General features: G+C 43.1%; 3 protein-coding genes across 4 annotated transcripts; 2 read left to right on the top strand and 1 right to left on the bottom strand.

Annotated features, from left to right (window-relative positions):
• Positions 1-14,363: 14,363 nt before the first annotated feature.
• On the top strand, positions 14,364-21,966 carry LOC112071513 (plasminogen activator inhibitor 1-like). Of its 2 annotated transcripts, none has more exons than XM_024138960.1 (8): positions 14,364-14,519; positions 16,080-16,318; positions 18,787-19,011; positions 19,272-19,466; positions 19,828-20,127; positions 20,457-20,543; positions 20,798-20,881; positions 21,161-21,966. In XM_024138960.1, exons 2-8 carry the CDS (start codon positions 16,081-16,083, stop codon positions 21,196-21,198), a joined length of 1,167 nt encoding a protein of 388 aa, XP_023994728.1. In that variant the 5' UTR covers positions 14,364-14,519; position 16,080; the 3' UTR covers positions 21,199-21,966. The 2 variants fall into 2 exon arrangements, with proteins under 2 accessions (XP_023994728.1, XP_070295520.1); XM_070439419.1 differs by having other exon boundaries at positions 14,364-14,525.
• A 703-nt stretch (positions 21,967-22,669) lies between these two features.
• Positions 22,670-43,637, top strand: ap1s1 (adaptor related protein complex 1 subunit sigma 1). Its single transcript, XM_024138955.2, has 5 exons — positions 22,670-22,872; positions 35,088-35,266; positions 38,993-39,101; positions 42,392-42,529; positions 43,051-43,637. The coding sequence occupies exons 1-5, from the start codon at positions 22,870-22,872 to the stop codon at positions 43,096-43,098; spliced, it is 477 nt and encodes a 158-aa protein (XP_023994723.1). The 5' UTR covers positions 22,670-22,869; the 3' UTR covers positions 43,099-43,637.
• An 11,972-nt stretch (positions 43,638-55,609) lies between these two features.
• vgf (VGF nerve growth factor inducible) lies at positions 55,610-62,766 on the bottom strand. Its single transcript, XM_024138959.2, has 2 exons — positions 62,492-62,766; positions 55,610-57,795 (listed from the first exon to the last, which is right to left on the bottom strand). The coding sequence occupies exon 2, from the start codon at positions 57,749-57,751 to the stop codon at positions 55,613-55,615; it is 2,139 nt and encodes a 712-aa protein (XP_023994727.1). The 5' UTR covers positions 57,752-57,795; positions 62,492-62,766; the 3' UTR covers positions 55,610-55,612.
• Positions 62,767-72,089: the final 9,323 nt, after the last annotated feature.

Below are 72,089 nucleotides of genomic sequence, written 5' to 3'. Positions count from 1 at the left end.
AAATGAAAAGACATATGCAAGCTTTTTTATCCATATCAGTCCCGAGGCCCAAGCAAAAATTGACTTTTCACTTAATTTATCTGCATGACCAGCCCTTATATTAAGCCGCACAATGAAGTGTTTAGCATGTTCTTTTCAGGACAACCAGGGCTACAAGTACAACACAAAACAAATTGACATAAACAGTTGCTTGCATGAGTGTTAATTGACAAATGTCAATAAAAGAAGGTTTGCCAAAGCAAAAGCCAGATAAAAAATGAATTTATATGAAGGCCTTTTAAAAAATAATATTCCATTTTTTTTATTACACCAGATACAAACATACACATACAAACATCAGCTTACAGACGTACACAAACAACGACTACATCTCATCTGCCCAGACATGCTCATAATGTAACCCCATCCCTAGTTGCAACATAATTTTCTTGTCACATGGCCTTAAATTGTACCAATTCATTTTTCTCTGTCGCCCATGCTATTTCAATATTTCAATAATATTTATATGAACGATGTAAGTACTGAAAATGTTTGCTCAGTGGGAAATTAATGTCCAACTAGTCAGTGACAACTCTGTTGCGATTGGCGTTTGTGACAGCAACTTTTTGAGCGTATTACAATATTATAGACACTATGTCCTGGGATTTCCYATGATCTTCTATGTAGACGGCTCTTGTGTAGCTTGTGAGTGTCATAGAGCAAAACAGGCGTTTTTTAAAATAAAAATACCCGGACCCGGTCCCCTTCCAGATCCGCCCTTATCTCACAGGCACCGCTAAATCTCGGGGCCCCTCTAATCACGCTAAAACACACAATGTTTAAAAGGGGTTYGAAGGGTTAAAATCAATAGTTATTTCTGGTTGCTTATCAAAGATAGCTGGCTATCTCATTGATCCTGCTTTGTAGTACTGTATACCCCTCTGATGTGTCAGGTCCGATTTGACTTAGACAGGTTACGTAAAAGTCTGGGTGTGTTCCGTCCTGTGTGTGAGTTTGTGTGTGTTTCGGTTTGTGTGTTTTATACAAGCGTGTGTGCGTTAATACGAGCGCGTGCTGTGTGTGAACTGTGCGCTGTGCGTTTAAGATACAGTATCAGTCCCCCGTCTGTACATATTATGGTTATAACCACCACAGCCTCTCCCAATAACTTACCAGAACCACACCAACATGCAGGCTCACAGTAGCCAGGCAGTCACCAAATACAACATTTTCTTTCACTAAATAAAAACCTGAATTGTTGCCAGTTGTGGTCGATTACCAAAGACACACCCCACGGGGATGTTCTTTTCACACAGTCTCCAGAAGTGGAAACAGAAGCATGAGGTTAACATTGATGCTGGTTTGTGTTTGTAGAACTGGTAACCCAGCAGTATTGTTGGCTAGAGGCCAAATATGACAAAGGAAGTTACAATAAATGTTGACTCTACCAGTTAAAGCTGTGTCTCCACTCTCTTCAATTGTTCATCCATTTTGACTGTACCTACACTTGAAGTGGCGATATGACCAGGAAAAACTCAGGGCCCTACTTACAGCCTGTAATATAAACTAAAATAGTTATAACCTTTTTCCCTGGAGTGGAAAAACTCAGGGCTCAAGCTACTATTACTCCACAATTGTACTATCGCACATAGACCAGGTTGAAATGACTCCAGTTGTAACGTCCTGACCAGAGTTCTTATGTGTTTTGCTTGTTTAGTGTTGGTCAGGACGTGAGCTGGGTGGGAATTCTATGTTGTGTGTCTAGTTCGTCTGTCTGTGTCCAGCCTAATATGGTTCTCAATCAGAGACAGCTTCAACCGTTGTCCCTGATTGAGAATCATATATAGGTGGCTTGTTTTGTGTTGGGATTGTGGGTGGTGTTTCCTGTCTCTGTGTTTGTGTTCTGCACCAGATAGGACTGTCTCGGCTTTCACGTTTGTTATTTTGTTATTTGTTAATGTTCATCGTTTATCGTCTTATTAAACATGTTGAACAATAATTTCTGCATTTTGTCCTCTCCTTCATCCCAGGAAGAAAGCCGTTACAGACCCACCTAACCCCGGACCAAGCAGCGTGGCAACGGCAGCAGCGACAGCAGCAGTGGTACAAGAGGAATGGACATGGAGGAGATTCTGGACGGAGAAGGACCCTGGGCAGAGCCAGAGGAGTGTCGCCGCCCCAAAGCGGAGCTGGAGCATCTAAAGCGGAGAGGCGGCATTATGAGGCGCTAGCAAGGCAGAGCGGCTGGAAGCCCGAGAGGCTCACCCAAAATTTTTGGGGGGGGGGGGATAAAGGGAAGTGTGGCGAAGTCAGGTAGGAGACCTGCGCCAATCCCGGGCTTACCGTGGAGAGCAAGAGTACGGGCAGAACACGTGTTGTGCGGAAGACGGCACGGAGTCTCCTGTACGTGTGCTAGCCCGTGTCGGTTATTCCACCTCCCCGCACTAGCCGGGCTAGAGTGAGCATTGAGCCAAGTGCCATGAAGCCGGCTCAACATATCTGGCCTCCAGTACGTCTCCTCGGGCCGGTGTACATGGCACCAGCCTTACGCATGGTGTCCCCGGTTCGCCTACACAGCCCAGTGCGGGTTATTCCACCTCCCCGCATTGGTTGGGCTACGGGGAGCATGCAACCAGGTAAGGTTGGTCAGGCTCGGTGCTCAAGAGCCAGTACGCCTGCACGGTCCGGTATATCCGGCGCCACCTTCCCGCCCAAGCCCAGTACCTCCAGTCCAGCACCCCGCACTCGCTATGGTGCGTGCCCCAGCCCAGTACCTCCAGTTCCGGCACCACGCACCAAGCCTCCTGTGCGTCTCCAGAGCCCTGTACGCACTGTTCCTTCTCCCCGCACTCGCCCTGAGGTGGGTGCCTCAGCCCGGTACCTCCAGTTCCGGTACCACGCACCAGGCTATAGTGCGCCTGAGGAGTCCAGTGTGCCCTGTTCCTGTTCCCGCACTAGCCTTGAGGTGCGTGTCTCCAGTCCGGTACCACCAGTTCCGGCACCACGCACCAGGCCTACTGTGCGCCTCAGCAGGTCAGAGTCGGCCGTCTGCCCAACGCCGCCTGCACTGCTCGTCTGCCCAGCGCCGTCTGAGCTGCCTGCCTGCCGCGCGCACCCATCTGAGCCATCCGTCTTCCCAGCGCCATCTGAGCCATCCGTCTGCCAGAGCCATCTGAGCCATCTGTCTGCCCAGCGCCATCTGAGCATCTGTCTGCCCAGCGCCATCTGAGCTATCCGTCTGCCAGCGCCATCTGAGCCATCCGTCTGCCCACGCCATCTGAGCCATCCGTCTGCCCAGCCCTCTGACCATCCGTCTGCCCAGCGCCATCTGAGCCATCGTCTGCCAGCGCCATCTGAGCCATCCGTCTGCCCAGCGCCATCTGAGCCATCCTCTGCCCAGCGCCATCTGAGCCATCCGTCTGCCCGGAGCTGCCAGAGCCGCCAGCATCAGGAGCTGCCAGAGCCGCCAGCCAGTCAGGAGCTGCCAGAGCCGCCAGCCAGTCAGGAGCTGCCAGACCGCCAGCCAGTCAGGAGCTGCCAGAGCCGCCAGCCAGTCAGGAGCTGCAGAGCCGCCAGCAGTCAGGAGCTGCAGAGCCGCCAGCCAGTCGGAGCTGCCAGACGCCAGCCAGTCAGGAGCTGCCAGAGCCGCCAGCCAGTCAGGAGCTGTCAGAGCCGCCAGCCAGTCAGGAGCTGTCAGAGCTGCCCTACAGTCATGAGCTGCCCTCCAGTCATGAGCTGCCCTCCAGTCATGAGCTGCCCTCCAGTCATGAGCTGCCTTCCAGTCATGAGCTGCCTTCCAGTCATGAGCTGCCCTACAGTCATAGCTGCCTACAGTCATGAGCTGCCCTCCAGTCCTGAGCTGCCCTCCAGTCATGAGCTGCCTTCCAGTCATGAGCTGCCCTCCAGTCATGAGCTGCCCTCCAGTCATGAGCTGCCCTACAGTTCAGAGACTGCCCTACAGTCATGAGCTGCCCTACAGTCATGAGCTGCCCTACAGTCTGCTGCCTACAGTCATGAGCTGCCACTCTGTCCGGAGCTGCCTCTCTGTCCTGAGCTGCTCTCTGTCTGAGCTGCCTCTCTGTCCTGAGCTACCTCTCTGTCCTGAGCTACCTCTCTGTCCTGAGCTACCTCCTAAATCATGTGGGGCCTTGGGAGGATTCTTAGGCCAAGGTCGTGGGCGAGGGTCGCCACTCAAAGGACGCTAAGGAGGGGACAAAGACAGTGGTGGAGTGGTGTCCTCGCCTGCACCGGAGCCGCCACCGCGGACAGATGCCCACCCAGACCCTCCTCTTGAGTTTTAGGGGTGCGTTCGGAGTCCGCACCCAGGAGGGGGTACTGTAACGGTCCTGACCAGAGTTCTTATGTGTTTTGCTTGTTTAGTGTTGGTCAGGACGTGAGCTGGGTGGGAATTCTATGTTGTGTGTCTAGTTCGTCTGTTTCTGTGTCCAGCCTAATATGGTTCTCAATCAGAGACAGCTGTCAARCGTTGTCCCTGATTGAGAATCATATATAGGTGGCTTGTTTTGTGTTGGGGATTGTGGGTGGTTGTTTCCTGTCTCTGTGTTTGTGTTCTGCACCAGATAGGGCTGTCTCGGCTTTCACGTTTGTTATTTTGTTATTTGTTAATGTTCATCGTTTATCGTCTTACTAAACATGTTGAACAATAACCGCGCTGCATTTTGGTCCTCTCCTTCATCCCAGGAAGAAAGCCGTTACACCAGTCATTGGCCTGGCACTTTCTTTAAGAGTGAGGGGGTATGTCGGACTCGTCTAGCCAAATTCTTTACACATTAGGCTCTGTCGGCCAGCCGCACTTATCAGTGTCAAAACAATGTCTTCCCTCCTCTGTATCACCATTGTTTGTGTCCCAAATGGCACCCTATTCCCTATATAGGGCACTGGGCCCTGGGCAAAAGTAGTGCACTATATAGGGAACAGGGTCCCATTTGGGATGCAGCATTGATCAGAAACTCTTACACTTTTCCATTCAAAACCCAAGCACCTTCCCTTCCAGTAGTGCTGACACGTCATTTCTTGGAATCTTCAACAGACAATGGTGTCCAATTGGAGAATTTGACCACTCATACTTTGTTGACCCTCCAGTAGAATTCCACTAATTTCTAGCTATCTAGACATGTGTGGGGATGTGTGTGCATTGCCATTTAATGCTCTTCCTTGTGTGTGTGTGCATGCATGTCCTTATTACTAACCATTAATACCATAGCTATTCTCTCTCTGGGGAGGGTTCAGGAAATGTTATTTTCCCCCATGACAATTTCACCTCCTTATTCACTTCCTGTTGTTGAGTCTGGTTCGCTGGGCATACAACCACCGTTATCAGACAAAAATGAAGACTAACATCAGAAAAACGTGAATATTCCTGTAAGGGTCATCGGCACTGTCATTATTACAAAGCAGAATTACTGTAGCAAGAGTTTTTTTGTTCAAACAGCAATTTCACAACTTTCATTGAAAAGTTCTGTTTTCCACAATAATTTGGAACATACTTAGTAGCTAACTCTTAGTCACTTTCAATTTTGTAATTTTTCATTGGGTAATTCATTTTCATCTTTATTTCTAAGTATGCCTGCTTGAACATTATTAGTGAATACTATGATATTACTGACTACTACTACTGCAACTTTCTGTCACATCTTCGCTGCTTATGGATATCTGTTACTCAACGAGAGTCAGAGGATGAGTAGGAGTCAGGGAGACGGGGTCAGCATTTCTGACAGGATTGGCCTTTTCGAGGGAATACCCATTCCTCCTATTCGTCATGTCTCCCTCTAATCACCCTTTCCTGTAACTTCCCCTCCTTTCATTGTTCATCTAGTCATTCCTCCCCCACACATCACATCCCTCCATTTCCCCGTCCCCCATCCCTCGCTCCCAGACCATCTGTCCTTAGACCTATGCCCACGATCTCTCTCTTGCTCGCTTCTTTTCTCAGTTGTTTATTTATTTGCCATCACGACCACAACAATAATAATATCCAGATTTCCTCTTGGTTACATAACAGTGAAGGCTACTTTATGTGCATATGTGTTATCTTGACAACTAGCCAAAATAAGCACAGACCAATAGATAAGTCTATTTTAGTCTTTATTTGGATGAGCTATTGTCTAGTCATTGTCATTTTCTACTACACTTTTAGAAAAAAGGGTTCTAAAAGGGTTCTACGGCTGTCCCCATAGGCGAACCCTTTTTGGTTCCAGGTAAAACCATCTGTAGAAAGGGTTCTACATGGAACCCAAAAGGGTTCTACCTGCAACCAAAAATGGTTATTCAAAGGGTCTCCTATGGGGACAGCCGAAGAACCCTTTAAGGTTCTAGATAGCACCTTTTTTCTAAGAGTGTACCACACCCATAAAGTAAGAGTTCAGAAAAGTGATTTAACAGTGAATTATGATAGAAGAACAAATAAATAAAGAACTTTTTTCAATTTTCATTCAGAATAGGTTGGCCCGTTGCACAATAATCTTTTTGGCCTTGCCCAAGCTGTTCTCTTCGTTCTTGAGTCATTGTGTTTTTCTCATACCACTGTCATCGCTTAATTTATCCTTCTTTACTTATTTAAGAGATCCTATTGTTAGAGTTCAGAAGCTGATTTATTGAAATACATTAAAAAGCGGTTCCATTGTGGTAGTAAAGTCAAGTGGATTGATTGGAAGAGGTTGAGTATAGTTCTTAAGAATAGTAGCCGTTGCCTTAAACACAATGATATGCCTAACAAGCAATCATAGCAGATGTCTATGAGTTGTTATTCAGTACAATGTACTTATGGAATTTGATAGTGACGGCAAATGGATTGCTGCAATTTACTAGCCAGCTGATTCTACGTAGAAAATATTTGGTCTCGACCTGATTCAGGCAATTCAGCTGAATTAATTTGTCTGGGAAAGTAAGAGAGCTAAGTTTTAATGTTGCATTAAACAGTTTGTCATTCTTTCTAAATGTCTAGGAGTTGTTATACACAGCATACATACACATACATACATAATTTTAAAGTGACAACAGATGGATTGCAGTTATTACTCTCCAGCTGATTCAGGTTGTATATGAGACCCCTGTCACGCAAAATTACGGGCAAAATAATTCCACAGCAGATGATGTTTCCTAAGGTGTGTTGAAATGTGTGTGTGTGTGTGTAGTCTAAGTGTAAGTGAGTGTGTACCACATCATATGATGATCAAACGATATATACCTGTAGACTTACAGTGGGTATAGAAAGTCACCACCCCCTTTCAAAATGTTCACCTTTTGCTGCCTTACAGCCTGAAATGAAAACACATAAAATCAGACTTTTTCCAGCTTTATTTACACACAGTAACCCACAATATCCAAGGGAAAAAATACATCTAAAAACTCTGAAAATTAAAACAGTAAAATAAGTGAACACCCCCCTGAGTTAATACTTGGTGGACCCACTTTTGCTTGGTGGACCCACTTTTGCTCTCTTTGAATACGTCTCTACTAACTTTGCACACCTAGACTGTGCAATACTTGCCCATTCTTCCTTGCAGAATTGTTGAAGCTCAGTCAAATTGCATGGTAACCGCTCACGGACTGCACTCTTCAAGTCATTTCACAGATTCTGGATGGGATTTAGGTCGGGGCTCTGACTAGGCCACTCAAGGACATTTACCTTCTTGTCCTTCAGCCACTGTACGGTTGCTTTGAGTCATTGTCATGTTGAAATGTGAACCATCTACACAATGTGTATTTTGTACTGACGCTTAATGATTTTTCTATGCAATATACAGTATATCATACGTATGACAGCTTTTTTTTCTCTTTCCACATTACTCTATGACTATCCCTCATAACTTCATCATGTAGATTAGCCTACCTGCACTGTCGGCTATCTGGGAGCTATTGGCTAGATCACCCATGCCGAGACCAGAGTAGGCGCATTTACTATTTAACGCAACAGTTTTTGTGACAAAAGTTGAAAATGCGATGGAAACACATAGATCATTATTCCATACATGAAAACAAAAGCGGAAAAGTAGCCTACATTTTGTGTGCACTATGTCATCAAACACTTATTTTGATTCGCAACAAGTCTGTCACGATCGTGTGGAGGAGAGACGGACCAAGGCGCAGCGGGATATGAATACATCTTCTTTTATTAGAACGACGAAGATGAACATGAAACAAAACACTTACACAAACTATACAAAACAACAAACGACCGTGAAGCTACAAACGAAAGTGCACACACAAGCTACTTACGTTCAACATAGACAATTACCCACAAATACATGATGCCTATGGCCACCTTAAATATGGCTCCCAATCAGAGACAAATGAAAAACATCTGTCTCTGATTGAGAACCACTCAGGCAACCATAGACATAACTAGACACATACACTCAACCATAGACTTCCCTAGAAACATTCACTCAACACAAACCCATACACTCTAACAAATCCCCCTAGACACTACAACCACCCAAGACAAGACAAAAACACAAACATACCCCATGTCACACCCTGACCTAACTAAAATAATAAAGAAAACAAAGAATACTAAGGCCAGGGCGTGACAAAGTCCCTTTGGTGGAAACACACCACTGGTGGGAAAATTCGCATTTTCTTCATGCGGATTTCAGAGTATTTGCACGAAAATCTGTTGGCAATTGGATGGAAACCTAGCTACGGTCATGTTTGTTTGTATAATGACGCTAAGTGGCGGCAGGTTGCCTAGTGTTTAAGAGTGTTGGGCCAGTAACTGAAAGCTTGCTGGTTCAAATCCCCAAGCCGTCTAGATTAAAAGTCTGTCGATGTGCCCTTGAGCAAAGCACTTAACCCTAATTGCTCCTATAAGTGCTGGATAAGTGCATCTGCTAAATGAACAAAATGTAAACATKAAAAAAATCTAAAAATATCTTCCCACCCACAACCCCCAAGACCCCTTCATTTGGTACATTCCTTATTAGTTTGTCAATGGAAATCTGGTTTGACCGCCCACTCCATTTTCTCTGAGGTGGGATAAAATGAGCATGGGAATGGGAACTCACTGTTCTGTTACTACGGGAAACAGACTAGGGGTACTCTGGAAAAGGAATTGACCCAAAATACATTTTGGATGAAAGACYAACAGCTTTTATGCAACATTAAAACTTCCCTTCCAACCACTTTCTCAGACAAATTAATTCAACATTGGTTTCATTTCTACTCAGGCCTAAAGTGAAACCAAAAAGATGCAGTTTGAAGGAACARTTTTAGTCACAGAGTTATGTTGTAAGAAAATGAATCTAAAACTGTCCTACATTTGAAATATGCATTGAGAAAGAATCTGTGAAAATGTGTTTTGTTTCTACTATACCACAGAGAAAGAGAAACTGCTAAGCTTCTGCGGTTTTAAGGAAAAGTTTTAGGGATAATAGCATCAATCAAGCATCAATCATTATGTCCCGACTCCGGGATGCTGGCCTTCTAGTCAGAGTTCCTCTGTCCAGTGTCTGTGTTCRTTTGCCCATCTTGATCTTTTATTTTTATTGGCCAGTCTGAGATATGGCTTTTTCTTTGCAACGCTGCCTAGAAGGCCAGCATCCCGGAGTCGCCTCTTCACTGTTGACGTTGAGACTGGTGTTCTGCGGGTACTATTTAATGAAGCTGCCAGTTGAGGACTTGTAAGGCATCTGTTTCTCAAACTAGACACTTTAATGTACTTGTCCTCTTGCTCAGTTGTACACCAGGGCCTCCCACTCCTCTTTCTATTATAGTTAGAGACAGTTTGCGCTGTTCTGTGAAGGGAGTAGTACACAGCGTTGTACGAGATTTTCAGTTTCTTGGCAATTTCTCGCATGGAATATCCTTAATTTCTCAGAACAAGAATAGACAGACGATTTTCAGAAGAAAGTTATTTGTTTCTGGCCATTTTGAGACTGTAATCAAACCCACAAATGCCGATGCTCCAGATTGTCACACCCTGGCCATAGAGAGGCTTTTATTCTCTATTTTGTTTAGGCCAGGGTGTGACTAGGGTGGGCATTCTAGTTTCTTTATTTCTATGTGTTTGGCCGGGTGTGGTTCTCAATCAGAGGCAGCTGTCTACCCAAACTTTTGAATGGTAGTGAATTCTGAACTATAACGATTTAAGTTACTTGAATATGTAAGGTAAATGTAGGGTCCCTGCTACTTAAATTATTAACCTTAATTATAAGTTGTAAGTAGTTCTGATTAATACTTTTCAGTGGTCGTGTCTTAATGTTTGACATTGTTTAATGTATTTGACGATTGGTTATTTTAACTCACCATAGCAGGCATTGTTGAGCACAGTGCTCATTCCTGACCTTCCACGGAGTTGCATTATTTTCCAGACAACGCATAGAGCCCCGAGTTTATTATCCCTTTCATACCATGGCTATAATCAAAAAATAAATGAATAAAATATAACTGGAACCCTTGGTTATGAAATCCTGCTTAAGACACATGACATAATGACCATAACAAACGCTCTCACTTTCACACCCTGACCTGAGATATCTCTGTTTTCTTTATATTTTGGTTATGTCAGGGTGTGACTAGGGTGGATTACGCTAGTTTTTGTATTGTCTAGGGTTTTTGTATGTCTAGGTATTTGTATGTTTATGGTGGCCTGATATGGTTCCCAATCAGAGGCAGCTGTTTATCGTTGTCTCTGATTGGGGATCATATTTAGGTAGCCATTTCCCCTTTGGTGTTTGTGGGTTCTTATTCTATGTTTAGTTGCCTGTCTGCACTATTCATATAGCTTCACGTTTCGTTTGTTTTGTTAGTTTGTTCAGTGTTCTTTAATTAAAAGAAGAATATACGCATACCACTCTGCACCTTTGTCTCCTTCATATGACGAACGTGACACTCACCCATGTCCCTAGTTCTGTACATTTTAAGGTTACAGTTAGAATGAGAACCCTCAAACTCTGTTAAATGAGAACTAATATAATTTTAGCAACATGAAATCGGATTAAAATCTGTTCATATACACCCCCYGGAAGAATATCACACTTAAAAMAAAAAAAATCTGACAAGCGAACACTTAGATATGGTCATTTTCACATTTTCATAAATTCTTAGAATGTTTGGGAATTACGTATACTAAGGCATTTGTGAAAATTCTATAGCAATAGTGGGAAAGCGACCTTGCGTTTGGACAATTAATAGACACTGCAGTAAATAAAACCTAATAAAAAAACATCTGTCTTGTCCAGGACTGGAGTCTACACATACCGGTGCAACATAGCCAATCAAAGCTACAGTAGGCCTTTATACAAACAAGCCATTTTACAAAATTGCCACATGGGCCTGCCATCGTTCACTTTGAACTAGACTGTGTGTTTACAGGCAGTTGCAACCATGCGACTTCAGATCATTAGAACGCATTCAACAAAAGCCACAAAATGGATTTCTGCAAATATGTAAATACCACTGGAGTTATCTTACAGTTTGGAATTTTGAATTATTATTGATCAAACAACCATGAAAAGGTAGAATCTCTCTCCCTCAGTTATGCACAACAACAAGATTAACAACTAATGCTAGCCAGAGCAAGATGAACTAAAATCTAACGAAGGAACATTAGATAAACCCTCTCAAACRTTTTCAGCTAGTTGGCTGTCAAAATTTCACTGATAAACGATGGGGAATTGTAGCCTACTCGTCCTTCTTCAGCTTCCTTGGCAATGAATGCTTGTCCAAACCCAGCATCCAAGCTAACTGGCTAAAGTTGGCCAACTTGCTAGCTAGCTACTTCCAGACACAAACACCTCACTCTGACTATTTAACTCGCTTAGGAAAGTTGGTTAGGTTGTTTACATGTTATCTAGAGTGTTCGTGACTAACTATTTATTTTTTGCCTATGTTTACTGACACGGTCATATTCAGCGGGTGATGCGCGTTTGTAAATTCATCAGTTATTCTGCGCTCTGTCACACTCAGAGAGAGTGCTCTGAAATCMGAGAAAATAGCCAGAGATACATTTGCGAACGCCAGAGATATGCTAACTGGATAACAGTCGTTCAAGTTCTTGCTAGCTAACCAAGTGACACCCGCATCTCTAGCTGTGTATTGCCAACCGAAAAATGATATGAGGGGGAAAAAGTAAATCATTCACCTCGTCCAATGACGTCAGCCTACTAGCAGCTACCTAGCTATCTAGCTAAAGTTAGGCTCCGTGTTTTTAGCTTACCACATAAATAGATGCGCTAGCCTATTAGCCARGTTATGACTGACTTGTGATCGTTGCTCTTGCTAGTTTGATTGTATTGACATTCCCAGCCTTATTTACATTTGTCTGTTTTTGTCAAAAATATTGAGTCATTGAAACTGAAACAGTGCATCCCGAATGGAGGCATCAAACAATGTACCAGGCCAGATGTGATTTACAACCTGATAGCAATAGGAATGTATTGGTGAAATATATTAATCATGCATTGAACTGCAACCATCTATTCTGCCAACAATGCATTAGTGTACGTCATGGAACGTTGAGTCAAATATAACCTAATTTTAAAACCTCTTATAAAGTTGGTTTTGTAGCATAAACTGGGAATGTGATATTTTTGACTGATATTATGATTGTCTGTTTGTTTCACATCTGAAAAGTAGTTAAAACGCTGTCAGTTCCATTTGCCACCAGAAATGTGTTCATTTGCAGTTTTCAACATCCACTGAAGTAGATAGCAAGTTTACAAGATAGCTACAGTAGTTGCTATGGTAACCAAACAAACATATTTGCTTGTTTAGCTAACCGAACCATCAGTCCTAGCTTGCTATTATGAAAATCGAATTCAACAATTGCAATACTGTTTTCAAATCGACTTCTGTTTTCAAAAGCAGCTCAAAGAAAATTTCTAAAAATAAACTATAGCCATGGAATTTTACAGTGCAAATATATCGTGCCTTATAGGGAAGTAATGCACGCTCTAGAATGCCCTTCAAGACAATCAGAAAGGAGTATTCAAAAATGCCATGGTATAAATCTACAATACACTATCAACATGCTGTGTGTAACTAGGCAGTTAAGCTCATGTGAACAAGCAGCAACAGCAACTATAACACATGTAGGTTAAAAAACAACAATAAAACGTTAACAGCCTATGACATCACAGAGTCAAAGGGATCCCAAATTTACTACCATGTTGCCTCAAGTTCAACKCCCCTCCTTCTCAGTTACCGTGGAAACCGTGGAGTTACAGTAAGATGCTTGAGGGAGAGTGGAAAGGAACAATAATTCTGGGAGGCCATCCAGTTTGACCAAACCAGTTTTCCGTTATGTTTTGGCCTCAAAGGCTTCTACTGCAGTGGCGGGTCATTTCAGTTTTCACACCTCTTAAACACACATAGCTGTTGGAGAAAAGGAAATATATACAGTGCCTCTCAGCAAAATGTCAAAGAATACGCACACATGCATGCACACACCAACCTCTACAGGATGGGTGTCCCTATACCGGGACGGTTGAGCTAACGTGCACTAATGTGATTAGCATGACAGTTTTAAGTAACAGCAAACATTCCAGGACATAGACATGTCTCATATGGGCAGAAAGCTCAAATTTGTGTTAATCTAACTGCACTGTCCAATTTACAGTAGCTATGACAGTGAAGAAATACCATGCTATTGTTTGAGGAGAGTGCACAACAACAACAAACTTTTATCACGGCAACGGGTTWGATACATTCACCTCTGAAGGTAAATAATGTAAGCACAAGGACTATGGACAGCAGGTGCGATGGGGCAATGGTGTGTGTGTGTGTGTGTGAATATTTTGTGAATACGAGGCCATGGAATGCTGGCAGCTACAGAACCAAATGTGTAATTCTGATGTGTCAGATCTGTGTTTATGTGTCACCCCTCTCTGACAGGAGAGAGAGAGAGAGGGGGAGAGAGGAAGGGAGAGAAAGAGGAAGAGAGAGAGAACTACATGGGAAGAGCGGGGATGGACGAGTAGACACAGTAGAGACAGGTAGAATTGGACCCACCTGACCTTTGCCAGACAATGGGAGCTCCAAACTCCCCTGAGTAAACAGCATGACTGAACCTACCCCCCCCCCCCTCTCTCTCCCCAAGTGCAAAAAGAAACAAAGTGAAAAATGTGCCTGAGTCTCTGTGTGAGGTAGAGAGTGATAAAGAGGACAGATGTGAGTGTGTGTGCCCGAGTGAGAAAGAGAGAGAAAGCATGTGTGTGTGTGTGTGTGTGTGCGTGTGTAACAGCCTCGCTAGGGAGTAGAAGCCTGTCCAGGCAGTAAGGGATGTCGACCTCATAGTCACAAGTAACTTCCTCTCTGCACATGTCTACAGGAACGGGGCCTAGAGGGAAGAGGGAGGGGCCTAGGGAGTCATGCCGCTAGACTACGCTATATAAAGCAGTAGCACTCTCTCACACACACACACACACACTCACACTCAAATGATGCTTCTCTAACAACTCACAGGGAAAAGACTGAAAGACTGAGCTATTACTATTCCAGCAACTCTCAAGCAACTCAAGAGCTACATCAAGCTAATCGTCATCAAGTTCGTCTACATCTTTCAACACTTCAACTTCAAGGTAAGAGTGAGTTTATGATTATATTCTTTAGATCAAATGTTAAAGTTGGAAATATTCCCATAAGGCAAACTTAGTCTTGTTTTCCATTTGTTATTATTATGAAACAAATCACCAAATGGATACATATATTGTCTGTGTGCGTCACTAAACAAACTTAGAGGTTGTAACAATTGCACTGCAAGTTGCATACAGACAACATGTTGTATGAGTCGATATCTGAACCCTGAACTTCTGGGGGGAAAAAACACTGTATATTTTCAAATTCTACAACAGAAATGTGTGTTTAAAGATGTATGAACTCAAATGACCACCGCTGCWCTAAAAGCCTTGAGGGCAAAATAAACCATTCTGTTTCAAATATGTTTTATTATGAAGCATTATGGTCCAAGTATACAATTAAACAGTCTGATTAAGAAGCATCTTTTTTACATGTATGAAAACAAATATAGGACAACAAACAAATGACAATAGCATGCAAAGTTGCACCCCAATAAACACTTGTTCAATTCTGTTTCTCTTTCTCTCCCACACACTCACTTTCTGTCTGTCTGTCGCTCTCTCTCTCTCTCTTCATCTCTTTCTGTCTCTCTCTGTGTGTGTGTGTGTGTGTGTGTGTGTGTGTGTGTGTGTGTGTGTGTGTGTGTGTCACGCCAACATGTCCAAGGTTGGCACCTGGGCCTTGTCTCTTGTTTTGTCTCACCCATGTCTGTACCACAGTAAACCAATGCCAGGGTCACTGTGCCATGGTCTGTTTTCCATTGAGAACCAGGGTTGTATTCATTAGTAGACACCGTAGCAAAATGTTTTGCTACAGAAAACAAAGATGTTTCTTATTGGTCAATTTGCTGCGAAGTCCCTCCCTGTTTGAGTCAGTTTTCTACCATTTGCTGCCTGGTGAATATGACCATATAAACTATTTTGATTTACTATCCTTCATCCAGAAGTGTGGTTACATACCTCTGTCTGTGATGTCTGTACTGGTCCGGTGGAATAGAAAATATCTTTGAAGGTTGCCCAACAAGAAACAGATTTAGCTATAAGCACACAGTGGAATGCTTTTTAAAATGGTTTTAAATTCTAATGGCCAGTAAGCAGAAACTGTGCCAAATAGTTTATGCAACTGAGACCGAAACGGACCTGTGTATTTGTAGAGAGCATACGATTTTAACAACTATGCTTTTAAGTAACCCCTCAGGTAACACTCTTGCACGTACCGCAGCAATGCATCTGACGGATCTGTTCATCTTTGATCTGTCTTTCTTTGATCCTTCTGTCATTTGACCCATCTTTCTCCCCTGTCCTCTCCCAATTTCCCTATACGCAATATTGTTGAATCTCTATAATTTCACAAATCTCTCTCTCCTCGCTTCCCTCTCTCCTAGGATTCTTTATCTTTGTTCTTGTTCAATCTTCCCCATCTCCCTACAATGCTTTACCTGTATACAATGTTGTTAGATTCCTTTAACCCTCTCTCCTCCTCCTTTGCCCAGGATGCTTTGCCGTTAGATAATGTTGTTAGAGCTGTGTACCATTCCACTCATCCCTCCTTCCTCTCCCCAGGATGCTGTGCCTGTACGTGTGCTTCTTCCTCAGCCTCGCTGGAGCGGCCCTCTCTAACCTCCAGGAGAAACAGACAGACTTTGGGATGCGGGTCTTCTCCCATGTGGCCCAGACCTCCAGGGGCTCTAACTTGGCCTTCTCACCCTACGGCGTGGCCACCATCCTGGGCATGGCTCAGCTGGGCGCTGGGGGCAACACCCTGAAGACACTCAACGCCAAATTGGGCTTCTCTCTACAAGGTAAGGGTGGACTGTTTTGTAGACTCTTACCACAGCTGTTATGTATAATGACATCAAATCAAATCAAACTTAATTTGCCACGTGCCAAAAACAACAAGTGTAGACTTTACTGTGGAAATGCTTACTTACAAGCCCTTAACCAACAGTGCAGTTCAAGAATAAGYAAATATTTACCAAGTAGGCTATATAAAATGTAATAATAAAAAGTAACACAATAAGAATAACAATAACGAGGATATATACAGGGTGCACCGGTACCGAATGAGTGTGCAGGGGTACAGGCTAGTTGAGGTAATCTGTACATGTAGGTGGGGAAGAAGTGACTATACATAGGTAACAAATAAACAGCGAGTAGCAGCAGTGTACAAGAGGGGGAGGGGGGTTGTCAATGTAAATTTTCCAGTGGCGAATTTTATGAATTATTCAGCAGTCTAATGGCTTGGAGGTAGAAGCTGTTGAGGAGCCTTTTGGTCCTAGACTTGGCGCTCTGGTACCGCTTACCGTGTGGTGGCAGAGAAAACAGTCTTATCACCTGGGTGACTGGAGTCTCTGACAATTTTATGGGCTTTCCTCTGACACCACCTATTATATAGGTCCTGGATGGCAAGAAGCTTGGCCGCAGTGATGTACTGGGACATTCGCACTACCCTCTGTAGCACCTTACGGTCAGATGCCAAACAGTTGCCATACCAGGCGGTAATGCAACCAGTCAGGATGCTCTCGATGGTGCAGCTGTAGAACCTTTTGAGGATCTGGGGGATCATGCCAAATCTTTTCAGTCTCCTGAGGGGGAAAAGGTTTTGTCGTGCCCTCTTCACGACTGTCTTGGTATGTTTAGACCATGATAGTTCGTTGGTGATGTGGACACCAAGGAACTTGAAACTCGACCCGCTCCACTACAGCCCCATCAATGTTAATGGGGGCCTGTTCGGCCCGCCTTTTCCTGTAGTCCACGATCAGCTCCTTTGTCTTGCTCACATTGAGGGAGAGGTTGTTGTCCTGGCACCACACTGCCAGTTCTCTGACCTCCTCCCTATCGTTGTTGGTGATCAGGCCTACCACTGTTGTGTCGTCAGCAAACTTAATGATGGTGTTGGAGTCGTGTTTGGCCACGCAGTCATGGGTGAACAGGGAATACAAGAGGGGACTAAGTACACACCCCTGAGGGGCCCCAGTGTTAAGGATCAGCGTGGCAGACGTGTTGTTGCCTACCCTTACCACCTGGGGGCGGCCCGTCAGGAAGTCCAGGATCCAGTTGCAGAGGGAGGTGTTTAGTCCCAGAGTCCTTAGCTTAGTGATGAGCTTCGTAGGCACTATGGTGTTGAACGCTGAGCTGTAGTCYATGAACAGCATTCTCACATAGGTGTTCCTTTTGTCCAGATGAGAAAGGGCGTTGTGGAGTGTGATTGAGATTGCATCATCTGTGGATCTGTTGGGGCGGTATGCAAATTGGAGTGGGTCTAGGGTATGTGGGAAAATGCTGTTGATGTGAGCCATGACCAGCCTTTCAAAGCACTTCATGGCTACCGACATGAGTGCCACGGGGCGYTAATCATTTAGGCAGGTTACCTTCGCTTCCTTGGGCAGAGGGACTATGGTGGTCTGCTTGAAACATGTAGGTATTACAGACTCGGTCATGGAGAGGTTGAAAATGTCAGTGAAGACACTTGACAGTTGGTCCGCGCATGCTTTGAGTACACGTCCTGGTAATCCATCTGGCCCAGCGGCTTTGTGAATGTTGACCTGTTTAAAGGATTAGTCACGTCGGCTACCGAGAGCGTTATCACACAGTCATCCAGAACAGCTGGTGCTCTCATGCATGCTTCAGTGTTGCTTGCCTTGAAGAGAGCATAAAAGGCATTTAGCTCGTCTGGTAGACTCGCGTCACTGGGCAGCTCGCATCTGGGTTTCCCTTTGTAATCCATAATAGTTTTCAAGCCCTGCCACATCCGACGAGCATCAGAGCCGGTGTAGTAGGAGTCAATCTTAATCCTGTATTGATGCTCTGCTTGTTTGATGGTTCGTCTGAGGGCATGGACGACGTCGTCAATGCACTTATTGATGAAGCCGATGACTGAGGTGGTATACGCCTCAATGACAATGGATGAATCCCGGAACATATTCCAGTCTGTGCTAGCAGAACAGTCCTTTAGTGTAGCATCCGTGTCATCTCATGCAACTACATAGGGTAGTTGCATGAGTTTTGCAAAGTGAGACAGATGGTAGACTTGGCTTTGTCTAAACAATGAGGCCTTGACAATAACATAACTCCAGGCTGACATAGTCAAAACAAAAAGAGCCATCCTAGCCGGCGACTAGCAACATCCACACTTTCTCACCATCTCTATATACAATTGTTACTCATTCATTCTCTCATTCTTTCCATTCCACTTCTCCTCCTTCTCTTCCTCTCCAGCCTTTTTTGTACTTTTAATCATAAATTAAAATCAATGATTCCTCTCCTCCAGAGCGAGGGATGTCACGTCAGCAGCGTCTGCTACAGCAGAACCTCTCCAGTGAGGAGGGAGTGGAGCTGGCCAGTGGCATCATGGTAGAGAAGAAGATGGCTCTGGAGAAAGGCTTCAGGAGGCGGCTGGGGAAAGCCTTCCAGACCTCCCCTCACCAATTGGACTTCTCCAGGCCAGACCAGGCCCTGGAATTCATCAATGCCTGGGTCTCTGACCACACCGCAGGTGAGATACAGTAGTATAGTATTGGCTCATACCTTCACTGTCATGCCCATCATCACATATTGCAAGTGTGCAATTTGTTAAAATAGATGAAGTTGTAGTAGATATAGCAACAACAATGCATACAACACAACCAGTGACAGACAGAGAGGATACAAGTTGCTTGTTTTCTCCAGAAAATCTAATTCTTTGTGGGATGAGACAGATTTATAATCAAAACCAACCTCCCTAACACTCTCTTTCCTCTCTTCTCTCTGCTCCAGGTACCATCCCTTCATTCCTGTCGTCCGGTGCTCTGACCGACGAGACTCGCATGGTCCTACTGAACGCTCTGAACTTCCAGGGGTTATGGAAGGTGCCCTTTGACCCCAAGATGACGGAGGAGAGGCTGTTCCATTGTGCCAACGGCAGCTCTGTGCCCGTACCTATGATGAGGCTCACACACCGCTTCAACTACGGTGGGTACCTCAGGATGTTTTTCAAGTGTAGAATTTTCCCATGAGACATTTTTACATCCCCTTGACATGAATACATCCTCTCTTCTTTTTAAATACTTTAGAAGTTAACTTAGAATACCTCATTTTGGGCAGAATCCTAACATGAGATCTGTAAAMGTAACTCAAGTTTTCATGTCTTCCATCGATATTATTTACACCCATTTAGTTAGGACTTGGCCCTTAAGGCATGCATTCTTCAAAAGTGATTKAAACGAGTCCGCCACAGCCCAGCAGCCAGTGTTTAACACAGTCATGACTACAAGTACTACCTCCACCAATCAAACTGAAACTAATCCAACCTCTCCTCTCTTCTCCTCTACAGGTGAGTTCGTGACCCCCGACGGTGTGGACTATGATGTCATCGAGGTTCCGTATGAGGGCGAGTCCCTGAGCATGCTGCTGGTCACCCCCTTCGAGTCCGAGAGGCCAGTAAGCGTGCTCAGTAGCGAGCTGACCACCAGACGCCTGCAGCAGTGGAGAGAGGAGCTGAGGAGCGTCAAGCGTCAACTGGCTCTGCCCAAGTTTACCCTGGACACTGAGGTGGATCTGAAGTCTACACTGACCAGTATGGGGTTGGGGGACATGTTCAACCTGGCCAAAGCAGACTTCACTCGCATCACCAGTGAGTACCCTACCATTCATCACTTAGTAATTGGTGTCTGAAGTGGCACCCTATTCTTTATATAGTGCACTACCTTTGACCAGGGCCCYGGCCTCTGGTCAAATGTAGGGCACTATGTAGGGAATAGGATTGGTTCTGTTGCAATATCCACACTACTAGCATTTCACTTTAGAATMAAGGAATGTATTGGGCATACGTTCTGTGGTATGAAAGTATGGACATTGGAAAGTGACAGACTTGGTCCTGTGTTTAGCACATGCAGAATACTGCATATTTCTCATTCTTTTTAGACAGCTAATCTAAACTCCCTCTCTTTATTTCTCTGCCAGCTGAGGAAAGGCTGTGTGTGTCCAAGGTTCTGCAGAAAGTCAAGATTGAGGTGAACGAGAAGGGAACCAAGGGATCAGCTGCCACAGGTACATTACAACACCAATACTTATTCCTGATGATTAAACCAATAGTATAAAGAAGTGTTTTGACTTGTCTTTTATACAGATGTACATAAAGACAATACATTTATGATGAATTGATGATAGTATAGGATGCAGAGTTGTGTTTTGACAGTGCTTGTTATACGGATGTACATAACAATAATTAACTGATGTTAAAGTGATGTTACTTTACAGAGTTGTGTTTTGACTGTATTGTCTCCTCTCTTTGCCCCTTACAGCTGCTATTATGTTCTCTCGCATGGCTGTAGAGGAGATCACCCTGGACAGGCCCTTCCTTTTCCTCATCCAACACAAGTCCACAGGTGAGTTTCCTCTAATGTGCCTACACCACCATCTATGTTAAAAACAACATCATGTTAGCCTTGGTTATCCAATGTCTCAAATCACCACAAGTCTAGCTAGCTGTGCCCTTTTTATATAAGTGTGTACACTTTCAAGTAGGTTCAGGGGAAGTCCCGCTATTTTGTCCCTGCATATACTGTATGATCTTGTATGGAATTCTCTTTGTCCCTCAGACACTTTGACATACTTCCTACCTTGTTCGTCCTCTAATATAAAATATGTTTGTTTTCCCCTCCCAGGTGCTGTACTGTTCATTGGTCAAGTCAACCAACCCTAGCAACACTAACAGACCAATATACCAGAGAGGAAGAAGCGAAGCGAGAGGAATAATGGCCCAAAATCTGTTTTCTCCAGCGAGGAGTTTTTGTATGGAGGTCAATGAGAGTGTCAAATTTGGTTAACAAAAAAATGAATGGCTTATTTTCTACATGTGGCTTATTTGATCTAATACATGTTTCTTAATGCTTAGGTTGTTACGAGTGTATTGATATAAATATGACAGACGACATCCCGGCAACTTTGAGAAAAAACACTTTATATCGGAGTTGTGACTGTTTTTCACACGCATATCTGCCCTCCCATTGGCTAGCTAGAATGGTCCCACCTGATCTTGCCTCCTCCCGACTGCCTTCCATTTTTMAAGAGATTTACTTGAGTATCTGGTCAATATAATGGARAATCTGTGCTGATATACAACAACCATGAACATTTCTTTCATTCCATTGACAGGGACACCTGTCAATCAACTTGCTACTGAAACTGACCATGAATAGTTAAATCTATGACCTGGACAATAACTGTAACTTAAATGATCCTTAATCTGTATATTACCAAATTGGCAAAATGCATATATTTTGATAAGTGAAAGTTTATATATATATTATTTGCGCTGATGGGATATGTTTTTTTATTTGTGAGCAATGGGTATGGTTGTTCATGCCTGATATTGATATGAAGGGAAAATTATTGAATGGGTAAGATGTATTTTTATTTTGCTGTTGACTTTTATTGTCTGTAATGCTCTGTTTGTTCCGACAAGTCGGYTTTTTGCAGTATTTATATATTTATTAAAATGAAAACTTAAAAAAAAAAATTACATGTTGTGGACTACAATTTATTAGTTTTGACCTCTGGTGTTCATAACATGAATAGTGACCTAGAAAAGCAATAATTTAGTGGTTGGACTAGTTGGATCCAGAAATATAGGTTTTAATTCAGATAAATATACAATAAAATATGCCCCACTAGGTGACATAAGCGGTCTGTAACCTACATGTTGTGGTTGCAGTCACTTTAGGCAACAGAGTAGGCCTAAATGCAATACTTCAAGCAATTATGTGTAGAGTCTATGATAAAACTGGCATGCTAAATTGTGTAGAAATCTATAAAAATCTCTATCTTGCTAACTGAACTCACACTTTTTGGCCATCACCTCGTAAGAACTCAGTTTCCATGGAAACCACATCGACCGTCTTGTCATGGCAACAACATCCGAACATACTGTACTGGTGAGAGAGACACATGCCCCCCATTCTCCAAGAATCTTAGAGCACCACAAATCAGATTTCTGATTTAATATAATCAACTTCTAAACTCAAACGAAACAGCGTTGTGTCTACATACATGTTTAGTTTTAGTTATGAAATTGTTTGAAATAGACGTAGTAGATCTAACGAGTTCGCCTCGGTTGGCTTGGTTACGAAACTGACTTTACCGGTTGCCTCAAAATGCGCAATGCGCATGTTCACTGAGGAAGGGAACAGCTGACGTCTGTCACCGGAATCGCTCCTACTAGCTAGCTAGTTGGTTGAATGGGTTGCTCGCTCGAGCCGTAGTATTCTGAAACAGACATGGAATGTTGACGTTTGCTGTGTTTAAAACGAAAAGGAAAATCAAGTAATTCATATACGAAGATCCAAGTTAATATTTGCGTTGTGAACCTGATAAAATGGTAAGTAATTTCGCCATAAAAAGAGCCGAATAGCTAAAACCAGCCGGCTAGCTCATTACCTTAGCTGCAAGCAAGGTGTATGGTTTCAGGAAGCAGAGTGAAGCAAGCTGGTTGGCCACCTGTGTTTGCCAGCAAAGTAAAGTGGCTAACGCTAACATACCTACAGGTACAGTAGCCAACTTGTTTGCTAGTGGACAGGCCGCACATTAGAGTTTTGCCTAGTCTAAATTCTAACTTCGCTAGGAAGATGTATGGTGAACTCACTAGTTAACAAGTTATCTTCGAAGGTAACCTTACCTAACTAAGTCTTTTGACATTTGCTTAGCTAGCCAGATGTCGTGATTAGCCAAATAGCTGGCTTGCTAGTTGGTTTGTTTGCTTACAACGAAATGTACACTTGAACTAGGTAGTTTGACATGTTCCACAGGTTACTGTCATTGTTAGTGTGTGTACATAGTTGGTGTTAACAGTTGAAAAGTTGGCTGTTGACTGCCTACACGTTGCAGATACTCTGTGACCCTCAACACTGACCCTGCACTAACTACATTGATAATGATCGATGTGTATTGATAAAATGGTGTTAAACTATTCAGACACCCCTTTTTATTTTGCTGATCTGGTTGTCAGTCAGTTAGTTAGGCTGCCTCTTGTATTGCTGCCTGTTTACTGCACCTTTACTGTGGACAAAATGATAAACTGTTGACTATTAGACAAATGCCACCTTTGTCAACTTGAAGGGTGTCCAATCAAAACGCATAGTTTGACCAATGGGTAAAATACTATTTTAAGTGTGTGGATAATCTTTTAAGAAAACCAATGGTCCAAACCTCATGTCTCTATCACAATCTGTTAAAAAGCTATTGATTGGAGTTTTTGCTGTCCTACAAGGGTCGGTATTAGGGTGACTAAATCAATGGAGGCCAGAGAAAAAAAAGTGTTCAAATATCAGGAAAATTGCATCGAGTCAGCTGGGCTGGATTCTGGGCAAGAATTATGGCTACTGGTTACCCGACAGGTTAACTTTACCATTGAACTCATCTTTCTTCTCGAATCTGCAGAGTTAAGGTGGATATCGATTATGATAGGACATGCAGTTATTTCATATTTTAGCATATGATTTTCATTTTAATACGAAATTCCTCTTTTTCAAGATGTCTCACAAAAACAAGCGTATCTTTTGTGAAATGTCAACGGAGCACTGAGCGTATACCAAGCTTTTTATTTTCTTAGGCCATTACGTTTAATTCAGTTTGTCATGCGAATGTTAATTATTTTATTTTTTTGACCCGCGGTAACAACTTGGAAGACCACAAAATGTAAAATCCTCAGAAGTTGTTACAAGAAACCTGACCGCTATGTCAACGGAGCTCGGTGCTAATTATCAGATGTATTAAGTTACGAAATCCAACGTTTTGCATATAGTGTTAATGATATGTTAGAGAGAGACCCCACTGAACAATTCAGAACATGAATCCTCATATTTGTCTTGGTAAAATGTATTTTAGAACATAAGGATCTGAAATGTCATCACCAAATCACTTTTCACTCTGGACAATGTGTGGGACAACCTGCAACTTGGTAAATACTACCTACACTCTCTTCCTTCACCAGTACTCTCCAATATAGGGAATTGCTGTCCTCACCAGTGTCCTACTACAGAGCTCCATGTCTTCTCCTTCTCTCTGTCAGATTAACACTAGAGAGAAAGCACTGAGCGGGTTCGACTGTAAGTAAAGTGGAACTATCGAAGCAGTTGACTGTGAATTGATTGGTGTCAGTAGAGTTTGTACGGTCTGTCCAGTTCTGTGTTTTTAACCTAAAATCATGTGTAGCTCATCTTTGCATCTATGTTTCGTGGTCACCAGATAACTAGCCGGAGTGACAATCTGTTTGTACTATCATGTCAACTCTTTGTTTGGCATGACAAGGAGTTGTCATGATTACACAAACAGACCCCCACTTGCTGTCATTCATATTTGATTACCGGTACTATACTAATATTTCTGGTTGGCTGGCCATTGCTTCTTGAAGATGGATGGTTTGTACTAATATTTGTGTTTTAGATATACTGTATATATTCCTGTATACTGTGTTGGCTAAGTTGAATAGGGTTAGCCTGGTCTCAGATCTGTTTGTGCGGTGTGACAATGACCATAGGAGTTGGCAAGACAGCACAAACAGATCTTGGCCCAGGCTAGAATATGGTGGGTCCTTTGACCATAGGAGTTGGCAAGACTGCACAAACGGCTCTGGGCACAGGCTAGAATATGGTTGGTCCTTTGACTGCTTTATAACTAAGTAGGACTGCTGCTGCTAAATCACATCACATTGTGGGATCTGACACAGATGACCTTAAGCATAATCTCCCAAAAGGAAGCTAGTCTATTCTTATGCACATCATGGCCTTCTTTACTTCACACTCCCTTGTCACATGTCCCCCTCTCCTCTCTTCTCTCAATTCCAATTCAAAGGGGCTTTATTGGCATGGGAAACACATGTTTACATTGCCAAATCAAGTGAAATAGATAATAAACAATACAGAATTTACACGAAACATTACACTTACAGAAGTTCCAAAAGAATAAAGACATTTAAAATGTAATTATGTATATATACAGTGTTGTAATGATGTGCAAATAAACATAAATATAGGTTGTATTTACAGTGGTGTTTGTTCTTCACTGGTTGCCCTTTTCTTGTGGCAACAGGTCACAAATCTTGCTGCTGTGATTGCACACTATAGTATTTCAACAAATAGATATGTGACTTTATCAAAATTTGCTTTGTTTTCAAATTCTTTGTGGGTCTGTGTAATCTGAGGGAAATATGTGTCTCTAAAATGGTCATACATTTGACAGGGGGGTAGGAAGTGCAGCTCAGTTTCCACCTCATTTTGTGTTCAGTGTGCGCATAGCCTCCTTTTGAGAGCCAGGTCTGCCTTCGGCGGCCTTTCTCAATAGCAAGGCTATGCTCACTGAGTCTGTACATAGTCAAAGATGTCCTTTGTTTTGTACAGTCACAGTTAGGGTTGCATAGGGTCGGAAACTTTCCGGTAAATTTCTGGTAATTTTCCATGGGAAGTTAAGCCTGGATATTTTGGGAATTCTGCTTAAATTCATCAAAAAAGTTAGCTTATAACAGTGAACATTTTTTTTTGTGGAGTACACCAAGGCATTTTTAGGTCTTGTTAGGCATATTTTGGGTTTTTGTTAACTATCCCCATTCAATGGAATTGCAAAACCTCTGCAATCACAGCGCATTCTTCCATCAAATGTACAGCTGATTCCAGATCTTGCCAACTAATGAGATGCTATTGACCCATGCTGACTACACTGTACTGAGCTAGGACTACATGCTTCCCTTGGTAGTTTTGGATTAACAATACTGTGTGGGTGAACTATGAACAGCTGCTGCAAAAAAAATAAATGGGAACACTTAAACAACACATGTACTCCAAGTCAATACACTTCTGTGAAATCAAACTGTCACTTAGGAAGCAACACTGATTGACAATAAATTTCACATGCTGTTGTGGCAAATGGAATAGAAAAAGGTGGAAATTAATAGGCAATTGCGAAGACAACCCTCAAAAAAGGAGTGTTTCTGCATGGTGACAACAACTTCTCAGTTCTATGCTCCTGGCTGATGTTTTTGGTCACTGTTTGGAATGCTGACGGTGCTCTCAGCTCTATAGCATGAGACGGAGTCTACAACCACACAAGTGGCTCAGGTAGTGCAGTGTTCATCCAGGATGGCACATCAATGCGAGCTGTGGCAAAAAGGTTTGCTGTGTCTGTCAGCGTAGTGTCCAGAGCAAGAGTGAGGGCTACCAGGAGACAGGCCAGTAATCAGGAGAGTGGAGGAGGCGTAGGAGGGCATACAAACCCAGCAGCAGGACCGTACTCCTGCCTTAGTGGCAAGGAGGTGCAGCTTTGCCCAGAGACCCTGCAAAATGACTCCAGCAGCCACAAATGTGCAATGTTGTTCTGCTCAATACGGTCAGAAACAGACTCCATGAGGGTGGTAATGGAGGGCCGACGTCACACAGGTGGGGTTGTGCTTACAGGCCCGCACCGCTGGGCCGAGTTTGGCATTTGCCAGAGAACACCAAGATTGGCAAATTGCCCCACTGGCGCTCTGTTGTCTTTTCACAGCAGAAAGCAGGTTCCACTGAGCACATGAGCACCATGTGACAGACGTGACAGAGTCTGGAGACGTGGAGACGTTCTGCTGCCTGCAACATCCTCCAGCATGACCGTTTGGCGGTGGGTCAGTCTGGTGTGGGGTGGCATTTCTTTGTGGGGCCGCACAGGCCTCATGTGCTCGCCAGAGGTAGCCTGACTGCCATTAGGGTACCGAGATGAGATCCTCAGCCCTTTGTGAGACCATATGCTGACACATGCACATTTGTGGCTGCTGGAGGTCATTTTGCAGGGTTGGGTGCACTCTGCACAAAGGGCTTGAGCGGTTCCTGCTGCTGGTTGTTTCCCCCTACGGCTCCTCCACGCTCTGATTGTACTGGCCTGTCTCCTGGTAGCGCCTCCATGCTCTGGACACTACGCTGACAGACCAGCAAACTTTTTGCCACAGCTCGCATTGATGTGCCATCCTGGATGAACTGCACTACTGAGCCACTTGTGTGGGTTTGTAGACTCCGTCTCATGCACCACTAGAGTGAGACACCTCAGATTCAAAAGTGACAAAACATCAGCCAGAAGCATAGAATTGAGAAGTTGTTTGTGGTCACCACCTGCAGAATCACTCCTTTTTTGGGGGTGTCTTGCTAATTGCCTATAATTTCCACCTTTTGTCTATTCCATTTGCACAACAGCATGTGAAATTTATTGTCAATCAGTGTTGCTTCCTAAGTGGACAGTTTGATTTCATAGAAGTGTGATTGACTTGGAGTTACATTGTGTTGTTTAAGTGTTCCCTTTATTTTTTTGAGCAGTGTATTTTATATCACTTACATGATTTTTTGTTAACTAGTAAATGGTAGCCTACAGCAAAGCGTGTTTAAATCATTTCTAACTTGTTAACAATTTCTGCTAGTTAGTTTTTTCTACCATGTGGMGTTTAGCTTGCTTGAGCCTGCTAACTGTGGAGTGTTAATTCACCTGTTTCCATACGTTCCATTTTAAAACATTTATCTTACAAAGGAGTTGTTTAATCTAACTGCTTAACTATTTATCTGTACATGGAATTGTATTTTTTTTACTCATTTTTTCCTAATCCTTTTCAGGGAAATTCCACAGGCACTAGCTGATGTGTGGAGACATTTCACTGCACCTAATGTAGAAGGAAAAGCGGTGTACATTTGCAAATACTGTGCCAAATCATATGTGAAGAGTGCAGCAAAGATGCAGAATCATCTGGCCAAGTGCATAAAGTTCCCTCAGAGCTCACAACAAGCAACCTCTGGCAAAAGTCCCTTTACTTCTTTTCAAGGGGAAAATTAGGAATCGGACACCTTATCGATAGCAACAGCTCATGGTCCTCCTGGAATCAGAAGTTTTTTTCACTCAATGAAGGAATGTAGTCAGAGAAATGCAGATGAATGTCTTGCTCAAGCTGTGTATGCAACTGGTTCACCGCTGATGCTCACAGGCAATGTGTATTGGAAGAGATTTCTGGATGTTCTTCGCCCAGCATACACCCCTCCAATCAGACATGCTTTATCTACTAATTTGCTGGATGCAGAGTTCAACAGAGTTCAAGTGAAAGTCAAGCAAATCATAGAGAAAGCAGACTGTATTGCAATCATCTCTGATGGGTGGACGAATGTTCGTGGGCAAGGAATAATTAACTACATCATCTCCACCCCATAACCAGTATTCTACAAGAGCACAGACACAAGSGACAACAGACAAACCATCTCTTCATTGCAGATGAGCTGAAGGCAGTCATCAATGACTTTGGACCACAGAAGGTATTTGCACTGGTGACAGACAGTGCTGTGAACATGAAGGCTGTTACCACACCCTTTCGCTGTGCTGCTCATGCATTGAATCTGCTCTTCAAGGACATCATGGCATTGAAAACAATCAATACACTCTACAAGAGAGCCAAGGAAATGGTTAGGTAAGTGGAGGGTCATCAAGTTATAGCAGCAATCTGCCTCACCAAGCAAAGTTAGAAGAATAAGAGCACCACATTGAAGCTGCCTGCAGCAACCGTTGGGGTGGTGTTGTCATGTTTGACAGTCTCCTGGACGGGAAGGAGTCTCTCCAAGAAATGGTCATATCACAGTCTGCCAATATGGACATCCCCATCATTGGGATCCTCCTGGATGATTTATTTTGGCAGACTACTATGCAGCATGAAACTCCTGAAACCTAGAGCATTAGTCATTGCACGGATTGAGGGAGACAATGCCATCCTGTCTGATGTTCAGACTATGCTTGCAGATGTAAGAGAAGACATCCGTACTGCCCTGCCCACTTCACTGCTCCAAGCAGAGGAAACTGCAGTTCTGAAATACATCAATAAGCGTGAAGACTTCTGCCTGAAGCCCATACACACCGCAGCGTACATGTTGACACCCAAGTATGCTGGTAAGAGCATCCTGTCTGGTGCAGAGATCAAAATGGCCTATAGTGTCATCACTACCGTATCTCGCCACCTTGGCCTGGAGGAAGGCAAGGTTCTTACCAGTCTGGCGAAGTACACTTCCAAGCAAGTGCTTTGGGATGGAGATGCAATATGGCAGTCGTGCCAACATATCTCATCAGCAACCTGGTGGAAGGGACTTTGTGGATCTGAGGTTCTTTCCCTTGTTGCCTCCATCATCCTCCAAATCCCACCAACATCAGCCGCCTCCGAGCGCAACTGGTCCTTGTTTGGGAGCACATTCACCAAAGCACGTAACAGGCTGACCAATACAAAGAAGGGTTGACAAATTTGTGGCATCCGGGCAAATTTGAGGCTTTTTGAGCCTGACAACGAGCCATCCTCAAGAAGGTTGGAAAGTGACAGTGAAGATGAGGCTTCAGAGTCGGATGTTCAAGAGGTGGACATTGAGGAGGTCCAGGGAAAAGACAATGGAAGCCTGAGAGGAAGAAAGTCTAGAAACTAAAGCTTTGGTTATCATTGTACAGATGTATGTTGAAAACGTTTTTGGGAGATGCAATGGATCATTGGGGATCATTCAATATTCCCTTTTGTTGTTCCGTGAAATCATCCCATGTGAAGAGTCAACTCATTTAATTAAAGTTTAATTTGTAACTTAATTGTTTTTTACATTTCTTTTGGAAGGATTTAATCATTTGCAGTTATGTCTCCATATGATATGGTAAATATATCCAATGCAAAAAACATCTACATTTTAAATGGTATTAATATTAATTTGCATATTTTCCTGTTAATTCCACAGAAAGTTTCCACCTCTGAATATTCCCCAAAATGTGCAACCCTAGTCAGTGGTCAGGTATTCTGCCACTGTGTACTCTCTGTTTAGGGCCAAATAGCGTTCTAGTTTGGTCTGTTTTTTTTGTAAATTCTTTCCAATGTGTCAAGGAATTAGAATTTAGTTTTCTCATGATTTGGCTGGGTCTAATTGTGTTGCTGTCCTGGGGCTCTGTGGGATCTGTTTGTGTTTGTGCAGAGCTCCAGGACCAGCTTTCTTAGGGGGCTCTTCTCCAGGTCAATTTCTCTGTAGGTGAAGGCTTTGTTATGGAATGTTTGGGAATCACTTCCTTTTAGGTGGTTGTAAAATTTGATGTCTCTTTTCTGGATTTTGATAATTAGCGGGTATCAGCCTAATTCTGCTCTGCATGCATTATTTGGTGTTTTACATTGCACACTGATATTTTTGCATAATTCTGCATGCAGAGTCTCAATTTGTTGATTGTCCAATTTTGTAAATTCTTGGTTGGTGAGCGGACCTCAACCATAAAGGGCAAAGGGTTCTATAACTGATTCAAGTATTTTTACCCAGATCCTAATTGGTATGTTGAATTTTATGTTCCTTTTGATGGCATAGAAGGCCCTTCTTGCCTTGTCTCTCAGATCGTTCACAGCTTTGTGGAAGTTATCTGTGGCGCTGATGTTTATGCCAAGGTATGTATAGTTTTTTGTGTGTTCTAGGGCAATGATGTCAAGATGGAATTTGTATTCGTTGTCCTGGCAACTGCACCTTTTTTGAACAGTTATTTTTGTCTTACTGAGATTTACTGTCAGAGCCCAGGTCTGACGAAATCTGTGCAGAAGATCTTGGTTGGGGACCGAAGAACAAGATCATCAGTAGACATTTGACTTCAGATTCTAGTAGGGTGAGGCCATGTGCTGCAGACTGTTCTAGTGCCCTTGCCAATTCGTTGATATATATGTTGAAGAGGGTGGGGCTTAAGCTGCATCACCGTCTCACCCCGGCCCTGTGGAAAGAAATGTGTGCGATTTTTGACAATTTTAACCGCTCACTTGTTGTTTGTACATGGATTTGATAATTTCATGTTTTTCCCCCCAACACCACTTTCCATCAATTTGTATAGCAGGCTCTCATGCCAAATTGAGTAGAAAGCTTTTTTGAAATCAACAAAGCATGAGAATACTTTGCCTTTGTTTTGTTTGTTTGTCAAWTAGGGTGTGCAGGGTGACTGTGGTCTGTCGTATGGTAAATTGGTAAAAAGCCAATTTGACATTTGCTCAGTACATTGTTTTCGCTGAGGAAATGTAGAAGTCTGCTGTTAATGATAATGTAGAGGATTTCCCCAAGGTTGCTGTTGACGCATATCCCACAGTAGATATTGGGGTCAAATTGGTCTCCACTTTTGTGGATTGGGGTGATCAGTCCTTGGTTCCAAATATTGGGGAATATGCCAGAGCTGAGGATGATGTTAAAGAGTTTAAGTTTAGCCAATTGGAATTTGTGGTCTGTGTATTTTATCATTTAATACACCATCAACCCCCAACAGGCCTTTTTGGGTTGGAGGGTTTGTATTTTGTCCTGTAGTTCCTTCAATGTAATTGGAGAATATAGTGGGTTTTGGTAGTCTTTAATAGTTGATTCTAGGGTTTGATCAAGTATGTGTTTTTGCTGTTCTTTGTTATAGAGCCAAAAGGATTGTAGAAGTGGTTTATCCATAGATCTCCATTTTAGATAGATAACTCTTCGTGTTTGTTTTAGAGTTTTCCAATTTTCCCAGAAGTGGCAAGATTCTGTGGATTCTTCAGAGCTGATTTCTGATGTGCTGTTCCTTCTTTTTCCGTAGTGTATTTCTGTGTTGTTTAGTGATTCACCATAGTGAAGAAGGCTCAGGTATTCCAGGTCTCTGTTTTTGGTTGGATAGGTTTGTACATTTTTTCTTTTTGCATTCTTTATCAAACCATTTGTCATTGTTGTTCATTTTCTTAGGTTTTCTGCTTGACAGTTTTAGATTTGATATGGAAGCTGAGAGGTCAAATAATACTGTTTAGGTTTTCTGCTGCCTTCACTATTACAGTGAAACATTTTGTCCAGGAAATTGTCTAGAAGGGATTGAATGTGTTGTTGCCTAATACTTTTTTGGTAGATTTCCACACTACTTTCCTTCCATCTATAGCATTTCTTAATATTATTCAGTTCCTTTGGCTTTGATGCCTCATTATAACCACTTTCAATCACTCCCTTGAGTGCTGTGGCCACCCTTTCCTGCTGGMCCCTCAGGTCATTTGTGCCTGTGAATTATGATGTGGCTGGGGGAACCTAGTCTGTCCTCTGACAACAGTGCTGATCTGTTTTGTGGGTTGGTTCCATCTGGATTGTGTGGACTAACTCTCTGAGCTCCACCATGTCTCTCTCCAGCTCTGTGAATGTATCCCTGTCAATTATGGAGGATCAGTGCAGTTGTGGGATCTGTGTGTATTCAGTCCTGGGGGGGTGACTATCCTCGTTTTGAAGAGGTGTGATCAGACTCACTCAGGATGGGGGAGTCGTCACAGAAGGAGAGCTTTTCCTGCTGTGGTCTCTCTTTGATCCTGTAAAAGTCCAGCTGGAACTGCTTGAGGATGCCCTGGACCATTAATGTCCCAAACTTGTACACATCGACAGAGGTTGTTTCAATTTCCTCAATGTCTAGTTTCCATCCTGGGCCGATACCCTCACTTGACATAGGGGTAGTGTGCTCATATAGCCCTGTGCCGTGCCAGGGGATGGTCTGTGTGGAATAGTAAGTTGCTTACGTTCCCCTCTTTGTAGCAGTCATCAAATAGTGTCTCTGGATTGTCTTTGAGGAGCTTTTTGTTGTACTTATTCCATGCAGTGTTATTTTTTATATCCATGGGGTACTGTATTGTAATGACCTCTGCACAGGGATAAGCCATGGGGCTTCAAAGGCCTCTGCATTTGGGTAGGTGTTGCTGTGAAACTCTCCTGCCATTGTTAGGCTCAAGAGTTTCCACACCTCTCATTTCACACTTAAAATATAAATTGAAGTTGCAGCCAGGTCAGTTCTGTCCTAGCAGCTTGGTAGCCTTATTTATTAAGCTTTGTATAACAAAATTACCTAGAGATTGTCTTTTTAACTTTTTTGGCTTCAGAAGTAGGTTCAGACTGAACATTACTCACTCGGTTTTGTGTTGGATTGCATTTTTTAGGTTGTGCTGTGCTTCTTCTACAGGTTTTGGTTTGTTAGAAGTTCTTTTCTTGATAGTCCTTGGTAGTAATAGTCCATTCAGGTAATTTTGTCCAAAATCAATGTTTTAGGTATGGAATTTGGATTGAAGGATTTGATGTTGAGGTTAGTATCCTGTATAAACTATCATTTATTTTCAAAAGGGCTTATCTACATTTATCCAACTCTAATTCTATATATTTTTTCAGATGAACTCAGGAGCCCATGAGCCCACTACCCTCTCGCTCTCTGGAGTGTTTTTGAGAACACACACACTGAATGCAAGTAGAATGATAGTCCTTTCAAAAGGTGACTTTCACAGATGATTTTGCAAGGGGGGGGGGGGGGGCTGATGTTAGCAGTCTAGGTTACATGAGTGTGTGTGCTACATTCGTGGCCAGGCAGTCTCTAGGAGATTGAGCTCCACCACACCACGTGGTGCCAGGGAGTTTAAAAGCAGAGATTGGAGATTGTGGTCCAGGGAGAGTCTGATAACTAGGACAAGTCCGGTGGGAGATGTAGTCTGTTACTGTACTTTTTCCACCTTGTCAATATTAACAAGGTTGACATGGCGATTTGGATTGAAGGATTTGATGTGAGGTTGAGGTTAGTATCCTGTATAAACTATCATTTTTTTTCAAAAGAGCTTATCTACATTTATCCAACTCTAATTCTAATTCAACTCTAGTTCACACAAACACACACTTGAAAATGTGCAACAAAGGCTACTGCGTGCTTCACACAAGTGTCTGGAATTGTAGTCACACACATACTCTCTCTCCCACTCTCTCTCCCTCACACAATAACTGAATTACTTTGTTTTTTCAGAAGGAACTTCAATTGTGGCAAGTCGAATAAGATAAAGATGTAGAGTAGACATCTAGACACACGTTTAGTTTATAAATTCGACCATTTAAAAAAAATAAGCACACAAACTTCAAAAATCCATACATGCACATGAATAAAAAAGTCTGGGACTTATTTTCGTTGTGGTCCTCTTGAGACAAGATGGCTAGACGAGGTCTGTCCGTCCACCCCTCTCTCTCTCCCACGGACTCTCTTTCTCTCGCTCATAATCTCTCTCTCTTTATGCAGATCTGTTGTTCATTTTTTTGTCTTTGTACATGGAACAATATCTCTGTCCCCATCATACTTAGAATACCCCTTTTCCTGTTTTGTGACCCAGTCCAGGTTGCTAATATATGAGACTTGCTGCGCCCGCGCGAAAMCTTAACCGCGTGTTGTGTGTCCAGAATTAGGTCTTACTGCTTATTCTCTGTTAGCCTGTGTCTGCCTAATATTTGTAGGCCTACATATCACTACCTCTCTGCCCTGTCTGCTGTCCCACCTCTTCCTCTCTAGATGCGTTTCATGTTGCTGTTCAGTCAACAGGGGAAGCTGCGTCTCCAGAAGTCCTCCCTCTTTATGCATATCTGTAATTTCAGTCTTTGTTTTACCCTCTATGTTCTGTCTGTTGTACACACTAGTTCATCCTGAAGTTATCTGGTACTAACGTCCCCTGGTTACCTTTCTGTATGCTATTGATCCTGTCTCCGATCCTGTCTTTCTCCCCTGTTTCCTCCCCCTGTAAACTGACATTAACTCTCCCTGGTCTCCCTCCTCTAGATGCGTTTCATGTTGCTGTTCAGTCGTCAGGGGAAGCTGCGTCTCCAGAAGTGGTACACGGCCACGGCCGAGAGGGACAAGAAGAAGATGGTGAGGGAGCTCATGCAGGTGGTGCTGGCCCGCAAGCCCAAGATGTGCAGCTTCCTGGAGTGGAGGGACCTCAAGATCGTCTACAAGAGGTACTGGAATACACGCACACACCAGGGATTTTTCTGCCATTGAAATCCTTGGGCCTAAGTGTTTTTTCATGGTTGTGTGAGACAGCATGTAGCTGCTACACGCTCTGTTCACACAAACACACACTTGAAAATGTGCAACAAAGGCTACTGCGTGCTTCACATAAAGTGTCGGAAATTGTAGTCACACACACATACTCTCTCTCCCACTCTCTCTCACTCACACAATAACTGAATTACTCTGTTTTTTCGGAAGGAACTTTAATTGTGGCAAGTCGAATAAGATAAAGATGTAGACATATAAACGGCAACGTTCACACATGACATTACCAATGGTAACAATGTTTAGGCCTATACAAGATACACGTAAGTGACAATCTATTTCACGACGAGCCGTGCTATACAAGATGCACGTAAACCGCACAACTGTTTTAATTTAAAAGCCATACTGATGCCGGTACAAAGCTGTTAGTGGCTCTCTTGGTTTTAAGAGGTCCTGAGTCTGTTCCCTAATGGCAGTACTGACTCTTCAGTGGATGTGTAAGATCCAAAATGATTTATTTGCCCCTTATGTTTGCTCTCTTTGTAAATGTCTCGGAGAGCATTTTGCTTTCTCCATTCAATCTCACCACAGACCTGTACAACTCTCACAAGGGTATTCAGACTTGCCCATGTGAGGGAACCAAACCAGGCAACTACACTAAATGTTAAGATTCCCCCCCCTCTGACTAGGTATCCCCCTTTCCCTCTACTGGTAATAATTGTTCTTCAAAAGTGGTTCCAGGTGGGCATTAAAAGAGACAGACCTGTCACACACGCACACACACACACACACACACACACACACACACTTGATATTACTGTGTGTGTCCCGACCTGTCTCCTGGCATTATCACCCAGGCTGTCTTTGAGGGGTGTTTGGTATTGTTTCCCCAAAGCACAGATTTGACTTTTGACAGTTCCATTCCAACTGATGCTCAGTGACTCACCATTTGAACACTCATTCCACCTCCCGCATCTCATACAGAAGCCATCCACACACAGCACTCGGTGTAGAAGTTGCCCATAGGATCCTACAGTAACCTACACCACAGTGATTCTGTACACGCTTATCATATGCTGCACTTCCACCTAACACTTACCCCACACCTGTTTGTCGCCAGTGTTCTTATGTTAATTAGGCTTGGGCTGTATACCAGGGTATTTGGAAATAGCCACGGGATGGTTTTTAATACTGTTGAAACTATTTATTTGAAGTTATAATGTGAATATTTTTTGGGTTCTTTTAAAGTAAATACTTGCAGTCAACTTGTGCAATACGTTAGGAGATAAAGGAGATCGCGTTCTTCATTTCAGCTGTGCAATTTTTCATTATGACGCTTACTGGTAGTCCCTAGTCATGTTGTATTTGTTTACAAGCACACAACAACAAGAGAACCGAGACTTGTGAGTCACTCACTACTGTGCAGCATGTGCCAGGTGATCTAGTTACAGTATGGAATTCACAACGAAATGTTTGCCAGCTAGATATAATTTAACTGTCTAAAATCTGCTAAAGGCTCTGCTGTTGCGCATTTGGTTTGCTAACTTAGTAACTAGTTAGCTACCTAGCTAAGTGATTACCTTCTTCCAAAGTCAAGCTTCGCTTTGTGACAGCAGAGAATCCCTTCCTGGATAAAGATCCTTGCTGTCTAACATTTTGTTTTGTGAGTAGCATTTTTTAAAGTTACTTTGTGATCTGGGATGTCCATCCTGAAAATGGTTTAGGTCAGAGACTATAAAATGTTCGCAATGCGCATGTTAGCATTCTCTATGGGTTTTTACATGTACTTGTTAGCATTGCTAACCTTCGTATTACAGAGACGGTGTGGTTAGAAAATAGTGCCCCTGGTGTTCTGTGTCGGTATTACAGAATATCCCTATTATGGCACAAGGTCTGTATGACAATATGGATACCGCCCAAGCCTAGTGTTAATGTTTTGCTCTAGTGTAATTGTTTCCAACAGGAGTGTGACACTAAAGACTTTGGGTGTGCCGAATCAACAACCTCTGCATCAAGTTGCTTTGTGAGAAGGTTTTAAAGTTCACAGTTAGTCATTCTTATGTAAATGCAAGCTGAAAAATACCAGTGGCTTGGCCTTGGCCCCAAGWCAGAGCATGTTTGCAAAAAAATGTGGCAAAGCAATTAACTATTTGTCCTGAATGCAAATTATGTTTTTGGGCAAATCCGATACAACACCTTACTGACTACCACTCTACATATTTTCAAGCGTAGTGGTGGCTGCATCATGTTATGGGTATGCTTGCAATCATTAAGGCCTGGGGAGTTTTGAGGATAAAAAGAAACGGAATGGATCTAAGCACAGGCAAAATTCTAGTGTTGGTTCAGTCTGCTTTCCACCAGACACTGGGTGATGAATTAACCTTTCAGCAGGACAATAACCTTAAACACTAAGCCACATCTACACTGGCATTGCTTACCAAGAAAATATTTAATGTTTCCGAATGGCAGAGTTAGTGTTGACTCAAATCTGCTTGGCAAGATTTATGGCAAGACTTGAATAAGCCAACACTTGAAAATGGTTGTCTAGCAATGATCAACAATCAATTGGACAGAGGTTAAATAATTTAGAAAAGAATAGTGGGCAAATATTGTACAGTCCAGGTGTGCAAAGCTCTTAGASTTACCCAGAAAGACTCACAGCAGTGAGCGCTGCAAAAAGGTGATCTAACATGTATTGACTCAGGATTGTGAATACATATGTAAATTAGATATATATCTATTTTATGTTCCATGCATTTGCTAAAATGTCTAAACGTGTTTTCAATTTGTCATTACGGGGTATTGAGTGTAGATGGGTGAGGAAAAACAATTGAATCCATTTTGAATTCAGGCTGTAACACAAGAAAATMTGCATTAAGTCCAGGGCTATGAATACTTTCTGAAGGCAATGTAGATGGAAATAGGAAGAACTGAGTTAAATCTGATGGAAACTCAACAGTGCTCTCTGCGGTGTAGTGCAGTACCTGTTTCTGGCCAGGTGAGTGAGCCAAAGAGCTGACTTCGCTAATGCTCTAATACAGTGTTTCCCAACTCTGGTCCTCAAGTACCCTCAACAGCATACATTTTTGTTGTAGCCCCAGACAAAAAACACCTGATTCAACTGGTCAAGGGCTTGATGATTAGTTGACAAGTAGAATCAGGTGTGCTTGTCCAGGGCCACAGTTGGGAAACAACACACACAACCTTACACATGGTATAGTGCATAGGTCTATAGACGCATGCAGTTTTGAACATCACAACCCTTGAGTTGTCAAGCACACTTTTGTGACTGTCATCATTAACAGCAGCATAACAAGCTTATCGTTCAGTTGTTATTAGTTGTCTAAGGGCGCGTTCAGCAGGACGCAGCGGTTTGGAACGTTCAGATAGAAATATGCTTTGTAGAAGAAGCATGCGCCCTATTCGTGGCTTTCTGTCTACGTTTGGCTACATAACATGGCCCTGGGTTACTGACTGGCAGGAGCTCCATGGATTCCCCCCTTTAGTTCTGAGCTGAAGCTCAATGAAGTGGGTGTGTTGAACCTTAATAACCCAAAGACAGTGTGGGGGTTTTCTGGGTTCCTTCCTTCCATTCCGCCTCTGCATGTTGTTTGCACTAATAAGGTGTGTGTGTGTGTGTGTGTGTGGTGTGTGTGTGTGTGTGTGTGTGTGCGCGCGCTCTATAGGTATGCCAGTTTGTATTTTTGCTGTGCGGTGGAGGAGCAGGACAACGAACTCATCACTCTAGAGGTCATCCACCGCTTCGTGGAGCTGCTGGATAAGTACTTCGGCAGCGTGAGTGTCTCTCTCTCTCTCTCTCTCTCCTCTCTCCTCTCTCATATATTCTGACTTCTCCAGCCAACTCTTTCATTATCTCTTCTTTAGCCAACTGCATTCTCTCTCTCCAACTGCTTATTTCTCACCTCCACTCGTTTGCTTATCATATATTTTCCATTTCATCCTCCCCGCCTCTCTTCCATTTCATCCTCCCTGCCTCTCTTCTATTTTACTACCGGACAATCGAAGGATTTTCATGTAAGTCGATGACCCGCATCATATGCTGTTTATTCTCACTCACTGTCCCTCTATTGATCTATTGGACTCTCCATACTCTTCTCTCCCTCCCCCAGTATTTTCCACTAGTGCTGTCTGCCGGCTATGTAGACAATTTTTAGACACCTACTTTTTCCACTTAAATTGAACTAGGCTACTTTTCAATTCGTTAGTCAGAAAAAGACTGCCGAGCCCTCTCCCATTTAGAATGAACGACATGCATCTTCTAGTCATCTATTGATAGGACAGGCTCCTGTCAGTCACGAAGTGAGCAATGACAGGGAAACACTGCTGGTTTGACAGTCTGCTGTCTGTCCTGCATCTCGTTAATTGTGTGTGTTGTGTGCGCTGTGGTTGCAGTCAAATGTATTTACACGGCGGGAGAGCACATGAATTTGCACGTCCCATAATAATGTTGTAACGATGACTCAAAATCCACTTAGCCTATTTTCTTCTGGCACATACATTTTTTTAGCTTGCAGGGCCCGACATTAACCAATCAAGTCAATCACATGTATTTATAAAACCATTTTTACATCAGCAGATGCCTCAAAGTACTTATACAGAAACCCAGCCTAAAACCCCAAAGAGCAAGCAATGCAGATGTAGAAGCACGGTGGCTAGGGAAAACTCCCTAGAAAGGCAGGAACCAGGAAGAAACCTAGAGGAACCAGGCTCTGAAGGGTGGCCAGTCCTCTTCAGGCTGTGCCGGGTGGAGATTATAAGAGTACATGGCCATTAAGGACAGACCATTCTTCTTGATGTTCAAACGTTCATTTTAATGAACAAAAATATAAACGCAACATGTAAAGTGTTGATCTCATGTTTCATGAGCTGAAATAAAAGATCCCAGAAATGTTCCATATGCACAAAAAGCTTATTTCTCTAATTTTGTTCACAAATTTGTTTATCCCTTTTAGTGAATATTTCTCTAGGTGTGGCATATCAGTAAGCTGATTAAACGGGATGATCATTACACAGGTGCACGTTGTGCTTGGGACAATAAAAGGCCACTCAAATGTGCAGTTCTGTCACACAACACAATGCCACAGATGTCTTAAGTTGAGGGTGCGTGCAGTTGACATGCTGTCTGCAGGAATGTCCACCAAAACTGTTGCCAGATAATTGAATGTTCATTTCTCTACCGTAAGCCACCTCCAACGTTGTTTTAGAGCCATCCAACTGGCCTCAACCGCAGACCAAGTGTAACCACACCAGCCCAGGACCTCCTGGGCTCCCCAGTGGGGGGGCCCCTATGCCGTCCCAGGCGCACCCATGGTTGGGCCCCTGCCCAATCATGTGGAATCCATAGATTAGGGCCTAATTWATTTATTTCAATTGACTGATTTCCTTATATGAACTGTAACAAATAATAATCACAGTGGTTATAGATGGTGCAACAAGTCAGCACCTCAGGAGTAAATATCAGTTGGCTTTTCATAGCCGAGTGTTCATAGGTCGAGACAGCAGGTGCAGTAGAGAGGGGGAGAGAGAGGGTCGAAACAGCAGGTACGGGATAAGGTTGCACGTCCTGTGAACAGGTCAGGGTTCCATAGCAGCAGGGAGAACAGCAGCATGACCAGGTGGACTGGGGACAGCCAGGAAACATCAGGTCAGGTAGTCCTGAGGCATGGTCCTAGGGCTCAGGTCCTCCGAGAGGGTGAGAGAGATGGGAGAATTAGAGGGAGCATACTTAAGATCACACAGTACACCAGATAAGACAGGAGTATTACACCAGATAAGACAGGAGAATTACCCCAGATAAGACAGACTGGCCCTAGCGCCCCACACAGACTATTAGAGCGTAGATACTGGAGACTGATGTCGGGGACACTGGCCCCGTTCGACGATACCCCCGGACTGTATATAACCCCACCCACTTTGCCAAAGCACAGCCCCCACACCACCAGAGGGATATGAACAGACTACCAACTTACTACCCTGAGACAAGGCAGTGTAAATCCCACTAAGATCTCCCCCACCGCATGAGCCCGAGGGGGCGCAAAACCGCACTGGAAGATCACGTCAGTGACTCGACCCACTCAAGTCAAGTATAACTATCCAGCTCCACTCCACATTTCATTCTAAATGCCTACTGCTTGCAAAATAAATAAAAAATTTACAAAAAAAAAAAATCTTTGCAGGACAAGGATTGTCCTGAATGTCTGAATTTCTTCACCTTGCTTTTCTGGTTGGCTGGCAATTTTCACCATCCAATTATTTCAGATCTACAGGAGTGCAAGTTTCACCAATGCACAGACCWTGGCGATACGTTGGCACATGAGAATTATTAGAATATGGAAAATATTAGTCAATTATTGGATTTTATCATGCTGGCTTTCGCAAGACTACCTAAAACAACAATACCTGTATTGCAGATAGCTGAGAAAATGCCTCTTAAAAGGAAGCTTAAAGTCTGTGAATGTCAGCTCTTACAGGGTTCTTTAAAGTGCAGTGCAGTCAAAATGTTGTTATCCTATGTTTTACATCATATTGTACAACAGCTGATGAAACTAACACTGTAAAAGTGTGAATAAAATGACATCAGTGTTATTACCTGAGTGGTGCTGGTTGAAAATATAATCTATCGTTAGAATGTATCAGAGGTCGACAAAATAGGGCTTGTTCAGCAAAAATGTCTTAAACCCGGGAGAACCCRCCCGGCCCAGGGGAACTTGGCTGGCTCCTTTTTCTATTTGGCTGGCTCCTCCATGTACTTGTGGAAAACACTGCTCTCCTCTCGCTCAAGCTTCTCTCCTTGTACATCCTCAACTATAAATGTGCTTATAGTCTTCTATCGTGTAATTGGTGTAGGTATCCTGTATATACTGTACGTAGACTTTGTCAATTCCTCTGTCTATTTTCCTCTGTCTATTGCTGTTGGCACCATTTCACCAAGTCAAATTCCTGATATATGTAAATGTATTTGGCGAATAAAGGTGATTCTGATTGCTCCCTATGTGTGTGTGTGTGTGTGTGTGTGTGTGTGTGTGTGTGTGTGTGTGTGTGTGTGTGTGTGGGTGCCCTGGCAGGTATGTGAGCTGGATATCATCTTTAACTTTGAGAAGGCCTACTTTATACTGGATGAGTTTCTGATGGGGGGGGAGATCCAAGACACGTCCAAGAAGAGTGTACTCAAGGCCATCGAACAGGCCGACCTACTACAGGAGGTAGGATTCAGATCGAAAAAACGTTAATGTCCTCCGTGAGGCAATTCATCTAGCAGCAAACGCAATACATACAGACAAAATCACATTTAAAAATGGATGGCAAAGGATATATACTGGATAAGTTGTTCTAAAAAATATATATATGTCAAAATTAGGCTACATGTACATGATAGGAGTGATCTCTCTAATTAAAAAGGAAAAACTRCAGCACACCGGTGTTCTTGATACTTTCAATAATTTGATGGATCTATTTACTACCAATGTTTCGGGCTGGTGACCTCCATCGGGTATCTCTACCTCACTATGGGCCCTATCCAGGCTTGAGATAAATGTATTTAACACGGACTTAAGTAAAACCATTTTTTAAAAACTTAAGTCCATATTTTATTGACTTAAGTCTATGTTGAGTCTGTTATATAAAAGTCTGAATCGCGCCTTATGACCACCTAACCTCACTATTAATGTAGTTTCATTTGTCACCATGTATTCTGAGCCATCTGATCCCCGTCTCCCCCTTACAGGAGGACGAGTCTCCGAGAAGTGTTCTAGAGGAGATGGGCCTGGCGTAGTGACAGCACGGTACTCTGATCGCAGCACTTTTTAATCAGGCAACAGACAGGCGAAGAGACCGAGGACTTTGGGTTCCATGTGCAACAGGGTGGAGGAAATGGGGTTTGATGTGGAGGTGGTTTGGGGGAGGGGGTAAGGGCTGGGGTGGAAGCTGTTATCTAACGTGTGTCTCAAGTGGCACCCTATTCCCTACATAGTACTCTAGGGCTCTGGCCAAAAGAAGTGCACCTTTTTTAAGTAAAAATACATTTAAAAAGTCAATTGAAATTCACACGTTGACGTTCGGGTAGTGAATTCCAGACATTGCTGACATTGTTGTATATTATTATCATGATGATGATCCACACCCTATTTATATTAGCTCTGTGAAAATGGTGCCACTTTTGGCCGAAAGATTTAGCTACTACTACTGTTGTATGACCCAGACTTGGGTTCAAATACTATCTGAAATTGTTCAAGTACTTCTAGTGTTTTGCTTTAGCCTGCACGGAGGCCATTCTATTGGTTCCGTTCTGCCAGGGCGCTCAGTCAAGCTCAGTTTGAAGTATTTGAAATAGTATTTGATCCCCGGTCTGATTTGACCTTGTAACTTTCCCTCGAGAGGCAGGTCAGAATGCGTCTTTTTTTCTTTTTTTTTTAGCAGGTGATGAAATCAAAACATTTTCCCCAACAGATCACGTTTTATCAGATTAGTGTGTGTCCCAAATTGCACCCTATTCCCTATATAGTGCACTACTTTTGACCAGGGCCCGTAGTGTGTTAACTTTCACCAGAGCCTTATGTAGGGAATAGGGTGCAATTTGAAGGGGACAGGGATTTGCTTTTAAATGAATGGTCATCCAATATTTTGTATGTGTACCACGCTTTATGAGAATAATATAATACYTTTGCTGTTTTTAAGGGACCACATTGATTGTCTGCATTGGTGAGTTCTGTTGAACCCATAGTAGGATATGTTGTAAGGGTACAAACAATCAATCTGAAGAATGATTCTTCCCAAATTCCGGTTCCATCCAGAATTCCATAGAATTWAAAATTCTATTTCTGCGTTCTATTCCGCAACTGTTTTTCTCTCTCGATTTCCTCCATCTCTCAACCCCCACGCTCTCTCTCGCGTATCGAGCAAGTAACCTATGGGGAAGTTTGATGTGATCTTTTAGCCTGTGTGTGGCTGTCCTAGCATGAATGTGTTTATGTGGAAAGGGCTCAATGTCATAGTATGCAATGTAGTGATGATTCAAATGAGACTAACCCAGGGCACAAAAATATAGGCAGAGAGGGAGAGTGTTTTTGAGCAGCAACGTACAACAAAAGGCAAACGACTTTGACATACACGTGACTTTTTAGAGAAATCATGGACCTAGCTACATTTTACGCCGATAAAATACCCACTTTCCAAAGAGTAATAATGTTTGTGTCTGCAACAAGAGGGAATAGACCAATAGGAATAAAGTGCAACTAGAAGAGAGTTTGGCTTCAGACTGTAGACATGCATTCTTATTACCTGACTTTAGCTTTTTGATTTAAATAAGATGCGTTCCAACATTTATACTAGTGTACTACTTGCTAGGGTGCATTCCCAATACATTGCTTCACTCCAATTAGTATCAATACATAGGCTACATTCCAGTATCCACACTAGCATACCACTTAGCTGGTGTCCCAAATGGCACCCTATTTAGTGCAGTTCTTTTGACCAGAGGCCCTAAATATGGAACAGCGTGCCGTTTGGGATGAAGCCTTTGGATGCATGCCCAATATTCTGCTCCATTCAACGTGGTATACTAGTATGGTCAATGGGACAGCACTATTGCTTCATTATTAGTAGTGCGCTAGTGTGGATTATTGGAGCGGCGCCGAATAAGAAATTAGGAGATATTTTGATTAGTGTTTTTTCAGGGACTCCAGAAGGTGTGTGTGTGTAGGGTTTTATTAATTTGGGATCCAGCATGAGGGGTGGGTGGCATGTGATAAACGACTATTGAACTACGGTCCAGTCATGGCACCCTATTCCTTTTATAGTGTGCAATCTTGGCTTTGACCAGGGTTCTGGTCAAAAGTAGTGCACCATAAAGAGAGAAGGGTACCATTTGGGACGAAGACATATTATCAAAGGGAATCGTGTGAATGTAATTTTATAATGAAAATAAAATGCCATTAGAAAGGACTTGTGTACTTGTGCCTTCTGGTTTGCTTATTGTCGTTTTTACCTTGGTTGAATGCACTGACAGTAACTTGGTCTGGATAAGAGCGTCTATCTCTTGAAAATGTAAATGTAGCAAGTTATTGTTTAAAAAGGTTTGTTTGTTGTGTTAACTATGAATGCCCATGCATGTTTTAACCTGTGGATTTCCATAGTAGGAAATGTCAGTCTATAGACAATAGTTTGGACACACCAACTCATTCCAGGGTTTTTCTTCATTTTTGCGAGTTTCTACATTGTAGAATAATAGTGAAGATAACACATGGAATCATGTAGTAACCAAAAAAGTGTTAAACAAATCAAAATATAATTTATATTTGAGATTCTTCAAAGTCCATATTAGAGGCTGGTAACTCTAATGAACTTATGCTCTGCAGCAGAGTCTTCCTTTCCTGTGGCAGTCCTCATGAGAGCCAGTTTCATCATAGCGCTTGATGGTTTTTGCGACTGCACTTGAAGAAACTTTCAAAGTTATTGACATTTTCCAGATTGACTAACCTTCATGCCTTAAGTAATGATGGACTGTCATTTCTCTTTGCTTATTTGAGCTGTTCTAATATGGACTTTTACCAAATAGGGCTGTCTTCTGTATACCACCCCTACAACACAACTGATTGGCTCAAATGCATTAAGAAGGAAAGAAATTCCACAAATTAACCTTTTACAAGGCACACTTGTTAATTGAAATGCATTCCAGGTGACGACCTCATGAAGCTGGTTGAGAGAATGACAAGTGTGTGCAAAGCTGTCAAGGCAAAGGATGGCTACTTTGAAGAATCTCAAATATAAAATATATTTTGATTAGATGAACACTTTTTTTGGTTACTACATGATTCCATATGTGTTATTTCATAGTTGATGCCTTCACTATTATTCTACCATGTAGAAAATAGTAAAAAATAAAGAAAAGCACTGGAATGAGTGGATGTGTGAACTTTTGACTGTTAGTGTGTGTGTGATATACACACTACCGTTCAAAAGTATGGGGTCACTTAGAAATGTCCTTGTTTTTGAAAGAAAAGCAGTTGTTTTTTTTGGCCCATTTTTWAAATAACAACATTGATCAGAAATACAGTGTAGACATTGTTAATGTTGTAAATGACAACTGGAAACGGCAGATTTCTTTATGGAATATCTACATAAGCGTACAGAGGACCAGTATCAGCAACCAAATGAATGCTATTCCATGTGAGAAATTGCCATGAAACTAAAGAGCTCGTACAACGCTGTGTACTACTTCCTTCACAGAACAGCGCAAACTGGCTCTAACTGGCTGAATGGAAGCAGCAATGTTCCAACATCTAGTGGAAAGCCTTCCCAGAAGATTGGAGTATGTTATAGCAGCAAAGGGGGGACAACTCCATAGTAATGCCCACAAATTTGGAACGAGATGTTCGACGAGTGGATGTCCACATACTTTTGGTCATGTAGTGTAATGCACAGCTACCAGTTGATGTAGCTGCTGTTTTTAATTCCGAGAGAATCCAAAGCCTCAGTGTAGGAAGCTGTTTGTCAGAGAGAAGGTTGTGTGTTGTCTTTTGTTTACGAACATTTGTTGCATTAAAGAGGCAGTCTGTGATTGGCATATCCATTTTTTTTTTTTTTTACTTTTAAGTGAATGATATACACTCCCCTCCATATGTATTTGGACAATGAAGCTAACATTTTGAAATGGTCTTTTACTCCAGCATTTTGGATTTGAGATCAAATGTTTCATATGAGGTGACAGTACAGAATGTCCAATTTTATATGAGGGTATTTTCATACATATCTTTTTTACTGTTTAGAAATGAAAACACTGTGTCAAGTATTTTGACAAATTCACTTAGTGTATTAAAGTAGTCAAAAGTTTAGTATTTGGTTCCATATTCTTAGCACGCACTGAGTACATCAAGCTTGGCTTGTGACTACAATCACGTTGCGTGTATTTTTGGGTGCCTCTAACTTTCTCACTCATTCACAATTCATTTATGATTATCCACAATATGGTAGAATCCACATTTATGTAGAAGTGGTGAGTGTACTCAATACCCATTGACAGTATAAGAACATAACTTTATAAATGCCTCATGAGCTTAGTTCAACTGTCATACCCCATCATGACAGTTGAACTAAGCTGTGACATCATGACAGTTGAACGCAATTGTTTGTAAACAATATCATTCTAACCAAACACTGTATAGCCTCAAAACATGGTTTAAAACTATAATTTGATTTACCAAAACAGTGGCAGGTGCCTGCCTGGTTGTTGTTTGAACTGCAGATTGCCCCTTTAACTGTGTCTTACCAGCACCTTATAATTTGTTGACGTTTGTTGTGTTCAAAAGTGGATGCATGTTTTAGTGGGAAATGTCGGTCTATAGGTGTAAATACAAACCTGTTGATGTAGCTACTGTTTGAAATTCAGAGAGAATCCTAAAGCCAAGGCTGTTTGTGTAAGATAGGGGAGGGAGGAGCGAGGGAAAGGGGAAAAAAAAGAGAAGAGAAGCAAGATGGAGCATTTAAGTGTATGAGTCACCGTTCCTTTGTGACAGTGTTGCAGTGATGCGTGGCCTTGCCATACAGCGGAGAGAGAGAGAGAGAAACGAGGGAGCGATGGAGGGATGAGATAAAGGAGGAGAGCTCTGTAAATAAGTGCAGAGAAAAATGGTAGTGACAAGGTGGAGAGAAGGATTATTCAGGCAATGAATAATCTACTACAAACTATTCAATATTTTCAGATGTGCACAAAGTAGGTGAGATGAACTGGGCATTCAGGGCGGGCGCCATGTTGGCTGGCCCAGAGCTCCCATTGGGYTACAGCAGTGGCCACCGCCAAGCTAGCGGATGGAGATATGGGGCGCGTTCAGCAAGACACAACATTCTGGAACTTTCAGATACGAATATGTATTGTTCAACAAACATGCCTCTCTGACATGTAAAACAAGGAATCGTGACGGCTCTATTCATGGCATTTCTATCTGCAACGTTTGTCAACTTGAACATGGCCATGGTTTATGCCAACCGTATCCTCTGGACCCTCCTCCCCTCACATGGCCTATCCGGCTCCCTCACAACATCCCCTGTAGATATCAACTTTGGTCTTTCAAGCATACTTAAATGAACACACTTCCCCTGCATACTAGATGCATACTTCCTACAACACTAGATATAGCTTAAAGGCTTTATGCTATTCCCTTGCCTGTCCCCTCCTACCCTCCGTTGCCCTCTTCCCATCACATGGTCCTACTTGTCTCCCCTACTGCCAGAGACCTCTATCTAACCCTCTGCATCACAAACAGACGGTTGTTCTTGKTGTTATGAAAGAACAACCGTCCTGCCCTCACTTTCTCTTTCTCCTCTTCTGTCCCTCCCTCCTTTCATCCTTGCCTTATAAATTGCAGTGATTGGCCCATACATTCTCTGAGAACGCTACTATATTTGGTGACTGTATGGGGCCCTAGTTTGTGTGGGCGGGCATGGGCGTGTGCTTGTATGTGCATCTGTTTACCGTTGTTTGTCATTTCACTCTTTCCTGTGATATAGTTTTTTTGTAGTCACGCATCAGCCACGATCAATAATGTTTGATACTGTGGAATAAAGTGCACTTAGAATGTTAGAATGCTGCTCCATTATGTTTTCCATCTGCTTATATCCCAAATGGCATCCTATTCCCTATATACTGCACTACTTTTACCTATGGAGCCCTGGTCAAAAGTAGTGCACTATATAGGGAATCGGGTGCCATTTGGGATGCACTGCATCAATACTTTATCAGTACTCAGATGGAAAATTACTGGGAACATATTACAAATAATGATACAGGTCGTAGGTGTACACCGTGTGTGTGTGTGTGTGTGTGTGTGTGTGTNGTGTGTGTGTGTGTGTGTGTGTGTGTGTGTGTGTGTGTGTGTGTGAGAGAGACTGAAAGAGAAAGAAATAGGGAGAGGGGTCTGTTTTTGATTATGTGGGAGTGTATTCCATTTCCTGATATGGCGTGTGTGTGTGTGTGTGTGTGTGTGTGTGGTTATAGCTGGTTGTCTGTGTGCATAGGCTACAAACATGATGTGAGTTGATTTGACAGAGGTGATGCAGTATCTGTGGGTGTTTAAGTGAATGTACACGTTTATACACGTAACTGCCAAAATAATGGAAACATGAGGGATACAAAGTATATTGAAAGCAGGTGCTTCCATACAGGTGTGGTTCCTGAGTTAATTAAGAAATTAACATCCCATCAGGCTTAGGGTCATAAAAATGCTGAACAGGCCATTATTTTGGCTACTATGGCTATGTCCCCATGGGWTGGCAATGCCTGCATCCACATAATATGAGTGGTCACTGAATGGTTTCATTAGCATGAAATAGATGTAAACCATATGCCATGGCTGCCTCAGTCACCAGATCTCAACCCAATTGAACACTTGTGGAAGTGTTCTGGAGCGGCGCCTGAGACATCGTTTTCCACCACCATCAACAAAACACAAAATTATGTTTATTTTGGAAGAATGGTGTCGCATGCCTCTAATAGATATCCAGATAGTTGTGGAATCTATGACAAGGCACATTGAAGCTGTTCTGACTCGTGGCGGCCCAACACCCTATTAAGACACCTTATGTTGGTGTTGCCTTTATGTTGGCAGTTACCTGTACATCTATCTCTGCATATGTTGCCAGTATGTGCATGAGTGTGTAGTAGGCCCTCTCTGCAGTAGGTCCTGAGTGTGTGTGCCTGACTGTGCGCATGGTGTGTGCACTTCTTTGTGTGTGTGTGTGTGTGTGTGTGTGTGTGTGTGTGTGTGTGTGTGTGTGTGTGTGTGAGAGAAGGCTGGGCTGACTGCCTAGGGGTTCTGCAGTGGCTCTGCATGGAGATGGTGGCGCGAAGGATGACTCACCCAGCAGAGGAGGGAGGGAAGGGGGGAGTCACATGACCAATGAGTCACTGCTGCTACCCCTCCGTGGGCTGGCTGAGCTACACTCATCAACCTCTCCTCTCCTCCTTTCTCCTCATCCCATCTGTTCTTCTCCTCTTCTTCTTGTCTTCTTCTCTCCTTATCCCATCCCTCCCTCCATCTTCCTTCCCTCTCTCCTCTCCTCTCTTTTCTCCATATCTCCTCCCTCCATCACTCGCTCCCTTCACTCCTCCTCCTCTCATCCCTCCTCTCCTCCATCCATCCCTCCCACTCACCAACCTATTTTCTATTCCTCTCATTTATTTGCAATCTATCTCTTTATTTAGACTCTGAGTGAGTGAGAGAGAATAACAATAATAATAATAATGAACTAGCTAACTAACATAAATGATTGTATAAATACTCACTCCACTCACACTTCACCCATCAATTTACCCCATGCTTCCCTAGCCATATGATTGAATAACCTTTGACAGTGTGAGTCTCCATTAGATCTCTGTCATCGCCAGCAGGCTCCAGAGGGGGCAGCCCACCTGTTCGACAAGGGGGAAACAGGCACTCCTTACTGAGATCAAAGCTTCTGGCTGACCCCTTGTGCTCTGGATCTCAGCGTGACAGTGATGCATGTTTGAATCGCCCCAGTAGCAGTGGTAGGTCCCTGACACAGCAGCACCATGGGACTTTGCTGGTACATATAGTCTGACATGACTTCCTTTCCTCTCTTTTCTCGTTCCCCCTCTTCCTTCTCTCCCTTCCTTCCCTCTCTTCTCCTCCTGTTCCGTTGCTGCATACATGGGGTGAATGGATGGGTAGTGTGTGTGTGTGTGTGTGTGTGTGATTGTGTGTGTATATCCATCCCTCCAGTGAGCAGAAATCAACCTCTCCTCTGATCACCCATTAAACCTCAAACAGCTCCCTGAACACACACACACATACACACACTCCAACCTTTCTTCTCCCCTCTTACCCCTTCCTTCCCTCGTCTGCTTTCTCCCCCTTCCTCCCCTCTTCTCCCTCCTCTCCCCCTAGGTGCATGTATTATCAAACCAACACAACCATTCTTCTGCCCTGTATCCCTCGTCTGCTTCCTCTCTCACCCCCCTCTTCTTTCCCACTCCCTCACATCCCCTCATCCCTCACTTCCCTCTTCTGCTCCACTCCACCTCTTCCCTTCCTCATCCTCCTCTCCTTCCCTCCCTCATCTCTTCAGTCAGTACAGAATTAACAAGGCGACGTGGTTTGAATTGAAGAGGGGAGTCCATAAGCGCAAACAAAGGATATCAAGGACCTGGAAGGATTCTGTATGGAGGAATGGTCTATGATCCATCCCAATGTGTTCTCCAACTCATATGAAACAATTTTGAAAAAGGAAGGGTGAGGTTTTGAAAACAGGGGTCTCAATAATAACCTTTTTGAGACTTGTTAAACAAAATCTATTTCTCTGAGCAATTGTATTAGTGTAAAATAATATAATTTCCCAATTTTTGGGAGCATTAAGAACACCTGCTCTTTCCGTGACAGACTGACCAGGTGACAGACTGACCTTATTGATGTCACTTTTTAAATCCACTTCAGTCAGCGTAGATGAAGGAGAGGAGACAGGTTAAATAAGGATTTTTAAGCCTTGAGACAATTGAGACATGGATTGTGTTCGTGGGCCATTCAGAGGGTGAATGGGCAAGACAAAAAATGTAAGTACTTTTTGAACAGGGTATGGTAGTAAGTGCCAGGCGCACCGGTTTGGGTTAAGAACTGCAATGCTGCTGGATTTGTTTAGGCTCAACAGTTTCCCATGTGTATCAAAAATGGTCCACCAGCCAAAGGACATCCAGCATCCCTGTGGAACGTTTTGGACACCTTGTAGAGTCCATGCCCCGAAGGAATTGAGGCTCTTCTGAGGGCAAAAAAGGTGGTAGTGCAACTCAATATTAGGAAGGTGTTCCTAATGTTTGGTATACTCCGTGTAGCTCAGTATTTGAATTATTTATTTTATACAGTAATTTTGGCTAATCTTTGTCAATGGTGTCAATAATTCCCGACCCCACTGTATGTTGAAAACGTCATGACTGGAGACAAACGGGACAGGACATATGCTTGTTCAAAGTTTGGATTTCAGTTGATTACTATAGCGCCCCCCTTGGGCCAATCAGTGTAATTTTGTAAATGCTGGATCTTTATTGCAAGATGCATCATTCACCCAAGTGGTGTCTGAAATATCACTTGTGACTAAAGTACGTACGAACGGACGGAGACAGATCCATAGTTRCCATCTGATTTCATTGTAGGGGACAATAGGTGGTGTGTTGGCATCGATTGGCTGTAAGTCTCATGCAGGTTGTGCGCTAATCACTGTATTATAAAGGAATACATTGTAGCAAGTAGCAGTATCAGTTTTGTCTACGGTTGCAAAATTCTGGTAACTTTCCCAAAAACTTTTCAGAAAATGTTTCAGAAATCCTTGTTGGAAGATTCCCGGAATCAGAAGGGAATAAGCAAGAAATCCCTATCAAACATAGTGTGCTGTTTTCATGATGGTTTGCCCCATTGTTGCTGCGTGTGATAGGTGAGAAAAGGAGTCAAAGCCAAGAGCCAATAGAAATCCACAAAAAGGAGTTGTAAAAAATAGTTGATTTTATTTATTTCTCTCTGTGTAGCAAAACTAGTCATCATGGATACATGCGGTTATTTACAATCAGCAATACGCATGTTTATTACGACATAGGTACAAGGTACATCTAGAAATAGAGCACATAGATCAGAACATCCTCATACAAGACTTCAACAGGTTTTTTTTTCTGGTACTTCGTTACGTCTATAAAGTCATCTTTTAGTTATCCTTTGAGATTTTTTTATACTTTTATTTAATGCTCGTCAAGTTCATCAAAAAAGAAGCAACACATTTTAGATGCAGGCACACAGAAACGTGCAGCAGACACTGTCTGCTATCTTGTCTTTCTTTTTCATCCCTGTAAATGTTCTCTTTCCCTCCCTCTCTTTTTTATAAAAGAAACAAAAAAGAAACAAATCTGTTTCAAAGTGGAAGTAATGTTTAGGTATACCCTCCCCACTTTCATGACCTTCCATATAATCTCTCTGTCTCCCTCTCCTACAGCAGATATCTTACACTTCAGTATTGAGTAGGAGGTTTGAAAGGCCAATTCTGTTCCCTTCGATCAGTGTTTCTAGTGGACCCACTCAAATGCCAAAATGCAATGAGTTCAGCTGAGTGAACTGAAACAGTCCTAAAGGTACGTCCCGAATGGCACCGATTCCCGATATAGTGAGCTCCTTTTGACCAGAGCCCTATGGTCTAAGTCTAAATCGCAGTTAAGCAGAACACACACATCAAATCAAACACCACACCCAATGTTTTCCCAGTGTTTCTCCCCTCATCGCTTCTCTAAAATAATGGATTTTTCACTGGTGTCTGTGGCGTCAGTCACATTGAAAATGGTTTCACTTTGAGATTGTCTCTGCTGTGTTTGATTGAGCTTTGATGCTAGCCAAGCCAATGGGTGCATACCAAATGGCACCCTTTTCCCTATATGGTGCACGTAGGGCTCTGTTCAAAAGTAGTGCACTATTAAAGGGAATAGGTTACAATTTGGGACACAAGCCCTGTCTCGGCTACGAGATTGCCACACGGTTATTTAAAGACATGAGGGTGACAAAAAAAAACGATTTTTGTTGGGGTTTCGTTTACAAGGAAATATTGAGCGAGTAAGGATTTGTAGGTGATTAGATATTGATTTCCAATAACACAATCCTTTTTTTTGTGGTGAGATATTGAATCACAGTCCTTTCCAGCATGTAAAGGCATAAACACAGAGACATATTGGTTTCTCTACAGTAGCACAGAGTGAAAATCCTTGCCCCTTTTCAGTTTCTTTTCCCTATTCTCATTTCGTTTCACTCATTCATCGGGGAGTATGTGAGGGACGATTCCATTTCAAATCAAGTCAAGTTTCAGTGAAAAATTGCCAAAACATTTTTTTATTTGTGAATCGAATTTGAGATTTAATGGAATTGTGATCACAACCCCATTTCTCTACAAGGGCTTAACTCAATTCTACCCCATTTACAAGGTCAACAGTCTTAGTAAGATGAGGGGGAAATCATAAGGCAATATAAAACTGTATTTCAGTATTTTCAGTTTCTGTCCTTTAAAATCACTTTGTCTTACAAATATTTGGAATGTATGAATGTGTAAATCTTAGCACTGCTTTGTAGAAAAAAACAAGTACATTACAAGTACATCAAATAAATGAAATAATATATTCATAAAATAATCAAAAAGGGTGCAGACGGGCAATTGACATAAAAATGTAACCGTTTTTTAAAAACAAACTCACTGTGATAACGACAGAAAAGAACAAAACAGAAGTGATAAAAACAGACAAGTAACAAATAATAAAAAAACGAACAATATATTTGATTAATAAATAGTGACTGCATTTGCGTACAGTATGGCACCGTATCATCAAGGGTATCAATACAATAACAATGACTTTCTCTGTCCTTGACAATAACTGTTTGTATCTGTGAGTTCTTGAAAAGGTCCAATTCTATATTTTTTGCAAGCTTAATTTTCTGTAAACAATCAATGACATATAACTGACATGGTAACAATGTAACCACTGATAACAATAAAACATAACAGATACACATTGGTAAGGCTTTATATCCATTGGGGCCTCTTCTCCAATAACGATGGCTAGTCTTTTGGAATATAAACACACTAGACTGTGCATTTTGGTTCCAAACATTGACATCTGTGTATTTGTTAACACCTGTAAGTCTCTTGTAGGAGTTTTGGATTACAGGCAACATGATAGGTCAGGCTGAGTCCCAAATGGTACCCTATCCCATATATGTAGTGCACTACTTTTGACCAGAGCCACATGGACCCTGGTCAAAAGTATTGCGCAACATAGGGAATAGGGTGCCATTTGCAATTTCCCCTCAATGTTGGTCTTCGGAACGATGCCGACGCTCCCTCATATTTTCCAGAATTCCAGGATGATGAGATGAGTCTATAGAGTCAGTGTTTTATAGTTCTGTGTGTTCTATAGTTCTTTATGTGATTGGTTTAGTGCCCCTCTTTCAGTCATTTTGGACAACAGCTTCAGTTTCATCTTCCAAAGAAAAGAGCAAGAGGAATGAATGGATGTGGGTCGTCCTGACTCCCTCACTTTCCTATCTGCAAGTTCATTTTTACTCTATACAAAAAAAAGCTACATGTAATTTGTGTTGCTCTTTGACAAAAATCTAACAGTACATTAAAGAGACAAAACCAAGACAAAACCTGAAATCAAAAGTAAGTGCTGAAAAGAAAGAAAAAAAAATCCATTGTTCTCTCTTCCTCCCTTTTTCCCCTCCCTCCCTCCTTCCCGCCCCCTCTCTCTCTTTCCTCTCTTTTCACTGAAACATCCTAGGCCTGGGTTTCATAAAGACCTGTTGAATGTAGTTCTCCAGGTCTTCATTGCTATCTTGCTGCTGCGGCCCCATCCCTATCCCCTGCATCCCATAGTAATCTTGGTCCCGGGTCAACAAAGGTGCTGAGGGCGCTTGGTAATAGTAACCATGCCGGCGTCGAGGCTGAACCTGACCCCAGGGAGGCGACGACCGGGGTTTGGCCATGGGGATGGGGAGGTGGTTGTATGTCCGGGGGTGTGAGGGGAGGAGGTATTTGGGGTAGTAGAGCTTCTGCCGGAGAGCCACGGGGGGATTCCTTGGGCGGGGTTGTACCCAGGGACGGTACCTCCTCTTGGGGGGGAAATCAAAGTCGTAGTCCAGAGAATTTGACAGGAGGTCGTTGAGCATGAAGGAAGGCTTGGCATAGAAGCGGGGCTTGGGCTTGGGAGGGGGGAAGTACATTGGGTAGTAGCCTCGATAGGGCTTCTGTTGGTAGAAGGGATAGGTAGGATAGTTGGAGGAAGTCCGAAAGGACTTCTGTTGAGGTTTGATCCAGAGGTCTTGCTTTGAGGGTTTGATGGAGGATTTGTCCTTGAACCAGGCCTTGAGGGGATTGATGGCCGGGAGAGGCTGCTTCAGGGTGGGGTATCGGGGGTGTGAAGGCTGGGCATCGACGGCTTTGGCTGCTGGGTAAACCAGGGGTCTTTGCTGGGGTCGTTGCCAGGGCAATGTCTCAGGAGCGTCTTTCTTCTTCTTCTTCTCAACGTCGCTGATGATGTCAACGACGTCGTCCGCGGGGAGGTGGAGCTTACTGGAGATCTCGATGAGCTTATCAATGGTCTGAGGATCAATATCATCGTCCTCGCTGACGACCTCCTCGTCAGAGCGCTTGTCCTCCGCTGCGTTGGACAGCAGGGTCTTCTTGTTCTGGTACCTTCCTTTGTCCTGTTTGACCATGTACTGCAGGAGCATGTCCGAGGCTATGTCCGCCAACTTCTCCTCCTCGGCTTTGGCCCTCTGCGCCTCCATCGCCTGCCTCCTGACCTCCTCCTGCTCCTCCTTCGCCCTCCTCTCTTCCTCCTCGGGGCTCAGCATTTCCTCATCATCATCCTCAGCCGCCGGGCGAGCCAGATTGTCAAAGTCGTCCATGAAGTTGCCTCCTCTATAAGTGGGCATGTTCAGGGCTTTCTGCATCTCCTCTTGCCATTTGAGCTTCTTCGACATGGCTCGGGGGTATCCTTTAGCTTTGGGTTTTATCTGGTTGTGGATCAGGGCTTGGTCTGTGTCGTCTTGGCTGTAGCCCCTGCTCTCTCTCCCTCTCTGCTCCTGGGCCTCCCTCTCTCTCTTGTTAGCTGTGTTGTAGTTCTGTAGTTCCTCCAACATGCTCTGGAGGTTCTGCACTTCATCTGGACTTAGTTGCTCCTCTTCCTCCTCTTGCTGAGTCTCCTGTGAGGTGGGAGGTCCCTGTTGCGCATCCTCTCTGGCCCCCACTTCCTTCACTCCCACCTCCTCCCCTCTTTCTCCTTCTGCCGGAGGTCGTTTCTCCTTTCCAGGAATCGTCTGGCTGGTGGTGTGGCTAGTCACTTTCTCTGTTAGTCTTTCCTCCTCCTCCTGTGCTCTCTTCCTCTCATCCTCCTCCTCCTCATCCCTCTCTCGCTCCTCCTTGCCCTGCGCCGCAGCGGCCGCCATCACCAGCTCAAGCTCCTCGCGACCGTCCCTGTCTCGGTCTGCTCCCTCCTCATCCAATGCTGCTCTCACCTCCTCTCCCTTCTCCTCCTCCTGCCTCTCTCTCTCATTCTCCTCCTTTCCTCTCTCCTTTTCCTTGCTCCCATCCTCCACACCGTTCCTCATTTCCCCGTGCGGCTTATTCATCGCCTCCAACAGAACGGCTGCTAACGTTTTGGGGTCCATGTCTCCAAAAAGCTCATCCTCCTCTTCTGCTCTCTCTCTCTGTGGAAGTCCGCCCTTCCTCCCTTCATTCTCTCCCTCGGCTGGCCTAAGTCCAAGAGGGGAAGGAGCACGGCTGTCGCTGGGGCTGTGTGTCTCGGTCGCCATGGAGGCGGTGAGCGGGAGGGTTAGGGTGAGTCTCAACAGGACAACCAGTAGGATAAGGGCACTTGTGGCGAAGTGGGACCACATCATGACCACACAGAAAGGCCAAGAGGGGGCGAGGGAAGGTGATGCTCCTGGTGAAAGAGAGACAAAAAAATATAGATTTGTTAGATAAAATAAGAAAAATGGGTGAACCCACATAGAATTTTTATTCTATGGAACCCTCCAATACAATAGAAAGCATTTTCTTTTTATATACCTATAATGAAAAGTTTTACAGGATGGTACAAATTGTTTAATGAGCATATATATATTATTTTTATTATTATTCTTATTTACAATGACGGCCAAACCCGGACGATGCTGGGCCAATTGTGTGCTGCCCTATGGGACTCCCAATCACGGCCGGTTGTGATACAGCCTGGATTCGAACAAGGGTGTCTGTAGTGACGCCTCAAGCACTGAGATGCAGTGCCTTAGACCGCTGCGCCACTCGGGAGCCGCATATACAGTTCAGTTAAAGTATGTGGTATCACTGCCAAGAAAACCATTAGCTCATAGCATTATTAAAGTGAAATGAATTAATGGACGTGAGTCAGCCTGTAAAGGAATGAGGGATATGAACCAAAAAATAAGCACAAATGGAGTAGATGATGTCATCACTCATCTGCATGTGAAAACAATTCTCAACCTAGAATCATGATGAAACACTAGAGTAGGTTGCTTTTACAACAGTGTGTACTGAGAAAAGTACATCTATCAGTTTCCCCCATAAATATAACATACATAGATAAAATACTATATTCATTCACCTTAATCAATGTAGATCCTGCACCTCTGTGCAGGTCACAAATAACATCAGTTGAGCATAGGGACCCACACAAAATGGCTGACCAGTATTAGGCCAACAGTTTGAAATGGATTCTCAACGACTTGCTAGCTTTTCGGTTATTTCCATGGCTCATATTAATTGCTTTCACAACAATGCCTTTAAATCCAGTTTGTCCAATTTGGACTTTTCCTCAATTGAACTTTTCTGCTCCACAGGCTAAACTAGAATACCTGTAGGCTATTTACTGCAAGGTGTCAAGATAAATGAAACTCTTGTGCGTCGATTTGTGTTAAACCGTTGGATTAGGCACATGCTATACAGTATTTAGTATTTTCTCGTGCCTCCACTGAGCTGATCTAACAAAAGGTTAATTGTCTCAGTGTCTCGAGCTAGTGCTCCCTGCATGTGTAATGCTCCCTTCGCATGTGAGCTCTCCAGGCGCGTGGTAACAGGGCGGGTGGCAACTGGCAAGAAAGCGTTCGAATGTGCGTGCTACAGAGAAGAAGTAGGTGTTATTTGTAAGGTCATCTATATCTGTGGCCATGGCAACAACCAATTTCACATTGATCGCTACAGTATAATAACTATCCGTAACTAACCCATTGGATTTAACCATTGACACAGGTCTGTATTCATTGCAGATATCATCCCAGAATGTAGATGAGATTGAAAATGGACATGAGATTAAAAGATCATAATACCGCATTGAGGCTGCATCCCAATTGGCAGGCTATTCCCTACCCAACACAGTGCACTACTTTTGACCAGAGTCCTATGGGTCCTGGTCAAAATAGTAYGCCAACAGTTAATAAGGAATAAGAAGCCATTTGGGATGCATGATATAGGTTTGACCCCTGGATAATCATAACACAGATGGATCAGTGTAATCTACAGAGTGAGAGATTCGGAGACAACCTACCTGGCCTGGATGATGCACCCATGTGTGTGTGTGTGTGTGTGTGTGTGTGTGTGTGTGTGTGATGATGCACCGTGTGGGTGTGTGTGGTGTGTGTGTGTGTGTGTGTGTGTGTGTGTGTGTGTGTGTGTGTGGATCATACACCACAAATCTCACTCTCTCCCAATAGTGATCTTTCCTAACATGCCCAAGTCATGCGTAGGAAAACCGTATAGCAACAATCTATCACCTTACAATTATTCCATCTCTTTTGTTGGCTTTATTGGTCCCACTTTTTCATACTTAATTCTTTAGCTGTATAATGTTTGGTAAACGTTGTACCTCGTGTGGTACAGGTATTAAAAAGCTTCTGTAACCGCAAATATCTGTCTCTCCCGTTCTCATAATTCTATCCGCAAATGCCCATCCATAAGGGCAATATACGTAGGGTGCAGTCTCTCCACCAAAGCACATTATTCATCTGCTTTTAAGAAGCCCTATCTAGCCATAGTCTGCTCAGTAGAAACGCCACACGACTCTCTGTTGCCTCAAGATTAAAAGTGCAAGAACTGTATCACCATAGGAACTCTAGTATGCATGAAAGTATAGAAGAAAGCAGAGCACTTATATACATAATTAATGCATGTACATACATGTCTCAACTATTAAAAAAGTAGCATTAAAATTGGTTTGACATGCAAAACCTATTTTTTTACGCAGCCGGATGCAGCTGTTTAAAGTGTCCTTTTCACCCTTTGTCTTTATTTGGTCTTCCTGGGTTTATTTTTGGCAGTTGGTGACGCCATGGTGATGGCAAAGATGATGGAAGACTGGGAAGAGGCGCGGCTATGATGATGATGGCTATGATGATGATATGACAATTATCATGATCTCCGGTAATCCCTGTCAATATGATTGCCACAATCATTAGCCAACCTCAGTCATTCTATCATTCGATTATTTCTCTTCTCATAATCCACACCCATTTTCTTGTAGGCTATTCATACTGAGAGATAGTAATCTCTTACAATTTACAAAGATTAGTATTGAAAAATGTTAACTTGTGAAAATACATTCCTTTATGTTGATCTTTTAAAACACTTGTGTTATATTTATGTATTTATTTTAGGGTGTAGATCATCTTTAATATTGCAGATAGATTGTGGCTTCTATCAATGTATATATATATATGTGTGTTTTGGGGTGGCAGGTAGCCTAGTGGTTAGAGCGTTGGACCAGTAACCGCAAGGTTGCTAGATCAAATCCCTGAGCTGACAAGTTAAAAATCTGTCGTTCTGCCCATGAACAGGGCAGTTAACCCACTGTTCCGAGGCTGTCATTGAAAATAAGAATTTGTTCTTAACTGACTTGTCTAGTTATATAATTTTTTATTGAACCTTTTATTTATATGACTTCGGAAAGTATTCAGACCCCTTGACCGTTTCCAAATTTTGTTAGCTTTATTCTAAAAATGATTGAATTTTTTATTTTGCTCAACAATCTACACACAATACACCAAGGACAAAACATTTTTATTTTTTTAGCAAATGTATACATTTTAAATATTTTATTTATTTATTACGTAAGTATTCAGACCCTTTTCTATGAGACTCGAAATTGAGCTCAGGTGCATCCTGTTTCCATTAAGCATCCTTGAGATGTTTCTACAAGTTGATTGCAGTCCACAAGTTGATTGCAGTCCAAGTTGATTGGACATGATTTGGAAAAGGCACACACCTGTCTATATAAGGTCCCACAGTTGACAGTGCATGTCCGATCAAAAACCAAGCCATGAGGTCAAAGGAATTGAAGATTGGAAGCACCAAGACTTTTCCTAGAGCTGGCCGCCCAGCGAAACTTAGCAATCGGGGGAGAAGGGCCTTGGTCAGGGATGTGACCAAGAACCCAATGGTCACTCTGACAGAGCTCCAGAATTGCTCTGTGGAGATGGGAGAACCTTCCAGATGGACAACCACCTCTGCATCACTCCACCAATCATGCCTTTATGGTAGAGTGGCCAGATGGAAGCCACTCCTCAGTAAACGGCACATGCCAGCCCGCTTGGAGCTTGCCAAAAGGCACCTAAAGACTCTCAGACCATGACAAACAAGATTCTCTGGTCTGATGAAACCAAGACTGAACTCTTTGGCCTGAATACCAAGCGTCACGTCTGTAGGAAACCTAGCACCATCCCTACGGCGAAGCATGGTGGTGGCAGCATCATGCTTTGGGGATGTTTTTCAGCGGCAAGGACTGGGAGACTAGTCAGGATCGAGGCAAAGATGAATGGAGCAAAATACAGAGATCCTTGATGAAAACCTGCTCAAGAGTGCCCAGGACCTCAAACTGGGGCGACAGTTCACCTCCCAACAGGACAACAACCCTAAGCACACAGCCAAGACAATGCAGGAGTGGCTTCGGGACAAGTCTCTGAATGTCCTTGAGTGGCCCAGCCAGAGTCCGGACTTGAACCAGATCAAAAATCTCTGGAGAGACCTGAAAATAGCTGTGCAGCGACACTCACCATCCAACCTGGAGATCTGCAGAGGAGAATAAGAGAAACTCCCAAAATACAGGTGTGCCAAGCTTGTAGCGTCACACTCGAGGTGCTTGAACAAATTACTGAGTAAAGGGTCTGAATACTTATGTAAATGTKATTTCCGTTTTTTTTGTTTTTGCTAAAATGTCTAAACCTGCCTTTTCTTTGTCATTGTGGGGTATTGTGTGTCGATTGATGAGGGGAAAAAAACATTTTAATCAATTTTAGAATAAGGCTGTAATGTAACAAAATGTGGAAAAAGTGTAGTCTGATCACTTTCTGAATGCACTTATAGTTATATATATAATTTTTTTCATAAATTGTTTCCCCCTTACACTACCACCTCTCCCCTAACTGGAGTAAACACATTCAATATATTTTCCTTTATTATTAAAACACTTTTGTTACTATTTCTRTCATCTACAGTCTAACAAAATGCAAGGTGGAAGCCCATACAAACTCTCAAAGACATTACCATAGCTTTAGTTTTCAATCGTTCATGCCATAGGATCAATCAGTTTGATCACTTTTTAAATAAGATATATTAAAGTAGTTAAGACTTACCTGGTGTCGTGTGGTGAAACCAGATAGGCTACTTTCCCCTCCTTGTCACTCCTCAAATCTCTCTAAATTAACGTGTTACTCTAACTCAACACACCAATGTCTACTTAACACAAATAAAGCTCGGTGTTGTTTGGAAGTGTATATAAAGTAGAAAGTTATTTCTCCCTTTTGGTTTCCCTACTGTTGCTTCATTCGCTGTGCGTCTGTTTCAGTGAGTATTATCACGGACAGCACCGCAGGTTTCTTTACTGTTGCCTCATTCGCTGTGCTTCTGTTTCAGTGAGTTATCACCCACAGCACCGCTTCTTTATACGTCCCCCCTCCCTGCCTACGTGACCCGACGTCAGAGTTTTCCCCTAGTGACGGAACCAAGCTTTCATTGATAAGAATTTTCGCTTCGCTCGAATGAACCACGAGCGTTCTGGCTCTGCCACACTGCAGTAGCCTGATGAATGAACGYAAACGGGGTGAATTAAATTGTATTTCTCCCGCCAGGGGGGGAGCATAGCCAAAAACACACCACAGGACAGGGAGATAGGTGAACTCAGCCGGGGGAAGTAGTTTTGGGGTGGGTGCTGCGATTTGTTTCCAGACATGAGGGGGAGTGCAGCTTTTTTGTTGTGGTTGCCTGCACTGATACACTATAATCGCCAACTATTAAAGGGCCAGTACACTACTTTTGTGATTAAAAAAACAACTAAATATATTTGAGTCTTTACCAGCATTTGTAACTTAAGTCTGATAATGATCTGTACAAAATAGTTAATCTGATAATCTGATCTATTCTGGTCTAACATTTTCCATTTTAGTAGATGCACTTATCCTGGGCAATTTACAGTAGTGAGTGCATACATTTTCATACTGGTTCCCTGTGGGAATTGAACCCATAACCCTTGCATTGCAAGCACCATGCTCTACCAACTGAGCCACATCATCAAATCATCACACACCACTTAATATCTCAATGTACTCAATTACTGTATCGTGCATTGTTTTTCTTCATGGTGATGGAAAGTCTACAGGTACAAACCTAGATGACCAGCCTATGTACAATACAGTAACGTACATGAAGTGGTTTCTTAGGGTAGTAAATTAATACTGCACAAAAAGTGATTGTTGTTGTGTATTGATATTCTACTTTGTCCCTTTGGGGCACCTGTAACACCCCCCTGCTTACCTATGTTGGAATGCTTGGAACGTTTTGTCCTGTGAAATGCATTAATGAGCCTATTATGTCAATTAAGCTTGTATCCATTCGTTTATATCATAGATTATCAACGTTAGATTCATTTACTATCTTATGCCTTCTCGGCCCTTTCTTCATTTGGAAACATTATGCATTTTCTCCAGCAAATGTCAAGGCGTACACTGCTGTATGGAGAGTACAGTCCAATCAAATTAAAGGATAATGTAATCTGATGGTGGGGCAGGCTGCAATGAGCAGTGCCTGTCTGACTCTTACAGTGATTGGACATGGAAGTGTTTGTTTGCAACACACAGGCAGCCCAATTCTGATATTTTTTTCCACTAATTGGTCTTTTGACCAATCACATCAGATCTATTCACATCAGATCTTTTTCAGACTGGTCAAAAGACCAATTTGTGAAAAAAGATCAGAATTGGGCTGCCTGTGTAAACCTAGCAAGAGAGACAGAGAGAAATAGAGAGGAAGTGTGTGTGCGTGTGCATGTATATGCGTTTGTGTAGATCTGTGTGTGTTTCCAGCAGAGATAGATGACACAGGTAATCGGGTGCCAAGGGGGCAGATTCTCCTATAACAGTTTAATTTTACCGTCTGCCACTCAATGTTAGAGCGGCGCGGGGGTTTGTTGTTTTGCAGCTTCCTCGTTTCCCCGCAGTGACTCACCTTCTCTAATGCTGCCCACATGGCCCCTTTGGGACGTTGGTTTGATATACGTATGTATGAAAGTGAGGTCAAAACTAATATTCAATTATCTAACTAGTTGAGCTAGACCTATGGCTATAGGCATGCCAACTCTGATAGCCTAAGATAAATAAAATCGGAACAAAAAAAAATATATATATATACACGAGGTCTAATGTTTAGGGTGAGTAGTGGGACACATAGCAAAGTGGGAAACTTAAGCTTTGTATTGGATATAGACACTGACACTGCTTGGTATAGAGGTCCTGGATGGCAGGGAGCTCGGCCCTAGTGATGTACTGGGCCGTACGCATTACCTTCTGTAGCGCCATGCAGTTGAATGCCGAGCAGTTGCCATACCAAGCGGTGAGGCAGCCAGTCAAGACACTCTCAATGGTGCAGCGGTATAACTTTATGAGGATCTGAGTTCCCATGCCAAATCATCTCAGCCTCCTGAGGGGGAAGAGGTGATATCATACCCTCTTCACGACTGTGTTGTTTGGACCTGGATAGGTCCTTAGTGAAATGGACACAGAGGAACATGAAGCTCTCGACCTACTCCACTACAGCCCTGCCGATGTGAATGTCTCATCATTGTCTGTGATCAGGCCTTCCACCGTCGTGTTGTCGGCAAACTTAATGATGGTGTTGGAGTCGTGCGTGACCATGCAGTCATGGATGAACAGGAGGTACAGGAGGGGACTGAGCATGCATCCATGAGGGGCCCCCGTGTTGAGGGTCAGCTTGGTGGATGTGTTGTTGCCTACCCTCACCACCTGGGTGACCCCATCAGGAAGTCCAGGATCCAGTTGCAGAGGGGGGTGTTCAGTCCCAGGGTTCTTAGCTTAATGATGAGCTTGGAGGGCACTATGGTGTTGAACGCTGAGCTGTAGTCAATGAACAGCATTCTCACGTAGGTGTTCCTTTTGTCCAGGTGGGAAAGGGCAGTGTGGATTACAACAGAGATAGTATGCAGTGTGCGAATTGGAGTGGGTCCAGGGTTTCTGGGTGATGGTTTCGATGTGAGCCATGGCCAGCCTTTCAAAGCATTTCATGGCTACAGACGGGAGTGCTACGGGGCGGTAGTCATTTAGACAGGTTACCTTGGCGTTCTTAGGCACAGGGACTATGGTGGTTTGCTTGAAACACGTAGGTATTACAGACTGTGTCAGAGAGAGGTTGAAAATGTCAGTGAAGACACTTGTCAGCTGGTCAGCGCATGCTCTGCGTACACACCCTGGTAACCCGTCTGTGAATGTTAACCTGTTTAAAGGTCTTACTCACATCGGCAACGGAAAGAACAGCTGGTGCTCTTACGCATGGTTCGCTTTGCTCGAAGCGAGCATAGGAGGTATTTAACTCATCTGGTAGGCTCGCGTCACTGGGCAGCTCTCGGCTGGGTTTCCCTTTGTAATACGTGATAGTTTGCCACATCCGGTGTAGTAGGATTTGATCTTAGTCCTGTAAAGATGCTTTGCCGGTTTGATGGTTTGTTGGAGGGCATAGCGGGAATTCTTATAAGCGTACGGATTTGTGTCTTGCGCCTTGAAAGTGGCAGCTCTAGCCTTTACCTCAGTGCGGATGTTGTAATCCATGGCTTCTGGTTGGGATATGTTACGTATGGTCACTGTGGGGACAATGTCATCGATGCACTTATTAATGAAGCTGGTGACTGACATTGTAAACTCCTCAATGGCATCGGATGAATCCCGGAACATATTCCAATCTGTGCTCTAGTTTAGCATCCGCTTCATCGGACCAATTCCGTATTGATTGCTTCCTGATTTGAGTTTTTGCTTGTAAGCAGGAATCAGGAGGATAGAGTTATGATACGATTTGCCAAATGTAGGGCGGAGGAGAGCTTTATATGCGTCTCTGTGTGTGGAGTAAAGGTGATCTACAGTTTTATCACCTCTAGTTGCCCAGGTGACACCCTGGTAGAAATGAGGTCAAACGGATCTGTTTTCCTGCATTAAAATTACCGGCCACTAGGAGCGCCGCCTCTGGATGAGCATGTTCTTGTTTGCTTGGAATACAGATATGCATCTGTTGGTCACAGATACCTTTAAAAAAAATGAGCCTCACAATGGGCCTCAGGATCTCGTCATGGAATTTCTGTGCATTCAAATTGCCATCGATAAAATGCAATTGTGTCCGTTGTCCGTAGCTTATGCCTGCCCATACCATAACCCCACCATGGGGCATTCTTTTCACAATGTTGACATCAGCAAACCGCTCGCCCACACAACGCCATACAGGTGGTCTGCAGTTGTGAGGCCAGTTGGACGTATTGACAAAATTCTCTAAAACGAGGTTGGAGACGGCTTATGGTAGAGAAATTAACATTAAATTCTCTGGCGACAGCTCTAGTGGACATTCCTGCAGTCAGCATGCCAATTGCACGCTCCCTCAAAACTTGAGACATCTGTAGCATTGTGTTGTGTGACAAAACTGCACATTTTAGAGTGGCCTTTTATTGTCCCCGGCACAAGTTGCACCTGTGTAACGATAATGCTGTTTAATCAGAGCGTCGCTGCACAGCTATTTTCAGGTGTCTCCAGAGATGTTTGATCGTGTTCAAGTCCAGGCTCTGGCTGGGCTACTCAAAGACATTCAGAGACTTGTCCCAAAGCCACTCCTGCTTTGTCTTGGCTGTGTGCTTAGGGTTGTTGTCCTGTTGGAAGGTGAACCTTTGCAACAGTCTGAGGTCCTGAGCGCTATGGAACAGGTTCTCATCAAGGATCTCTCTGTACTTTGTTCCATTCATCTTTGCCTCAATCCTGACTAGTCTCCCAGTCCCTGCCAATGAAAAACATCCCCACAGTGATTTCCATCCCCAGGTTTCCTCCAGTCGTGACGCTTGACATTCAAGCCAAAGAGTTCAATCTTGGTTTCATCAGACCAGAAAATCTTGTTTCTTATGGTCAGAGTCCTTTAGGTGCCTTTTGGCAAACTCCAAGCGGGCTGTACTTGGTCACCGTCCTGACCAAGGCCCTTCTCCCCCGATTGATCAGTTTCGCCAGGCGGCCAGCTCTAGGAAGAGTCTTGGTGGWTCCAAACTTCTTCCATTTAATAATGATGGAGGCCAATGTGTTCTTGGGGACCGTCAATGCCGCAGACATCTTTTGGTAACCTTCCCCAGATCTGCGCCTCGACACAATCCTGTCTCGGAGCTTTATGGACAATTCCTTCGACCTCACGGCTTGGTTTTTGCACTGACATGCACTGTCAACTGTGGGACCTTATATAGACAGGTGTGTGCCTTTCCAAATCATGTCCAATCAGTTGAATTTACCACAGGTGGCGGATGATCAATGGAAACAGGATACACTTGAACTCAATTTCGAGGCTRTAAMCAAAGGGTCCGAATACTTATGTAAATAAGGTATTTCTGTTTTAAAATCTTTATACATTTGCAAAAATGTATAAAAATGTTTTTTCTCTTTGTACTGTGTGTAGATTGATGATGACTTTTTTATTTAATACATTTTAGAATAAGGCTGTAACGTAACAAAATGTGGAAAATGTCAAGGGGTCTGAATACTTTCCGAATGCATTGTAGTCTCTCATTTATTATCCTTTACAATGACATGCTGACCAAACCGGCTCCATGCATGCATCTGCGTCCGCCATCGTGCGAATGTTGATTTTGTCTATCCCCACCAGACACGCTCATGACAGAGGATTAAAAATAACAAAACCAACTGTGAACCAACTATATTAATTTGGGGACAGGTCGAAACACACAAAGATACAGCAAAGAAAAGGACCATATGCGTTTCAGGTAAAATAACAACCCAATGTTTATCTCACAGGACAAATTAGCTTGCAACAGCTTGGTGCCTTTCTGTTGCTAGCTAATTGGTCCTGTGAGATAAACATTGGGTTGTTATTTTACCTGGAATGCATATGGTCCTTCTCTGCTTTGACCCATTTTGCGTCATACAAAAACCTAGTTAATGTTTTCTTTGATTAATCTCTCCTCATTCGTCGTTATTCTTCTTCTGTGGATTTTATATAGCTGTTGGCAACCATCATTAAGGTGCTTTACCACCACCAACTGGACTGGAGTGTGGACCTCGTTCGTCTTTCAGTCACCCAAGTGGGTATATGCTCGTGTATGGGATCAATCTGATCCAAAAGTCGAATGAGCACTATATGGTGCATGCCAGCAAGATGAAACCTCATTGAGCGAGCAAACACTGAGTTGCGAGAGAAGAAAATGGTTGAGCAAGCAGAGGACTGGTCCCGCGAGTGCACAGGCCAGTCAAGAGCGCAAATTAAACTTGAGATCTTACAAGTGTGACTTTGAGCGAGCAGAACATCATTGTCACAGACAAAAAATAAAAATGTCTTAAACAGTACATATACAACTGTAAGCAAAGAAACGTGTCAAAATAAATATTTGAACAAAATAAATTGTCCACCAGCAATAGTCACTTGTCATTGCCAAGTTTTCTCTCTACATTTCTCAAATTTATTTTCTTTAACCTTTATTTAACTAGGCAAGTCAGTTAAGAACAAATTAATATTTTACAATGACGTCCTACCCCGGCCAAACCCTCCCCTAACCCGGATGATGCTGGGCCAATTGTGCACCGCCCTATTGCTCTCTCTGAAGTCTTGACACCTTTAGGTTTGGATTTCAGGCTGATGGGGAGGTGGGCTTATAGGCGGGTGAATTTCTAGAAACCTTAAATTGGTCACTTTGCCTGGAGTGATGGACAAACTAACAAATTCCTGCCATTGGCCAGTCCAGTGTTGTGATTGGCTATTATGAGCCTTCTGATTGCGATGCACAGCAGAGCCGCCTGTTTAGCTAGCTAGCTGGGTTGAGCAGTAAGCGCTGAACGACTTGGGAAACACAGCAGCTTGATAACCAAACTAATTGGGAAATAAATTCTAATAGGTATATTATACCTTGCGTTGAGTGGACTCTACTTGCTAAACTTAGCTAGCTTATTACTTGTTAACCGGCAAAATGAGAAGCAGACAGTTAGCTCTAGCAAACACCATAAAAAGAGCCCACAAATTGCAGACATGAGCCTATATTTTGGGGATTAAGCCCAAGGAAGGACACACACACACAGCACATGGGGATTATGATTGTATGAAGACACAAAGGGAGGAATCTGCTACCTGTTACCGTTCATCCAGTACATAACCATTCCCAAATAATAAAATGTAAACAGACATATAAACCAGTTTAACATGTCAGAATCCGCTTTATTCGCTAAATACATTTGCATGTACAGGAATTTGACTTTATAATGGTATATACAGAATATACAGACAAAAAATATATAGATGCAGAATTTCCACAGATCCACATTCAGTGTATAATGTTTTTCAGACCCTTTTACTTTTTTTCATTTTTTTTTACATTAGTCTTATTCTAAAACATTTTTTTTTTTTTATCCCTCAATCTACACACTATATCCCATAATGACAAAGCGATAACAGGTTTTTAGAAATGTTTGCTAATTTAAGAAAAATTTAAAACAGGCCTCCTGAGTGGCGCAGTGCTTGAGGCATCACTACAGACCCGGGTTCGATCCCGGGCTGTGTTGCAGCAGGCCACGACTGGAAGACCCATACGGCGGAGTTCAATTGGGTTAGGGGAGGGTTTGGCAGGCCGGGATCAGGCCTTTATGGTAGAGTGACATGACAGCCCGRTTGGAATTTGCCAAAAGGCACCTAAAGGACTCAGACCAAGAGAAGCAAGATTCTCTGGTCAGATGAAACCAAGATTGAACTATTTGGCTTGAATGCCAAGCGTCACGTCTGGAGGAAACCTGGCACCATCCCTACATTGAAGCATGGTGGTGTCAGCATTATTCTGTGGGGATGTTTTTCAGCGGCAGGGACTGAGAGACTAGTCAGGATTGAGGCAAAGATGAATGGAGCAAATTACAGAGAGATCCTTGATGAAAACCTGCTCCAGAGCGCTCAGGACATCAGACAGGGTAGAAGGTTCACCTTCCAACCGAAACATGACCCTAAGCACACAGACAAGACAACGCAGGATTGGCTTCAGTACAAGTCTGTAAATGTTCTTGAGTGGCACAGCCAGAGCCCGGACTTGAACCCGATTGAACATCTCTGGAGAGACCTGAAAATAGCTGTGCAGCAACGCTCCCCATCCAACCTYACAGAGTTTGAGAGGATCTGCAGAGAAGAATGGGAGAAACTCCCCAAATACAAGTGTGCCAAGCTTGTAGCGACATACCAAAGAAGAATTCTTATGTAAATGTGATATTTCAGTTACATTTTTTTTTATACATTTGCAACATTTTCTAAAACCCTTTTTTGCTTTGTCATTATGGGGTATTGTGTGTAGATTGATGAGGGGGGAAAAAACATTTTAATCAATTTTAGAATAAGGCTGTAAGGTAACAAAATGTTTTTAAAAAGCTAAGGAGTCTGAATACTTTCCAACTGCACTGTAGTATATACACTACGAACACTATAAATGTCAGGTAGCCTAGTGGTTAAGAGTGTTGGACTAGTAACCGAAAGGTTGCTGGTTTGAATCCCGAGCCTACTGTGAAAAATGTGTCGGCGTTCGCTTGAGAGGGGCACTTTAACCTAATTGCTCCTTTAAGTCGCTCTGGATAAGAGCCTCTGATAAATTACTAAAATGTAAACAAATAAGCAGAATTATGCATAAATAAGAGAGGGCAGATCAATACAGTGGATGGAATAAAATGTTGTATGGAGTTGAAATCCCAGAATAAAATCCTTGTACAATCCACAGACAATGGTAAAAAGGCAAACAAAAGTATGGCACTAGAGTTTGAGGAAGGTGGACGGATAAATATGTGCCTAGTTGTGTAAGGTATAATACGAGTTGGCGACTCACTGGTCCAAACATTGGTGTAGTGGGCCAGGGCAATGAAGTAGAAGCCTGACTCCACCAAGTCAAATGTGTTCTCTCTACACACACTAACCTGTCTCCTGAGAACTGTTTGGAAAGAGAGAGTAAAATAAAATAAAAATTTCAATCAAATGTATTTATAAAGCCCTTTTTACATCAGCCGATGCCACAAAGTGCTATACAGAAACCCAGCCTAAAACCCCAAACAGCAAGCAATGCAGATGTAGAAGCACAGTGGCTAGGAAAAGCTCCCTAGAAAGGCAAGAACCTAGGAAGAAACCTAGAGAGGAACCAGGCTCTGAAGGTGGCCAGTCCTCTTCTGGCTGTGCCGGGTGGAGATTATAACAGTACATGGCCAAGATGTTCATACGTTCATAGATGACTAGCAGGGTCAAATAATAATAATCACAGTGATTGTAGAGGGTGCAACAGGTCAGCACCTCAGGAGTAAATGTCAGTTGGCTTTTAATAGCCGATCATTCAGAGTTAGAGACAGCAGGTGCGGTAGAGAAAGAGAGTTGAAAACAGCACATCCGGTGAACATGTCAGGGTTCCATAGCCGCAGGCAGAACAGTTGAAGCTGGAGCAGCAGCAGGTGGACTGGGGTGGACTGGGGACAGCAGGTGGACTGGGGACAGCAAGGAGTCATCAGGCCAGGTAGTACTGAGGCATGGTCCTAGGGCTCAGGTCCTCCAAGAGAAGAGAGGAAAGTTAGAGGGAGCATACTTAAATTCACACAGGACACCGGATAAGACAGGAGAAATACTCCAGATATAACAGACTGATCCTAGCTCTCCCAACACAAACTATTGCAGCATAAATACTGGAGGCTGAGA

The sequence above is a fragment of the Salvelinus sp. IW2-2015 genome, unplaced genomic scaffold (assembly GCF_002910315.2).
Source record: "Salvelinus sp. IW2-2015 unplaced genomic scaffold, ASM291031v2 Un_scaffold1627, whole genome shotgun sequence".
Taxonomy (NCBI): Eukaryota; Metazoa; Chordata; class Actinopteri; order Salmoniformes; family Salmonidae; genus Salvelinus; species Salvelinus sp. IW2-2015.
The sequence above is the reverse complement of the archived record's forward strand: the minus strand, read 5'-3'. Positions and strand labels throughout refer to the sequence as shown.

Coding starts and splice junctions, on each gene's coding strand:
- LOC112071513 (XM_024138960.1), top strand. CDS start 16,081: ATGCTGTGCCTGTACGTGTGCTTCTTCCTCAGCCTCGCTGGAGCGGCC. Junction 16,319..18,786: donor ATTGGGCTTCTCTCTACAAG/GTAAGGGTGGAC, acceptor CCTCTCCTCCAG/AGCGAGGGATGTCACGTCAG. Junction 19,012..19,271: donor GGTCTCTGACCACACCGCAG/GTGAGATACAGT, acceptor TCTCTGCTCCAG/GTACCATCCCTTCATTCCTG.
- ap1s1 (XM_024138955.2), top strand. Junction 39,102..42,391: donor TGGATAAGTACTTCGGCAGC/GTGAGTGTCTCT, acceptor GTGCCCTGGCAG/GTATGTGAGCTGGATATCAT. Junction 42,530..43,050: donor AGGCCGACCTACTACAGGAG/GTAGGATTCAGA, acceptor TCCCCCTTACAG/GAGGACGAGTCTCCGAGAAG.
- vgf (XM_024138959.2), bottom strand. CDS start 57,751: ATGATGTGGTCCCACTTCGCCACAAGTGCCCTTATCCTACTGGTTGTC.